At 61.3% G+C, this 68407-nt stretch overlaps 2 protein-coding genes across 4 annotated transcripts; one reads left to right on the top strand and one right to left on the bottom strand.

Annotated features, from left to right (window-relative positions):
• The first annotated feature begins 16067 nt into the window (after positions 1-16067).
• On the top strand, positions 16068-51614 carry MARK4 (microtubule affinity regulating kinase 4). Of its 3 annotated transcripts, XM_067556499.1 has the most exons (18): positions 16068-16539; positions 34118-34315; positions 34749-34802; positions 35769-35817; positions 36542-36607; positions 37567-37637; positions 38464-38520; positions 38853-39089; positions 39469-39588; positions 40883-40982; positions 41445-41554; positions 44987-45143; positions 45504-45718; positions 46051-46154; positions 46734-46994; positions 47329-47408; positions 48427-48471; positions 48803-49007. In XM_067556499.1, exons 1-18 carry the CDS (start codon positions 16489-16491, stop codon positions 48865-48867), a joined length of 2040 nt encoding a protein of 679 aa, XP_067412600.1. In that variant the 5' UTR covers positions 16068-16488; the 3' UTR covers positions 48868-49007. The 3 variants fall into 3 exon arrangements, with proteins under 3 accessions (XP_067412600.1, XP_067412599.1, XP_067412598.1); XM_067556498.1 differs by lacking the exon at positions 47329-47408 and having other exon boundaries at positions 38853-39050; positions 48803-51614; XM_067556497.1 differs by lacking the exon at positions 47329-47408 and having other exon boundaries at positions 48803-51614.
• Positions 51615-52679: 1065 nt separating this feature from the next.
• Positions 52680-57973, bottom strand: CKM (creatine kinase, M-type). The gene is made up of 8 exons (XM_067556529.1): positions 57845-57973; positions 56306-56518; positions 55501-55655; positions 55115-55247; positions 54544-54715; positions 53862-53985; positions 53160-53349; positions 52680-52929 (listed from the first exon to the last, which is right to left on the bottom strand). Exons 2-8 carry the CDS (start codon positions 56496-56498, stop codon positions 52751-52753), a joined length of 1146 nt encoding a protein of 381 aa, XP_067412630.1. The 5' UTR covers positions 56499-56518; positions 57845-57973; the 3' UTR covers positions 52680-52750.
• Positions 57974-68407: the final 10434 nt, after the last annotated feature.

Genomic DNA, 68407 nt, shown 5'->3' with positions numbered 1-68407 from the left:
CTGACAGACGCGACCCAGGTAGGGTGACCATATGTCCCAATTTTATAGGGACCGTCCTGATATCTAGGGCTTTGTCTGATATAGGCGCCTATAACGCCCCCTCCCCTCCGACCCGATTTTTCCCACTTGCTATCTGGTCACCCCACGGGGGCAGAGACAGGCAGGGAAGGCAGAGCCCCCGGCTGAGCCCAGGGACGGAGACTTGGGGCACCTGGGCGGGACAGACAATGCATGCAGACAGAATTAGACCCATGCAGTAATTACCAGCAGCCAAAGCTCTGCTCCCATCGCAGGGGGAGGGAAGGGGGGGCAGCCCCTCTACACCACAAACGTCCAGGGACCAAACTTCCCCAGAGTCTAGCCAAGATGCACAGTGAGGAGAATGGAGGAAGCACTGGGGTCTAGTGGTTAGAGCAGGAGGCTGGGCGCCAGGACTCCTGGGTTCTGTCCCCAGCTTTGGGAAGGGAGTGGGGTCTAGTGGTTAGAGCAGGGGGCTGGCACCAGAACTCCTGGGTTCTATCCTCAGCTCAGTGGCACAGAAAGGGTCTGTGATCTTTTCTCCCTCTGTGACGAGGGCACGGGCACGCTGCCTGGGGCCATGAGGGTGAACTGGTGGTTGGTAGGTGCCAGGTTTCCCGGCTCGGACGCTGCCCTGCGGTGGGGGCCTGGGTGAATCCCTGACTCTCAGGCTGCCCCGGGTTCAAACTGCGTTTTGGTGCTGGCAGGGGATGGGCAAAGTTGGGGGAAGGGAGCAGGGGTCAGAAAGGCAATGGAGAAGGGTAGCTAGTGGGGGGCAGGAGAGATGGGGAAAAACCATAGGGACAGGGGCAAGAGTAACAGAGGCTTGGGGGGATGGGTGGCCAATGGGAGGAGGAGGGCGCAGAGGGATATGAGGGTGGCTGTGGGCCATGGGGGGCTGGATAGACACAGAGGGATATGTGGGCATCTCCAGTCCAGCAGACACATGGATGGAGGGGAGGGCCCGTTATTCCCCTCCTAGGGCCCCAGTCCCACTGGGACCCTCCCCCAGGGGTGCAGAGCCCCATGGAGCTGTGGCAAGGCAAGACCAGTAGGTCCAGCCTGGCGGGGGAGCTGGCCCCACCTCATAGAGATTAGCCGAGATCAGGGACCTCACACCAGAGCCGCCTGCTCCCGGGGCTTGTGCCCGTCTGCCCCACCCGGGGAGCCCAGCGTGGACCACACCGGGACCAGGCAGCATTAGGCTCGCCAGGAAGGTGAAGGCGGCAGCTGGGAAGAGACTTGGCCCAATCCCATTCACCTGGCACCGACATCCCCTGTCGGCAGGGCATGTACCCAGCTCCCCCTCTGGCTCTCCCTGCTGGCGGGGCCCCAGCAGCAGCTCAGTGACCTTGACATCCTAGGCACCCTGCCCTGTGGCTCCCTTCTCTGGGCGTCCCCGCCACACACAATCCTGGGGTAGAGGTTGGTCTAGTGATTAGAGCAGGGAGCTAAGAGGCAGGACTCTGGGGTTCTGATTCCTGGCTTAGTCCCTGACTTGCGGTGTGACACTGGGTAGTTCCCGTCCCCTCCCTGTCCCTCAGTTTCCCCCCCCCCGCCCGCCCAATGGGGCTGGCCCTGCCTTGTGTCCAGGGATATTGGTGAAGTGCTTTGGGCCCTTCGGCTGGCCAGGGTGAGAGCCAGACAGGGGCGGAGGGTGGGGAGGAGGAGATGGGGACGGAGGCTCGAGGGGAGCAGGAGCCCCGCGCACTCCCCTTACCGTGCTCCGTGGGCGATTCTGGGGCTCACTCCATCGCCTGCCTGCCTGCCGGGACGCAGCCGCTCTGGCCAGTGGCTCCACAGCGAGCTGGACTCCGGGAGGAGATGGAGGGCGTCAGGGGGGTTTCCTGAGAGGAAGCCCCTCCCTGTGGCCCTGGCTGGCAGCTTCCCACACAGCAGCAGGGCAGTCGCCGGTTTTCTGGGCAGCCAGCGCCAGTATCTGCCTGGAAAGCAGCTCTCTCCACACACCTCCAGAGAGCTCCGGAGAGCGTCAGTCCAGACTGGGTGCCAGGGCAGCTCTAGGGGGGCGCTGCCGGGGGGCTGGCATCAATGGGGGGCTGCAGATCTGGAGAGAGAGGCGGGTCGGGCTCCCAGGGGTTGATTCCCCCTGGCCGGGTCCTGAGTGCAGCCACCTGTGCTGGCTCAGGCTGGGCACCAACAGCTGCCCTCGGGCCTGGGGTGTGTCGCCCCCGGGCGCCAGAGGACAGGCCCCAAAGGAGCCGCCCTGGGCACCAGGGCTGGGCTGGAGGGAGCCAAGGGCATTCTCTGCAGTGGCTGCCAGATACAGACAGGCTCTGCGGCTCCCCCATGGTCTCCAGCAACCCCAGCTTGGAGGGGACTCTGCAGTGGCTGGGCAGCTTGGCCTTGGGGTGTGTCCCCATTCAGGATTCCTCCACATGCCAGGCTGGCGAGGAGGGAGGGGGGTTCCTGGCACAAAATCCCAGCCAGAAAGGTCCCCAGCTCCATCCTCAGACCAGTTCAGGTCTCTCCGGCCCACCTCCGTGGGGCGACAGCTGCCATCGACCCCTGGCCAGCGGATCCCCATCCATGCTGGTGGAAAATCACTGAAAAGGCCAAACTCACACCTGGCATCGACATGAGCCTCGTATGTTTGTCCAGGCAGCTGTGCTGATGTGGAGGAGGTCGCGGTCAGCCAGTGGCCAGTTTGCCTGATGTGTACACGCGGAGGCGTGTGATGGTGAATCTGGGAGTAGCTAACCTGGGTCAACCAACCCCATAAAATGACAGGAGGGAGTAGTTAATGGAAGGTAAATATCAGCCGGTCCCTGTGGGCCCCTCCCAAATGATGTGACATGCCAGATAATACGCTGGCACAGCAGATTTTGCATACTTTGGGGACATGTGACTTCTTTGGGAAGAGGGTGTAAGTGTTAGGAAGATCACATGGTAGCTAGCTTTTTCTATCTATATACACGCATCTATCCAAGAAGGCTGGTAATAGTGTTTGACAGAAGAGGAACATGAGACCGGATGGCCTCGGGGTAACCTATACCCTGCTACGAGGGATCATAGACCAGAGTAACCAAGACCCCACTACGAGGGACTCAGAAAATAGACCAAAGACCCGTGGGAACTTGAAGAAGAAAGAGACAGTCGTCATCTAGGAGCGGTAGCGATCCATTTTGTTTCCCAATCAGGATGCTGTGGGAAACTGAGGCTTACTAAGGAGAGGCGTTGTTTAGTCCTTTCTAGTTCTTGGTGGTTTCTGCTTTTCAATAGACAGCTCTGCACTGAAGAGACTGAATCCTGGTCTTCACTGGCTCGGTTACTGGGTGCCCAGTTGTGGGCACATGAATTGATCTGAATTGATCCCCAGCCCAACAGCTGTCTTGTGCTTCTTTAGCTCTGCGCCCGCCCCAGGGAGCGAGGTGCCCCGGCCAGGGGTCCCACCCGCTCCCCCACACACCGTGCAAACCCCCAGGAACCTGTTGCCCCGTCTGGCTGTCCAGCACTGGAGCCACCCATGGGGGTTGCGGTATATGAGGTACCTCCCTGAGCAGAGCCTCTACGACCCCCAGTGCCCTGCCCCAGGCTGGCACTGCCCTGGCTCCCCTTCCTGCACCGGGAGAGCTACCTGTCAGGCCATGTGGGGCTGGCTTCCCCGGCCTCTTAGCTGCATTGTCAGGCTCACACCCTGCAGATAGCAGCTCTGAGCTAGCCTAGCCTAGCCTCCCACGCTAGCATGATGGTGCTAGAGCATTGGACCAGCAGAGAGACCAAGGACCTGGGCGCACCACGGTTTGGCTCAGGACACAGACGCCTGCCTCAGCCACGGACTTATCCCAGCTTCGCCGACGTGGGGGATCCGGATCGTGGCGCTCAGAGCCCTCTGCTCCAAAACCCCAGGGCCCCCCGCACCGCGGCTGATGGCAAATCGCCATCACACGCCAGGCCTATGACACACAGAGATGCAGTTCCAGGCCCAGCCAGCAGAGCTGCACATTGTGGTCCCAGCCCAGCGGGTCAGCCTGAGCTGTGTTTTGCATTTAAAGCCGAGACTCCAGCTCTTTGTTCAAGCGTGAAGCTGAAAGTGCCTCGCTCCCAACAGGCCGCGCTTCCTGGCGGGACGGAGAGCGACGTTGCCTGCGAATTCACAAGGAATCCTGCGTCTCCCCGGCTGTAGGTTCGGGCTGCGAGGTCATTAACTGACGGGCCCCCGCTTTGATGCCGAGGGGGGGTCCCGACCTGGCCGACCACTCTGTGCAGAGTTTGTCCAGCGCTCCGGGTCTCCGGTAGGTTCGTGTGAAAAGCCTGTGCTAGGCACCACACTGAGAAGGGGACTTTGGACGCTGTGCGATTGTCTTTGTTTGGGGCTGTTGTACTGTGTTAGACAGCGCTTTGGTGAAGGGGGCTGCATGGGGCACTGGCTCGGAGGGTGTGTTTGGTGGGGGCTGAGGTTCGGGGGACACTGCGTGTGCCGCTCCAGCCAGGTCTGGGCTGTCCAGCCCTTTTCTCTTGCGGACCACGCTAGCGACATGGAGCTACAGAGCCAGCCCAGCACGAGCCCAGCCAGCGTGGCAGGGACTGCAGGTCGGCCCCGTCGGTAGTGGGCACGGGACAGGCACTGGCTGGAGCCCCTTGAACTAGTCGGTGAGCCCTCTGGTGGCGCTCACCGTGTTTGGAGCCCCGCCGGAGCAGCATGGGCAGGCGGCCAGGCCTGCTTTGTGGTGTAGTTGATGAACGTGGTTGCTGGGGTCCCACGCGGCGCCTCCCGGCTACGGCTGTGGGCGAAGGGCGAGAGGCACCACAGCCACCAGAAGCCATTTGGGGGCTTTGCGTGGAGGTGAGTTTGGAGGGTGCCAGCCCACGCGATGCAGGCCCTGGGGACTGGCCGGCCCTGGAACCCCCTAGATCAGGCTGGGGCGAGTAGGTGGGGCCAGGGCCCCGGGGAGTTCCAGGGCTGGGCTGTGTGGGTGGGGCTGGGGGCACGGGGAGTTCCAGGGCTGGGCCATGTGGGGGTCGCGGAGGGCAGGGAATGGGGAACTTCATGGTCCTGGGCCCCAGGGCTCCTGCTCCCAGACCTTTGGCTGAGCCCTGGAGGGAAGCCCTGGTCATATGCAAATTATTTACTGTCTTGCAAATTAGCTCATTGCAATAATTTTCCTAACAAGGGGCGGGTGTCTGCGGCGGCACCTCGTTCCTGACCCTCTGCTGCCCCCCTGCGGCCAGCCCCAGCGCAGACAGCGCAGCAGGGTGCTGCAGGTCTGACACTCCCTTTGGGGTGGGTGGGGGATCAGCAACACGAGGCTGCGGCGGGTAGGGAGGGGCAGATTGGGGCGAGTGGGAGTGGCAGGCTGGGGTGGGGGGCTGGCAGAGAGGGTGAGTGGGTGGACTGGCAGAATGGGGCAAGCAGAGGGACAGGCTGGGGGGCTGGCAGGGGAGCTGGACAGGGACTGGCAGAGTGAGGGGGCTAGCAGAGTGGGGCAAGTGGGGAGATCTGGGGGCCTGGCGGGGGGGGGGGGGGCTGTGGTGGCTGGCAGACTGGGGCGGGTAAGCAGACTGGGGTGGGCCAGGCAGGGATGCCATCAGGAGAGGGATCCTTTCTGCATCAGCCAGACCCACGTGGGGAGCCAGGGTTAGAAGACCCCAGAGTGGAGGTGTGGGAGCCTTCTGCTGGGCCGCATGCAATGGCAGGGTCCCCTCTGGGGGCTGCCCGCTGGGCACGAGGCTGCAAACACGACACAAAGACGTGTGACTTCCGGCTGACCAGCCACCCGGAGCCACTGATCACACCCGGGCCAGGCTAGAGGGGACCAAGAGTCTGGGATGGGCCCCTCAGTCTGATCCCGGGTGATGGGGAAGGGCTAGGCCAAAGAGCCCGCTTCAGGCAGAGGCAGGTGTGGGGGACCAGGCTGAGTGGGCTCAGGGGTCTATGATGTGGGTTGTGGGGGTTGGCAAGTGGGGGGACCCAACTAGAACCCTGTTGCGTGCACATCTCTTCTCAAACTCCACTCAGCGACATTTCCTAAAGCTTATGGAAATCATACATTTGCAGATGGTTCATTGGTCGTCTGCACTCACGCTAGAGTCCCGGGCACTATTCACCCCACCTGAGCCCCCTGCACCAGCACCATCTGCCCCAAGCCAGCACTATGGGCCCTGCCAGAGCTCTCCCTGGCACCATCTTCCCGACCACCTCCCCCCACCTCAGCACCATCAGCCCCATCAGAACCCCGCCTACAGCTGTGATTATTCCTGTTCCATCTGGGGAATGGGGCTACGATGCATGGTGCAGGCTGCGACCCAGACCCCAGACAGCACCCAGAAGCAGGGTGTTCTCGTGTGTGTGTGCTGGGGGGACCGTTTGTGGGGCAGGAGGGAGTGTCCCAGACTGTCCCCTCATAGAAACTGGGGTTTCTTGAGATTCCCCGTCAGGCTTTGGAACAAACTGATCAGTCAAACAGTAATAAGGCACCAGCACCAGATGGTATCACACAAGAGTTCTGAAGGAACTCAGATCTGAAATGTCAGCACTATATGAAATGTGGCATGTAACCTGTCACTTAAATCAGCTTCTGTACTAGATGACTGGAGGATTTTTTAAAAAGGCTCCAGAAAGGTGATCCTGACAATTCCAGGCCAGAAAGCATAACTTCAGTACCAGGCAAATGGCTGTAACTATTGGAAAGAACAGAATTATCATACATATAGATAAATGTGATTTGCTGGGGAAGAGTCAACATGGCTTTTGTAAAGGGAAATCATGCCTCACCAATCTATTAGAATTCTTTGATGGAGTCAACAAGCATGTGGACAAAGATGATCCAGTGGATAGAGTCTACTTGGATTTTCAGAAAGCCTTTGACAAGGTCCCTCACCAAAGGTTCTTAAGCTGCCATGGGATACGAGGGAAGGTCCTCTCCTGAATCATTAACTGGTTAAAAGACTGGAAACAAAGGGTAAGGTCCCCAACTATGAGTGGTACAACGCTCTGTGATATACCCTGCTGGCGAGGAGATTATAAACAGTCAGACCTCTCCCGGGGTGCCGTGAGCCAATGTCGGAGGTGTGTGTCAAAAGAGACGTTGTGGTGGCCTGTTTTAATAACGCGACAGCTACCAAGGAGGGGATTGTTGTGGGCCTGGCTTGGCCTGAGTTGCTTGACCAAACTGCTTGACCACTGGTGAGATTGCTTGACCACCGTTTGAGGCCTAAGCCTCAGCAGTCTGACAGCTCTTTACAAATTGGCAGAGACCAATAGAGTGCTGAGTAACCTTGTGGTATCTCCGTTTTTGCCCACCACAGCACATAACAGCTAGTGTGGGTTTGCACAACACAGCAAATAGTTTGTGAGTTTACAGCTGTACATAGATCAAGGTGAACAAGGACAAGAGTTTATATATTTGATGTTAAGGGATGATATTTCCCACCACGTCTTCCACTACCAGATGTTGTTTTGCTCCAATTTATCAGGGTGAGAACATGAATATTAGTTATTACTAACAATGAAGGATAGAACAAGTGAAGGACATGAGAACGTCATCTAAGATAAGTGAATGAATGGATGTTGTGTAAAAAAAGGGTATAAAAAGCCACCACCCAGGCAAGGGAGGGCACTTCATCACCACCTGATTACACCGGAGATGCTGCTGGCCTGATCCCCTGGTGGGGCTCCTGAAGACAGTCATTCCTGAATACAGCCTCTGGAGTGAATACATGACTCCTTGGGTCTAGTGAGTATGGATATGTTGTCATTAATTTTTGGCTTTGTATTAAACTAACTATCTAAGAAATCCTTGCCCATTAAACCTTCTTGACCTGCAAATCGGGCGTACCATGTCTCACTGGTAACTTACACTAGTCATAGCGAATGTCCTGCAACACCCTACACCGCACAGGCCACATCGAGTCCAGCATCCCTCCCCGCACCTTCAGCAGTGCCACAGTGGGGCTAAAACAAAGAAACACACCGCCTCAGTGTAAAGCCTCGAAGGGATGGCAAATCACCCAGGATCCTGGGTGAGCTGTTCCAGGAGTTACACAGCTGCCCTTTATATCAAACCCATATTTGTTTTGCTTCAGCTCCCACCATCAGATCTGGGTCTGCCATTGTCTGCTGGATTACAAAGCTCTCTGCTCTCCGAACCCTGCTCCCCAGAGCAGTGCTGGCAGGCCGAGAGCCGGTCACCTCTGAACCTTCTCTGGGATAAACTAACCAGATCCAGCCCCTTCAGTCTGGTCCAGCCCTCAGATCGTTCCTGTAGCTTTTCTCCAGCGTGTCAGTTCCGTGTTTGACATGTGACCACCAGAGCTGGATACAGGATCCAGGGATGGTCTTCCCAGTGCTGTATCCAGAGGGGATATCACCTGACTGCTCCCTACCCCCGAGTCCTTTGCAGAATCCCTGCTTCCCAGGACACAGCCTCCACCCTGGACATGTGACCAACACCTTTGTCCTTAGATTGATGACCTTGCAGTTGGCTGTTAAACCTGTGCAGTCCCAGGCACCAGCTGACCCAGCAATCCCGCTCTCTCTGTGAGAGGGATCTATCTTCCCCCCTGCTCACCACTCTGCCCAGTTGCATGTCCTCTGCAACCCTCACCAGCAGTGACTGGATATTTTCTTCCAGATCATTGATAAAGATACTGACTTGTGTAGGGCCGAGAGCAAGGCCCCCACCAGACACACCCTGGAGTGATGGCTTTCCATTCTCAGTCACCCTTTGATCTCGCCCTTAGCCAGGGTTCGATCCCATGTGTGTGGGCAACGGTGGCTTTGCAGAGTGTGAATTCTTTTCCAGCCAGGCTTGTGGGACCCATCTGGCTCTGTTCTGACAACAGTTACCTTCCCTGGCTAGCCAGGGATCTCCTGCCATTATTCAGCCAGTGCAAGGTGTCGGCCCAGGTCTGGGCTGGGCTGAGCAGGTGCTGCTGGGGAAGCACCAGGGGCATATAACAGACCTGTGTGTTGTGGGGAAGCCCAGTGCCATCATTATCTACCCGATGCTGCTCAGCAAGAGGAAACCAGTCAGAGGGACTTTATTTACCACTCAGCCACTTGGCAGACAATAACCCCAGCTGTTGGCTCGCCAGCCCCAAACAAGGGCACCAGTCAGCAGGGCGCAGCCGACCCGAGGCCAGAACAGCTCCTGTGTCCTCTGCACCAGCTCGCAGATGGATGGAGTCACATCAGGCTGAGACAGGGGAGATGTGGCCCTGGGGAACGGAGCCATCCCTTGACAGTGCCAGGGGCATCCTGCAAAGTCAGGCACTCTGGGGGGATCCTGCAGGAATGGTGCTGCCGGGGAGATCCCACAGGGGAGATCCTGCAGGAACAGTGATTCCTGGAGATCCTGAAAGAGGATCCTATAGGGATGGCACTGCCAGGGGATCCTGCAGGGGATCAGTTCAGGGAAGCAATCAATTTGCAAACACCTAGAGGATAATAAGATGAGGAGTAACAGTCAGCATGGATTTGTCAAGAACAAATCATGTCAAACCAACCTAATAGTTTTCTTTGACAGGGTAACAAGCCTTCTGGATGGGGGGGATGCGGTAGATGTGGTAGACCTTGACTTTTGTAAGGTTTTTGATACTGTCTCGCATGACCTTTTCATAAACAAATTAGGGAAATACAACCTAGATCAGTGGTCCCCAAACTTTTTACTCCGTGCCCCCCTTGCCCCGTCTGTGTCCCCCGATCCCAACCGCAGCCCCCCAACATGGCCCTGCTCCCAGCCATGGCCCCCGACTGTGGCCCTGCTCCCAGCCCCAGCTGGGAGCGGGGTCGCGGTGGCCAAGGGCCCTGAGGGCTGTGGTGGGCCCCGGTGGCCAAGGCTGCAGCCGAGCACGGCAACCAGGGCTGAGCCAGGGACCAAGCACCAAGGCCGTGACTGAGTGAGGAATTGGGGCTGAGGCCACAGCCAGATCAGGAGCCGTGGCTGGGGGGCAGGGCCAGAGCAGAGCCCGTGTCAGAGCGGGGGTGGGTAGCGCTCCCTCCCTGTCCCCATGGGGGCTGGCCTGGGCTCTGCTGTGCCCCCTGCCCCCCCAAACGTTCCTCCATGTCCCCCTGAGGGGGCCTGCTCCACAGTTTGGAGACTTCTGATCTAGATGGACCTACTATAAGATGGGTGCATAACTGGTTGGAAAACCATCCCCAGAGAGCAGTTACCAGCAGTTCATAGTCAAGCTGGAAGGAGATATCAAGTGTTGTCCCGCAGGGATCCGTTCTGGGCCCAGTTCTGGTCAATATCTTCATCCATGATTAGATAATGGCATAGAGAGAACACTTATAGTTTGTGAATGATAGATACCCAGCTGGGAGGGGTTGCAAGTGCTTTGGAGGATAGGATTAAAATTCAAAATGATCTGGACAAACTGGAGAAATGGTCTGAAGTAAATAGGATGAAATTCAATAAGGACAAATGCAAAGTATTCCACTTAGGAAGGACCAATTAATTGCACACATACACAGTGGGAAATGACTGCCTAGGAAGGAGTGCTGTGGAAAGGGATCTGGGGGTCATAGTGGATCACAACCTAAATATGAGTTAACAGTGTCACACTGCTGCAAAAAAAGCAAACATCATTCGAGGGTGCACCCCATCCCTGCTCCATGACCCTTGCTAACCCACAGGAAGGAGCCTGCCAAGAGATGGCAAACTCCAAGTCATGGCGAACCCAGTCCCCTCTGAACCCTCTCTTGGATGATCCCAGCTCCTGCAGCACAGCTGCCCCTCTGGCCCAGCAGGTCCTTCAGAGGCCTGGGCGGGGGATCCTCGACCACCAGGATGGAGATGACAGCCTGGTGAGGGAGGCCATGTGCTCTGTCTGATGCAGTCAAACCGGCTGAGACTCATTGCGGCTCAACCACAAGCCCTTGGGCCGGAGGCAGGATCGCTGGGGGATGCTCTGGCCTGGAGAGTCCCAAGGGTCCCTCCTGAGAGACCCCTGTGGTGCAGCAGAGCGGCCCGGGAGGGGCTGTTGGGCAGGGAGAGAGCTGGCCCGTCTGGTCTCTGCGGAGGCCCTCCTGCACTGTGTGCTACATGCGCCGTCTCCCGCTACAGGTATCATGCACCACTCAGGGAGCAGATCTGAGCCCAGCAAATAAACACCACCCCTGCAGCTGCTTCCACTGCTCAGCCCGCTCAGCACCAGGAGAGGGCAGCAACACCCACAAACTCACATACACACCCAGAGGCACACACACGCTTGCACACACACACACACGCAGATCTACGCACACGAACACTAATGCGTGCACACGCACACACGTGTATCTATGCACACACAGACGTGCATGCAGCTGTATGCACATGTGTGCACACACATACACACACACACATGCACAGGTTTACACATATGCCCGAGGCCGCCCAGGCTCTGGGCCCTCGCTGCCCCACGACGGCTGGGGTGCGCTGGGGGCGCAGCTCCCTGGCCGCCGGGCAGCGAAGGGTTAACACCCTGCAGGTCTACGGGCTCGGCGCTGGGGATTGGCCGCTGCGCCAGCCAATGAGGAGCGAGGAGTCCCGCCCCCCGGGCTGATGGACAGGCCTTGTCTCTATGCCGCGCCGCAGCCAATCGCCGCCGCCAGCCCCGCCCCGCCCCGCGGCAGGGAACCCCGCCCCGAACGCCGGTCTGTGCCCTCAGCCCCGCCTCCTGCAGGGAGCCCCGCCCCTAGATCCCGTCTGTGGCCCCAGCCCCGCCTCCTGCCCCCATCCCTGAAGGGAGCCCTGACCCCGGCACCCCTCTGTGCCCTTCCACCCCTGGAGGGACCTGCGCCCCCCAGCACCCCCTGCCCTCCATCCCTGCTTCTTCCCCCCCCAGCATCCCTGTGTGCCCCGCCCGCCAGCCCAGCTGCCTGCCCCCCACCCCTGGAAGTAGCCCCACCTCCAGCTTCCCTCTGTGTCTCCCCAGCCCTGCCCTCAGGTCACCCCACCGCTGGAGGGACCCCAGCACACCTCTGAGTCTGTGCCCCCTAGCCCCGCCCCCCAGCTCCCCATCTGTGTCCTCCAGGCCAGACCCTCTGCTCCCCACCCCTGGAGGGAGCTCCAGCCCCAGCTTCCGCCCTGCCCCCTCTCTGAGCAGCATTGCACTTGGGTGCAGCCTGAGGAATGCAAGCCCCATTGCCTGCCCCAGGGGGTATGACATTGCCCTGTCCCCTGCTGGGGGGAGAGGGAAGCACAGCCCAGGGGGTGGTCGCTCAGGCCTGGGTCCCTCATCTCTTGAGAGGGAGGTGACTCTCCAGCCTGATCTCCCATCACAGCCAAGCAATCCCCACCCACCACACCTGAAACACTGTCCTACCCCCCACCCCCAGCTAGCACCACCCCCCCCCACACGGAGCCCTGAGTGGACACCCCACTGCACAGGCATGGCCCTGCTCCCCCCCGCCCCCCCCCCCCCACACACACACACACTGAGGCACAGGCCCCTGCTCCATTTTGCTCAGCCCAGAGCAAAGAGCAATATAAATCGCTCTCCCTGAAACAACTCCAGGGGTCCCTGCCTGAGCTAAGCACACCCCAAAAGGCCCCCTCGTTCCCTCTCTCAGCTGGTCTCTCTGCAAAACCAGCCACCCATCAATGCTCCACTTCCCTGCCTCTCGCTAAGTGCCACAGCCCTCTCCCCCCTGCATTTATACCACACCCTTCACCTCCTCGGGATCCTCAGGGGAGCAGGGGCACAGCATGGGACACGGACATATAGGGCAGCACCACGGCAGAGATTAGCCAGCAACCAGGCCTGGTGGAGCAGAGCCCTCCTCATTCACGTTGCACCCATGGCACAAAGGGAGCTGGCCACAGGCTCGGCTAGCCAAGCCGGCCATGGCCAGATGAGCAGGGAGACATCACCGCCCCTGAAGTAGCGCGGGGAAGGATGGGCCAATGGTCCTGGCCCTGTCCAGCAAACTGCTCTCCCTTGCTGTGCAGTGAGTCGGCCTCTATCCTGCCAGGAAGGCAGATGGGAAGTTCTCCCTTCTCCAGTTTGTTTCCCAGCTGGACTGGAACCCAGGCCCTGGCCCCCCAAATATACCATAGGAGAAAGGGCATCCAGACCAGCTCCAGTTACACACAGGGCACAGCAAATGCCTGCCTGGCACATGGCAGCAGCCTCCTGAAATCACTTCCCCTTCCCCACAATCCCCAGGGCATGCCCCAGAATGCAGCCCAGCTGCCAGGCACCTGGCACAGCCCCAGCTCCAGCATCTTCTTCCTCTGTGGTGAGCTACAGCCCCTTGCAGGCAAACAAGTTCAGATCCAGCGTCACAGATTCTAAGGCCCGAAGGGACCACAGTGATCATCTGCCCTCCTGCATGACACAGGCCACAGGCCTGCCCGGAAGGAATTCCCCTTTGAACTAGAGCAGATCTTTTTAAAGAACATCCCCCGTTCGATTTAAAAATCGGCAGTCACGGAGGATCCACCACGACCCTCGGTGAATTGTTCCACTGGTTACTTCTCCTCACTGTTAAAAATGTCTGTCTTATTTCCAGCCTGACTTTGATTTCCAGCCATTGATTGTGTTAAGCTGTTGTCTGCTAGACTGAAGAGCCCATTATTAAATATTTGTTCCCTGGGCAGGTGCTTAAGTCACCCCTTAACCTTCGCTTTGTGAAACTGATAGATCGAGCTCCTTGAGTCTTTCACTATAAGGCAGGTTTTCTGGTTCTTCCCTGACTCCTCTCCAATTTATCAACATCCTTCTTGAATGGTGGGCCCCAGAGATGGACCCAGTATTCCAGTAGTGGTCACACCAGTGCCAAATACAGAGGTCAAATGATCTCTCTGTTCCTACTTGACATTCACCTTTATGAAGCCCAGGATCGCACAAGCACCTTTGGCCACCGCTTCCCACTGGGAGCTCACGTTTAGAGTCCTGCTAATCCGCAGACATCCATGGACCATGTTGGCGGATCACGGAGCAGATGCGGATACAAATTTTGTATCCATGCAGGACTCTACTCATGTTCAGCTGATTATCCACCATGGTCCGTCTTTTTCAGGGTCACTGCTTCCCAGGGTAGAGTCCCCCCTCCTGTAAGTATGGCCTGCATTGTTTGTTCCTATGTATATTTTTAAAAGGGTTTTAAAAAAAGAAAAAAGGTGAGACACACGGAAGTGCAGACCTTGTAAAACAGAAAATTCTCACACAGTCGTGACAATGGGCTCACTAGCCAATAATGACTTCACGTTTAGCCATATTAAAACACATGTTGTTTGCTAGCACCCAGTTTTCCAAGCGATCCAGGTTGCTCTGTGTCAATGACCTGTCCTCTTCATTATTCACCACTCCCCCAAGTTCTGAGCCATCTGCAAACGTTAGCGATGATGATTTTATCTTTTCTTCCAGGTCATTGATAAAAACAGCAAAACACGTAGGGCCAAGAACTGACCCTTGCGGGACCTTGCTGGAAACAGACCTGCTCGGTGACAAGTCCCTGGTTCCAGGTACACACTGAGACCTCTCAGTTCGCCTGTTTTCAATCCATTTAACTTGTTCCAGGCTAATGACATGGTCCCGTCCTACACCAGCCACCAGCAAAGGCTGTTCCCATCTACACCCCCCATTAACTCAGCAGGGCTTCTCCCTCCAGAGGAACCTTCACCCGGACTGTGCCCCTTCTTCCTCCAGGAGGGGCAAGCAGTCTCACCAGCTCCCCCTCTGCACATCACCCCATGTTGGCGACCCAGCTTCTATCAAGTGCCCCTCCATCTCCTGTGCCTCCACCGGGGGGATAAGAGGCTCCAGCCTGGTGTGGAGGCTGTGACGCTCTGACCCAGCCACCCAGGGGGCTCAGGGGCAACGGACCCCGGCACACCCTGGTTTCCATGCCAGTGGGGGCACAGTGCACAGCTGCCCATGGCAGTATCAGAGGAGGCAGGGAGGGAGCGGCTGGAGACTCAGGGTCTGAGGAGGATGCTCTGGAAAGGTGCTGAGCTCCCCCTTTTCATGCAGCAGACTGGCATGTGTGTGGCGCTGCCCTCTGCTGCCAGGTGCCTACTGTCGGAGCTGCTCCCTGGGGAGGGCGGCGTGTGTGGGGCGGAGAGGTTTGCTTTTGATGCCTGGTGTTTGCGGCTGGCTGCACTTGGGGTGTGTGCTATTATGATGAGCATCTGTCTGTCAGCATCTGTCTGTCAATCACCAGACACACCACTGCATCCAGCTACTGCTATCTGTGTATCGCCATGTATCCTGTCTGTAACCATCCCCGTCAGAGCCCAGGATATACTCCGTCACATTCATTTATACACCTCCATCAGCCCCCTATACACCATCTATCCACCTCCATCCACCCCACCCCTATACTCCCCCATCCATCCATCCATCCACCCTCCCACCCCATCCCTATACATCCCCATCCATCCATCCATCCACCCACCTACCCTCCCCATATACCTATATACCTATATACCATCCATATACCTATATACCCTCCCCATCCCCATCCACCCCCTATACACGCCTATACACCCCCATCCACCCACCCCATCCCTATACATCCCCATCCATCCATCCATATATATCCTCCTCCACCACATCCATCCACACCCCTCCACCCCATACCCCTATACACCTCCATCCACCCCTATCCACCATCCGTCCACCCCCATCCACACCTCTCAACCCCCCACCCTTATACACCCCCATCCACCCATCAACCCACGCCATCAACCCCCACCCCTCCCTCTATATCCACACTGTCTAAGTACCCACATCCCAGTGCTATGGGGCTTGCCCGGCGGGGGGGGGGCCGGGGAGACTGGTTTGTACTGCACCCCATTTCCTGGGGCTCAGCCCCGGGCTGCCCTACACCCCTGGGTCTCTCCCTGGTCCGGGAGGCCGCCGGGTTCCGAGCCCCGGTGGGCTGGGCTGGGCCGGGCCGGGGACGCGGAGCCCTGGCAGCCCCGCGGGCACTGGGGGGTGGAGGATGGTGGAGGGGGGGCTCCAGCCCCGCGAGCAGCGCCCCCCCCCCCCCCCCCCCCCCGCGCCGCCTGCGCCTTTAAGAGGCGGGGGGAGGGGTGGCCGCAGCCCAGCCCCGCTCGCTCCCTGACGTCGGTTCCTTCCCTTTCTCTCGCTGTTTTTGCAGCCGCCCGGCCAGGCGGGGACCCCGCTCGCTCGCCCGCCCCGATGGCTCCCCCCCGCTGCCCGGCCAGGGCCAGCCCCGGCAGCCGCAGCCTGGCGTGAGCCGGCGGCGGGTGAGCGCGATGGCCGGAGCCCGTGGCTGGCTCTAGGGGCTCGGGTCCTATTGCACCAGCGCCCCCCACGCGTGTCTCCCCGGTGCCCAGCATCCTCCCGTCCCGGCGGGCGGCGGCCGCCCCCGCCCTTTGTGCCAGGGGCGCACGGCGCTGGGCAGCGCCCGGCTCCGCCGAGGTGGGGACCCACCGGCGCCCGCCGCCGCCGCTGCAGCAGCAGCCGCCCATCCCCCCCGCCCGGGCCATGAGCGCCCCCTTCTAGCCGCGGAGCCGCCCGGGTCCCCCCCGCCCCCCGCGGCCAGCCCGGAGGAAGATGTCTTCGCGCACCGCCCTGGCGTCTGGCAACGAGCGGAACCCGGACACGGTGAGTCCCCCCCTGGCTTTTGTTCCCCGCGCTCGGCGCTGCCCCCCACCGGGGCTGGGTGTGTGGGGGGGGGGTCCCTGCCCCCCCCCACCACGCCGCCCCCCCGGGAGCCAGGCACCGCGGCTGGGGCGTGGGGGGAGGCTGCGCCCGGCAGCCCCGGCGCGCACAATGGATGGATCCGCCCGGGCAGCGCGATGGATCGATTTGGCTGCCAGCCCCCCCTCTCTCCCCCCGACCGGGCCGGGCTGGCTGGAGAGCCGGGTGGGGGCTGGGGCTGCCCCTCGCCCTCTTCTCATGGGTGCGAAGCAATGCGCCGTGCACGGGGAGCGGGGCTGGCCGGGGAGGTCTCCCCAGCCGCTGTGCAGATCGCAGGGGTGGAGGGGGCCCAGCCCCTGCCAACTGCACCCAGCTGCAGTGTGGTAAAGGCTGGTCAGCTGGGCCCTTGCCGGCAGGGCGAGACCAGCCGTGGGGCCATCCCCCCAGCCTCCGTTGGCTCCCCCCAGTCCATGGCCCAGGCTCCGCTGGGAGCGAAAAGGGGGTGTCGGGTCCTTTAACCTGCCCTGGGTGGAGGGGAGCTATGCTGGGCTGGGGTGTGCAGTGGAGGGACCTGGCAGCATCTGCATCCTGGGTGGGCTGCTAAGGTCAGACATGACATTTGCCTTGGGGATGGGGCCCAGGGAGGGGACTACCCCATGTGGTGCCTCCGGACCGGGCCTGAGCCCACTGCAGCAGGGACCCGCCGGGGAGCCTTTGTCGGGTGGGGAGGCGTGAATGGAAGCGGCAAAGGAGGCTGCGGTTTGAACCCAGAGCCGCCCGCCCCCCACCCCACCCCGAATGTGACTAGAGGAGGTGGGGAACAACCTCCCAGGGCCCGGTGTGACCTGCAGACTGTCACCCACACGCGTGCGCACCCATGCATGCACGCACTCACCCACACACGCAGAGATGCAGACCCACACACCTTGCAGACCCACACACCTCGCACCCAGAGAGACAGAGCACACACACATGGTGAGCTGCCGATCCCTGACCACACACATCTCCCATATGTACACACACATACACAGAGACATACACACAGTGACCTGCACCCCCAGCCCCCCCCCACACACGCAGACACACGCTGAACTGGAATCACCCTGGGACCCAGGTGGGCCTTGAACATGGAGTTGTCATCTCCTCCCCCCCCCCCCCTCGGTCACCCACGTTGCACCCTGCCTGGGGTGAGGAGAGTCCACACGCGCTCCTGTTAACGCTGTCACAATGACATTGCTTCCCAAGTGCTACGTGTGTCATCATTGCCATGGAATCTCCAGAGCAGCTCTGCCCCTAACTGGATCTACTTTACAGGGAAAAGTAGTTCCTTAGCAACTAAGGTGGTATTTCCCGGCGCCGCGGGGTGGGGCCTGGCTCCCCCGCGTGGCCTGGCACACCCGTCTCACAGACACGGGGTGGCAAACAGCCCCCACGAGGTTTCCCTTGGAATTGCCCGTCTGCTTGGCCTGTCCGCGGGGCTTGCGTGGCCCCCAGATCCTTGGGCAGGGCTGCTTCGTGGCCAGGGAGCCGGCAGCGCTGTGGCATGGGGAAGGCGCCCCGGGGTGGCCTCCTCCCAGCTGAGATGAGCCATGTCCCTCCCCCTGCCAGTCTGGGCCAAGCCATGGGTCTGTGGAAGCTGGCACGCTCTTCCCACCATGGCCTCTGCTGGATGCTCCCAGCATGCACCTGGCCCGATGGGGGATGCAGATACCCTGGAGCGTGAGTCAATTAGCCTCTCTCCTCGCCTGCGTGGTTCTGATGCTGCTGCCTGCTGTGTGTGACATTGGGCAGCCCTCTCCGGGAGCCTGATCTTCCGCCCCTGGCAGGCGGGACAGTTCAGTCCTGGTACCAGCCCTGTGCATATTGCGACCCAGACGTGCCGGGGACCCCCATCTCCCTGCCCCCGTGGCCGCCAGATATAGGGGTGGGCCGCAAAGCCAGTTCAGTACTGTCAGCCCTCAGGAGGGAGCCTGCTCTGGGGAGATGTCCCTGGGACCCTGCTAGTCAAAGAGCTGGGTAACTAGCTTGCCTCCTTCGCACCCAGCAAAACAGCAGTGAAGTGGCTGTCTTGCATGGGGGAAACAGAGGCACCGAGGGGCAGTGGCTCACTTAGGGTCACACAGAGAGTCAGACAGAGCTGAGTATAGGAGTCCTGACACTCGTTTTTCCCCTGCTGTGTAACCCTCTATTCCCTGCTCTCCTCTTAGAGCCAGGGATCAAATCCAGAAGTCTTGACTCCTCCTAGCTCCCCCTGCTCTAGCCACCAGACCTCAACTCCCCTCAGGACTCCTGGGTTCTGTTCCCAACTCTGTGACTCCCTGCTCCGACCCGCTAGACCCCATTCCCTTCCCAGAGCTGGAGATAGAACCCAGGCGTCCTGACTCCCAGCCCCTCCGCTCAAGCTTTGACTACATCCTTCAGTCCTGCTGGTTCCCTTTTGACTCCGGATCGCTGACGCAGTAACCCTGGGCTGGGCCATCTTGCATCACCAGCAAACTCTGGTGTTCGAGGGAGCAGGCGTCCCGAAGGGCCTCTGCCCCGGCCATCTCCTGTCCCTGGGAGATGGAGCAGCTCCTCGCACTTTGGGGAAGTGGCTTTCTGAAAAGGCAACAGCCTCGGGCATTTCCCGTCCCGCCCAGCCAGGGGTGTGGGTGTCAGGGCAGTGAGCTGGCTCCCTCCAGGGAATGCCCTGTGCAGCTGGGACCTGGCGCTGGGCTCTCCCTTGCCTTCCCCCTCTGAGCTCACCGCCCTGCTGGGCCTGAGGACGCCAGGCCCCCCACCGCAGTGACCCAAGCCCTGGGAGGCTGACACTGCAGGGGCCTCCCCAGGGAACCTGACTGCTGCTGTGGCCAAGCATCAGCCCAGAGTACTGGGCTCCCTCCGCCCCACTGAAGGCTTGGGGGTCAGCACCAGGCAGTATCCAGCCCCCAACCCAGACCCGGGGAATGCCCTGTCCTGACGAGCTCTCAGAAGAGGGACTGCCCAGCCCAGTGCAGGCCATGCCCCCGTTGGCACCTGTGTCTTCCCCCTTCCCCTTCTCCTTTGGATCCTCATGCTCCCAGTCCTAGAAATGTCAGGCTGGAAGGGAGCTCGAGAGGGCATCAGATCCAGGCCCCTGCGCTGAGGCCGGGCCAGGTAAACGGAGCCCAGCCCTGCCGGGGCTTTGTCCAATCTGTTCTTAAAAACCTCCCACGATGGGGATTCCTCCCTGGTAACTTACCCCGGAGCTTAGCTCCCCTTCTACAGTGAGCAAGTGTGGCCCGATCTCCAGCCTAGAACTCTCTTTCTGCAGCGTAAGCCCATTGCTACGTTCCTACCTTCAGTGGACATGGAGAGCAATTGATCCCCGTCCCCTTTATAACAGCGTCTTTGAAGACTTTTCTCAGGTCCCGTCTCCCCAGTCTCTTCTCAGGACTAAACGTGCCTGGTTTTTTTACCTGTTCTCCCTGCTCAGGTTTTCTAAACTTTTGATCATTTTTGTCCCCGTCTTTCCTAAAGTGCAGCGCCCAGAACTGGACACGGGGCCCTCCGGCTGAGCCCTCCGCAGTGCTGAGCAGAGCGGGACAGTCACCTCCTGTGTCTTGCCGACCGCACTCCTGTTAATACACCCCCGAAGGATACTGGCTTTTTTGCAACTGCATCACATTGTTGACTCATTCAGTTTGTGATCTGGAATCCCCAGATCCTTCCCAGCAGCAGTATGACCCTAGCTGGTTATTCCCCAGTTTGTAGCTGTGCACTTGATTTTTTTCCTTCCTAAGTGAAGTATTTTGCATTTATCTTCATTAAACTTCACCTTGTAGAATTCGGACCAATTCTCCAACTGGTCAAGGCGGTTTTGAATTCTAATCCTGCCTTCCAAAGTGCCTCAAACCCTCCCAGCGGGGTGTCCTCTGCAGAGTTCATAATCCGACTTCCCACTCCATTATCCAAGTCATTCCTGTGAATATTGAATAGCACCAGTCCCAGGACTGACCCCTGTGCGACCCCTTCAATGCACCCTCCCGGTTTGGCAGCAAATCATTGACACCTACTCTTTGGGTTTGGTTTTTCAACCACTTGTGCACCCACCTTATAGTCATTTTAGCTGGACCACATTGCCCTAGTTCGCTTATGACAGTGGTTTTCAACCTGTGGTCCATGGACCCAGGGGGTCCGCAGGCTGGGCCTAAGATTTCCAAAGGGGTCTGCGGCCCCATTTGAAATTTTTTTAGGGGCGTGCAAATGAAAAAAGGTCAAAAACTGGCTTCTGAGAATGTCTTGGGGGAAGAAAGATCATGTCTACGACTCCCCCGCATCCACCAGGCCAGTGAGTCTGTCGAAGAAGGAAACTTGATTGGTCTAGAGGTCCCCCTTTCAAGCTGTGAGCCTGTCCCAGCCTCCCAGACAGAGGTGCCAGGCTCATGCTACTGCTGCAGCTGTGGGCATGGCATTGGTGCCCGTCCCCAAGCAGCAGTGACCTGCAGTGATGCAGGAGGTGCCTAGCTGGTGAGCGACCCAGCAAAGCCAAGGCATCCCCAGCACCCTTGGACAGACCCTTGGGGCCTGCCTCTGTCCGGGTTAGAGGGAGAGGAAGCTGCTGTGGGCTTGGTGCCAAGGGCAGGGAGTACCTTGCTCCCCTTGCTGCTATCTTGCCACCATGGGGGCAGTGGGGTGGGCGAGGTGCCAACCTCATTCTTCCCTGCCTAGGGGGCCGTACCCGCTCCGGGACGTGGCTGTGTGATGCAGGCTGCCCCTCTGTGTTCTGCCTCTGCACCATTGGCATGATGCCTGGTACAGCCCCAGCCCCCATGGCCTTGGCTGCCCCCGGGATGCTGCGCAGCTCACCGCTCTGCCCCCCGCCAGCAGCCGCAAATTCCAGGGCATTATTTATGGACTCAGGGCACTGGGCTCCCCCTGCCTGAGAGGGTGTGTTTGGCATCCCAGAAATGCACTGCTTGCCTGCCTCCCGTGAGAAGGGAGAACACGTCAGGGAGGCTTCTACAGAGGCCGGTCCCTGCATTGGTGCGTCCCTGCCCCACCGCGCCCCCTGCCAAGAGACGGGGACTGGGCTCGGAGCCCTCGCTCCCGTCTCCTTCCTGCTGGGCTGTAGGTCACACACCTCGGTGTGTCCAGTGCTGTTTCTGCCGTTCGCGCCACCCGTGAAATGGAACCGGGCACCTGTCTAGTTCCCAGTGTTCCCAGTGTGTATCACCCACTCAGCTTGGTACCGTCGGGCATCTAACTGGTCTAGCAGACTGCAGGGCCAGAGAGAAAGGCCTCAGGAGAGCTCTGTGGCTGGGGGGCCCCAGGATTGGGATAGCAGGAGGCTTCGGGTTGGGATTGAGGGGCACTGGCAGAGCCGGGGGGGGCTGGGGTAGCAGGGGGCTGCCGGTCGGGATTGAGGGACATCAGTGGCGCTGTGTGGCTGAGGGGTCCAGGGCTTGGGGGAGCAGGGGTTAGAGGCGATTGTTCAGGCCAGCCAGGAGGTTCCCGAGGGGCTGCTGTGAGTTGGGGGGCTGGGATGCTGTCAGGTCAGGTCAGAGCAGGCCCCGAGGCCAAGCTCTTCAGGAAGTAGCCAGTGAGTGAGGGGCTGTTTGCGGGCAGGCGCGAGGGGCCCGGGGCCCTGCCTTCAGCGGGGTTGGGGGGCTCACACTGGGCCCTTGGAAATGGAGGCACCGAAGTCAGTTAACCCTTCTGCAGCCGTGGGTCTGAGGCTGTGCAGCTGGGCCGCCCCCCGCCCGGGCTGGGGGGACCAGCCCCTGTGGGCGAGGGGCAGGGTGCTGCAGCGGAGGTGGGCAGAGTGCGTGTGGGGGGGAACACATCACTATGACTGAGGGGAGGCATGGCCTGTGGGGCACAGCATAGCATGTCCTCTGAGCCCTGCCCTCCTGAGCCCTGCCCGGTCCCTGGACTGCTTCAGCCATTGGCATGGCACCAGTCTGTCCTGTTTAAAGAGCCGGCACCCCGTTGCAATGTCTGGGACCGATGCCCTCTTCCCTCCTCCCCCAGTTGCTTTTGGACCACATCAGCCAGCGCACCCTAACCAGCACGGCCTGGCGCTCCAGGGCAGGGGAGGCCGCGGCGTTTACACGTGTTTGCTGCCGCGTGTTTCAATGCCGTCTGGGCCGGGCTAGTCGGGGCGCGCTGGCTGACGCCACCTGAAAGGGCACCGCTGCCCCAGATCTGGCAGCTGGGAAGGCCACAGGTGTGGGGCTGGGAAGCACATGCTGCCATTTAAAGCCCAGTGACCCCCACCCCAACCCTCCACCCCCCCAGTCCCAGGGCAGTGGCGATTCAGAAAGGGTTCCCTTCCAGGGAAGGGAGAAGCTATTCTGCAGTGAGTAGGGCTGGTCCAGCCAGACACACCTACCTCTGGCACAGTGGACGGGGGTCGGGCGATCTCTTGCCGGCGTGTGCCTGCCGGTGCTTGCAGCCCCTGCCTCTTCGGTGTCATCTGGGACGGGTGCCCCCTGTCCTAGAGCGTTGGTGGAGGTGACGGGTTAGATCGACAGCAGCCCCACTGGCCCCTGCCCACGGCTTCGCTCTCAGCTTGGCTCACGCTCGCTGGTGCCCAGCCAGACGCTCCACATGTGCGCGGAGTAGGCGTCCGAGCAGCTGGATCCAAGGCCAACAATTGGCCCCTGCAGCCACCCGTCCTGTAACTCCGTCCCAGGCAGGCCAGAGTGGGAATGACCTCCCGAAAGCTCAGCCTGCTGGCCAGGGCTCCGTTCCCTGAACCCATCTTGCCGGCCCTGATTGCTTGGATGCCCCCTTGCCTGGGCCAAAAGTCAGCACCCGCCGCCTTTTTTCTTGTGCAGCCTCTCCCGCTGCGTGGCGTCTGCGGCGGGGTGGGGCACGTTGCGGCCGCGCTGCGCGTGGGCCGTCGGTCATTTGGGGCGAGCTGAGTTCTGCGCTCAGAGCCGGCGCTCGCCCTGCTGGTTCCATGCGGCCCGGGCACAAGGTGAACTCGGGGAAGTGCCGTGAATCCCTTAATGAGCTTGTGAGTTTAAATTCATCTTAAAAGGGACCTTTTAGGAGGCCGAGCCCCTGGGATCCCTCAGACGCCCCTTGTCGGGAGAGCTTGTGGGGGGCCTGGGTGGCAGATCTTGGGGGTTTTATGGTCATTTCCCCTATTGCTCTTCACTCCGGGGGGTTTCTCCTTCCTCAGGGCCTGGCGGGGAGGGTGTCCCTTGGAGAACTGCCCCTCTTTCCAAATGGCTGCCCTCCCCCATGGTTTTCAGTGGGGCCGAGTCTCCGCTTGCCCCCAGCTGTGGGGCTGGTTTGGGGAGGGCAGCTCTTGCCTGCTGTTCTGAGGGGAGCGAGAAAAGGGGGAGCTCGGCTGGCCCTAGCAATCGGTGGAGTTGATGTGAGATCCCAGGCACTGGCATCCTTGGCTGGCTTCTGCCAGGCATCCAAGGGGGGGGTTCTTCAAGCCTGACCCTAACCCCGAATGCCCTTGGTGCCCGGACAGCTGCAGCGTCTGGTGGGTGCATGCGACCCCCAGGACTGGTGTGGCTCTAGGCCCAAACGCCCGCTGAGCAGGGCCTGTGTCTGGGGCTGACGGGGAGGGGAGGCCTTCCTCAGTGGCAACAGGCATTGGAGACCGACTCCAGGCTAACTGGCCCCAGCTCAGACTAGCAGGATGGCAGAATGCTTTCCGAGCTGGCCTGGAGGCTGGCATAGTGCGAGGCAGCTGGGTGTGTGCAGAGGGGTTTGGGTTACCCACCCTGGCCGGAGCGCTGCCTCCCCTGGGGAGCTGGGTGGTGACGAGGGGGTTGGAGCCAACCACGGGAGAGCAGGGCTGGGCCGGGATCTGCCTTTGCAAAGTCCTGCAAATGGGTTTAGGGATCAGGCAGCGGCAGCCCCTGGGGATCGGGCACACGGGGGTTCAGAGACTCTTCTGGGGGTCCCGGGGAATGAGCCAAGGGTGTCCCCTGGGGCTGCACGAGTCCCTGACCTGGACAGCCGCAGCGTGAGCTGTGCAACTGATCTCCGAGCTGCGGCAGAGTCATTTGGGGAGGGTTGGCCCCCTGGCTTGTAATGGGAGGCTTCCATGGCACCGGTGCCGGGATGGAGACCCGGCAATATCACCCCTGGTTTGGGGCTGTGGTTTCTACGGTGCTGGCTCCAGGATGAGGGAGGGAGGGGTGCGGCGCTGGCTCCAGCTCCGGGATGCGGGGGGCCCGCAGCGCCGGCGCCAGGATCGGAGGGGTTCCTGCAGTGCTGTCGCCGGCTCTGGGATGGGGGGGCCTCCGGCACCAGGATGGGGCAGACCAGCTCTCGCGATATCGCCACCCCCACACGTGGAGGCCATGCCAGGCAGCCGTGTTTTTTCCTCGCTGCACCCGGCTCAAAGCAGCTGGGGCTGGAAGCCTCCGTTTACCCATAGGAGTGGGGGCAGTGCAGGGCAAACTCCCCCTCCCTCCCACACACCCGCCGGCTGTCTCTTGGCTCTGGGGGCCAGCTCAAGCCGGGAAGTGCCCCAGCCCATCTCAGCTGCAGGGGAGGAGGCAGTGCTGATGGTAAAGCCAGAGTTCCTGGGGACGGGGGGGCAGGCCTGGCCCCCGTCTGGTGGCATGGAGCCATCTGCATGCAGTGCGGCAGCCCTGAGCTTTGCCGAGCCGTCGCTCGCTCTTGTTTTGGCGTGCCCCAGCCCAGCCGGCTGCTGAGTTCAAAGCACCTGGGGAGGGCACGGCTCTCTGTCGGGGGAGGGAGGGAATGCTGGCTGTGGGCACAGGAGGCTGCAGGCTTCACCTGGGTCCCTGGCAAACACGTGCCCCGATGAGCCCCGCACACCCGCTCCCGCATGGGTGTGGGGAACCCCAGCTGCCCCAGCCGGGTGTGGGACCGAACCTGATTCAGCCCTTCCTCTTTCCCAGCATGAGTCCCTGAGCCCAGGGCAGGACGCGCCCGCACCGGCAGCGTTGGCAGTGGGTGAGACCGCAGGGAAGGCCCTGCTTGGAGGCTGCTGCTGGGCCAGTCTAGACGGAGGCCAAGCTCCCAGGGCTGGTTGGGGCGTCAGCGCAGAGACCAGCCGGTTCAGTGGCACGGAGGTAACTGGTTCGGCAGCCCTGACGCTGGCCACCAGAATGAATCACCAATCAGCCCCCCCAACCTGGCCCTGGCGCTGGCTGGGTTCAGCCCTGTCTGACCAGGCAGCAGGCACAGGCTGCACCAGGGCGGGCTAAGCCACGTGCAAGGAGCAGGCAGGACAGACTGGCGGGGCCGGTCTCTCCTGCAGACAGACGGACGGACAAGAGCGTGATCTCTCTGCTCAGTCTCTGAACTGCTCCATAGACCGCAAGGCCAGAAGGGACCATCGTGACGTTCTTCGAGTGATGGTCCCGGTTGTGTTCCTTGGAGGGCTGTACGCACACACCATGCGTCCGGCGGTGGAGAAGTGGAAAGCGGCAGTGTCCGGTGGGCCGCCCGTGCACCCTTGCTCCACCTCATGATTTCGTCTGACGTTGTGAAGGGCAGAGCGGGCCGACTGCGCCTTCTCACCACCACACGGTCCAGGTCGCAACTTCTGCTTTCCTCTTGTCTCTCTGTGATGCACTTACTAAAAAACATCTTTTTTGTTTTGTTTTTGTTTTTTTAAATCACACCTCGTTCGTTTTTTGTTATTTTAGTATTAGTGATAGTTTTCGGGTTTTAAGGACTTCAGGATGCTGTTTTTAGCGATCCCCACCCCAGGCTGAAGATGATGGGTTCGAGAGCTGCGTTTCCAACCCACGCTCGTTCTTGGTCAGCGACAAACGCCAAACGCTGCCTTTACTGCTTGAGAGAAGCCCACGTTGCTTCCAGGGACCGCATCTGCCTCTCCTGTTCCAGCTGTACCGAGGAAGGCCAGGCTCATGGAGGCTGCCATGAGGCTTCAGTGGGACCCAAGCCAGGGAACCCCCCTCTTCATTGGCCTGAGAAAACCCAGGACCACGCCTCCTACCGCAGAGACCCCCTCCGGTCCCAGTACTATGGGCCCCGTGCCAGGACCTAGTCATGAGGCAGAGAAGCAGGCATGGAAGCATGGCAGGCTGTCTTCCTCTAGGCCCCAAGAAAGATGATGCGCCTTCCACGAGCTCCAGCCAAGGAAAAAGCAGCATGATCCATGGCTCACAAGCACAATAAATCGCACAGATGTGTCGGGTCCGCTGCTTCCATCCACCGAGCCACCTGCCCCTTCCAAGTTGGCGGCTCTTAAGTCAAGGGAACCTTCAGTTCCGAGATGCTGTGCTGACCCTGCTTCCGACTGTGGAGCGCGTAGCGTTGACCCCAGGGAAGCTACAGTTGGTGCCTGGGCCTCATGAACTCTTTGCTTTGGAGGAGGCAAGGTCCCCACTTCTTCCACTTCAGTCGGGGCCTGGTTTTACCTCCTGGATTTACCTCCTTCGGGTTGTGTTTCTGCCCATTCCCCTACAGTTCATGTGGTTTCACCGGTACCACCATTCGAACCGGCATCCGACTTCCCGGCATCGGAGGATTTGGATAGAGGGGAGAAATCTGCCCTTCCTTTACCATAGATACAAATATCCAAAGGCTCTGCCGACTCAGTGGCAAAACCATCCATTTCTCTAACAAAGTAGCCACTGGTACTCCATTCCTTGGGGCCCTCTGCACCACACTGGTGATCCGTCTCTGGGCTGTACTGGGGGTCCTGGCCTCAGTACCCACCTTCAGAACCTTCCCATTCACGTGGGTGAACACACGACACGGGGACTTGGGCCGCTTGGGAGTCCAGCATGCACCTCAGCGTTCTGGAGCTTCGGGCGGTACGGAGGATGTGCCATGTCTTTCTCTCATCCGTTCACTCCCGTCACATTCTCGTCCTGTCCGATAACACCACCACCGTTTATTACGTAAACGAACAAGGAGACACACGGTCGGCAGGGCTTTGGGTGGAAACAGTTCGCCTGTGGGGTTGGTGGATCACCCAGAAGATCCTGTTGAAAGCAGTCTATGTTCCAGGGACGCAGGGTGTGAATGCGGACTCTGAGCAGGAAATTCGTGGAGCTCCACAACACCGTAGTCAGCGACGTTTTCGCCCAGTGGGGGACTCCAACCAGGGACCTCTTTGTCTCCCATGCCAACAGCAAATGCATCAAATACTGCTCCAGAGTGGGCCTCAGTTCCCATTCCCTCGTCATCCACTGGTTAGACCAGACCAATTACACAGCAGGAGTCCCCCGCTACCACTCCTGCTGCGTATCTCCACAAGATCAGGCGGAGAGGGCCCCAGTTATTCTAATCACCCCCTTTTGGCCTCGCCAGTTCTGGTTTCCCCTCCTTCTCCACATCTCAGCAGGTCCCCCACTTCCACTGCCAACATCTCACATGACACAGGCAAGATCAGGAGATGCTTTGTTACCCAAATAACAAATATTACAGGATCTTATTAGGGGATAAGGCAACAAGCCGCATTTATTGTGAACACAGAAACTTCTGTAGATAGTATCAAAGAAAAGAAAAGTATCACCACTGCAATAATATCAATATTGTACTTTTAAAGAAACAGTATCAATAATGCAACCACTATGGAAACAGTATTAACATTGTATTAATATGATTACAGAGATTTTGTTTGATAAAATATTCTTTGTTGACACGTTTCAATGGATATTTTCATTCATATTCACATACACACTGACAGACGCACACAGACAGGGAGACAGACAAACATACATAAAGGTCCCACAGATGTTATAGTTACCGGCCTCTTGGTGCTCGTGGTAGTCACTGGCCAGGTGACTAGAGCACGAGGGTGAGGAGCAAGGTCCTGCCGATGCGCACCGGTACTCCTGGCTGGTGTGATGTTGTAGACCTGAACCTTCAGCCTTCATTTTTCTGTCCCATTTTATAGGGAAAGGACCCCATGTCAGTCTATGGGTTTTGCACTGTCATGGTGCAACTGCCCTTGGTGTGATTTTCAATCACCCACATTGTTGCAAGCCTGATTAGATTTTGTCCTTTGAAGTGTGCTGGCTCCAAAGTCATCAAGGTGGACTCCTCTTCGGCCATTTGATCATCTTCACTCCTTTCTTCTTTCCTCAAGCGTGTTGGGTGAGGCTGGTGTTTTCTTCATGCCTGTTTCAATATCCCTCACTCAGACCAATTGTTTAATCACTCTCCCTGGCTACACCCATCTCAATTGCTCAGCCATTCACACTTCAATCACTCAGTGCCAACTCCTAGCTGACATATTATTTTTAAGGCACACATTATTTTATATTTGACAGTGTTTTTCACAATTAGATGATAGATTCACTACATTGCACAGTGTAGACTTAACATTAATAGGTAAAATGGCCAGTGGATGTCGTACAGACCTTTACAAACACTCTTAACATTATACAAATAGAACAGTAAGAGTCAGTTTGAGGTTTTAGCTTTTGATTTAGGCTGAAGTGCCCTTTAGTAGAAAAAGGGGGGTGGTGGTGTTATGGCTCTGTTCTGACATACATTTTAAAAGCAAGATTTTGGCCAACAGCTTCACCTTTGAGCTTGGGGCATCTTCGCTAGAGCGGGACTGTCCGTCAGCAATACGAGACATCCTCTCTACTAGCAGGAAAGAGTCCGCAAGGCATTCCTGTCTGGCCCAGTGGAAATATTTCACTTCTGGGGCCTGACAGAGGGGTCTTGCCCAGAGGACGTGACATTCCCCTTCTTCCGGACTACCTTCTGTCCCTGAAGGCGTCAGGACTCACCCTCAATTCCATGCAGGGAGGCGCATAGCGGCTCTTTGTGCTTTCCACCGCCTTGTGGAAGGACACTCCACGTTTACACGTCCATTGAACTAGCAGGTTTCGGAAAGGCCTCCTTCGAACCTATCCCACCCGTTCAACCTGTCGCCCTCCAATGAGATCTCAAACTCGTCCTCCCAACTTCAGTGAATTCGCCCTTCAAACCTTTTGGCCTCGTGCTCACTGTCTCTCCTTTCCATGAAGATCACCTTCCCGGTAGCTATTACTTCTGCGAGACGGGTAGGCAAACTGGGGGCCAGGATGGCGGACTCCCCTTTTACCACATTCTGCATGGACGAGGTTTCTCTGTGTCCGCATCTTTGCTCCCTGGACATCCGCAGAGCATTGGCCTTCTACCTGCCGGAGACAAGATCCTTCAGCAAGTCCCCTGGGCTGTTTATCGCAATAGCTGAACAGATTAAGGGGCAGGCCATCTCCACGCAGAGGATCTCCAAGTGGATTTTGGGGTGCTCAATGCTCTGCTATCGGTCGTCGGTGCTGTCCGCGCTCCTTGGGGTACAAGCCCGTTCCATGGGAGCGCAAGCATCACCTGCCACTGTGCTTCACGCCGTACCGCTTTCAGACATGTGTAGGGCGGCCACGTGGAGCTCGGTGCACGCCCTTGCTGCTCATTACGCCTCGGGGCAAGACTGTGCAACAGACGCCTCGTTAGGCGCGGCTGTCCTTTATTCGACAGCTCCGGCATCTTCCTCACTCCTGCCTCCAAACTAGATACTGCTTGTTAGTCCCTATTGTATTCCACTGAGAGTGATTATCACTCGAAGAAGAAGAAGAGGCTATTTACCTGGAACAGGAGGATCTTCGAGATGTGTGGTCCCTATCTGGATTCCAGTCCCACCCTCCTTCTCTTCTGCTGCAGATCTGTTCGATTTGCAGCTGAGAAGGAACGGAAGGCGCGGTTGGTCCATCCCGTCCCACTCTTTATGGCCTTGGACAAAACCATGAGGCAGAGGAAGGCATGAGTGCAGACCAACGGACACTACCACTTTCAAATTCTCTGGCTACGGACGCATGGCGCCTGCGTCTAACCCTCAGTGGGATACAGATAGCGACCACCACCTCGGAGAGTCTCCGGTTAAAGTATTCGTCCCCAGACGTCGGGGGTCCAGTGTGAGACGCTGCGGCCCGGTGTGCAGAAGTGCTCACGGCTGGACAGTGACATCACTAGGAGCTGGGCTGTGAACACACAACATGATATCGCATGCCTACTCTGGGAAACCGGACCCAGGCGTGTCCCATCAGGCACCCAACCTTCGTGGACGCTGGTGAGAATTCTGGCTTGAATCTCTCTGTGCCTCCATCCTGCACTGTATCATGGGGATAGTGTCGCCCCCCCCACCTCACGGGGGCTGAAGCTAAATGGCTTCCCCATGGCTGTGGGGCCCTCTGAATCTAGAGTGTTGAGCACCGGAGAAAAACCCCGAGGAAACGAATAATTCTGTCTTCAACGCAGCGTTTACCTTGTGCTTCAGGGCTTCGGCCGGCTGGGGTCAGGAAGGGGTTTTTGTCCCTGGTGTATTCTGGGGTGTTTTTTATCGCCTTCCTCTGAAGCATCAGAGGTGACCAGGCCTGGAGATGGGACGTTGGGGGGGATGTGCCGGTGGAGAGGTGGTATGGAGCATTCTCTCCGGCAGATGGGTGGCTGGCTGCTTCTGGCTCCCATTCTCAGGGTCTCACTGATCGCGCTATATGGGGGGCGGGGAAGGAATTTTCCCCAGGTCAAAGTGGCAGGGATCTCTGGGGGGGGGCGTTGCCTTCCTTTGCAGATGTGGGTGCTGGTCACTCGTGGGTATATCTCACGCAAACATTTCCCTGCCGTTGCAGGGGCCTCGGGCACCGGTGCCCCTCAGTCCTTCCCTGCTCTGCCTGTGGCACATAATAGTCCAGTCTCCTGTGGGTTTCCTTTACTTTGGTTTCAGTCCAATTGTTGGGTTGGTGTGTGGGGACCGGGGGGCTGCGATGCACCGGGGGTCAGACTGGCTGAGCTGGGGGCCCTTCTGGCTCCACGCTCCATGACTGATTTGGGGACAGAGCCGCAAACAAGACCGAGGCCTGGCATCGGAAGAAGATTGTGTTGTTCCCTGGGCCTCCGCCACCCTGAGGCAGGGTCCTGTGGAAAGCCCACATGTGCTCCCTGCGTTAGAGACCGGGTCCGGAGGCAGACACACGAAGGGGGCCGAATGGGGGTTCCCGGGTGACCTCCACGCCGGCCTTTCCCACCTCTGGAGCGTTTGATTTTGCAGCAGTATGGCTCCTGTGCTGTTGTTCCTAGTAACTGACTATAGGCCGGGCCTGGAATGAGACAAAGGCCTCCAAACCTTCCGGTCTCTGTCCCCATGGAGAGCCGAGTCAGCACAGCGCCCCGGGCGGTGCATTCCCATTGTTTCCCATGATCCCCACCCTCTCCGGGAGTGCAAGGGGAGCAAACTTCCCGGAGGCGCTGGCTGGGACGTTTGGCATGTGGGATGGGTGAGACCCAGGGGAGGGTGGGGATACCTCCAGACTGGGAAGTTACGTTGAGTTCCTCACCCCGGCTGCGCACCAGCCCACTACAGCCAGCAGCCGGGGAGAAGCACCTCATCAGCTGGGCGTGACATGACAGCAGCAGCATTTAAGTCGTTGTCATTAGGCTTCAGAGTTAACCCCCTGCTGGGCTGGCTGGGGGAGCTCACCCCTCCCCGTGTTCAGGCTGCCAGCGGGCTCAGGCAGAAGTCGCAGCCCTTGATGCACATCCTGGGAGCAGGAGACCTGGAGCTGCGCGTCCCCAGCCCGCGGAAGCCTGGGGCTCAGCCCCTGGGAATCCAGGCCCCCCACGGTTGGTGAAGACTCAGCCACGTGGCTCCCTGGCCCGGGGCATGTGGTTTGGTTAGACTAGGGGGGCGTCTCCACCACCACGGGCTGGGGGGCGAGGGCATTCCCTCCCGGCAGGGGCCAATGCTTGATGCCTCAGGGCAGGGCAAATGCCGTGCTATAGGTTGTTACCCCAAGTCCAGGGCCGTGTTAGGGCCATGGGGTGCTGTGGGCTGGGCCTCCCCCAGGGTCGGGGGGAGGGGAGGGTGCCCACCCTGTGGGGCTGTGAGGTGTAATGGGCTGCGCCCCCTGCAGTGTCAAGGTGAGGGGTGCCTGGCCTATGGGGCTGTGATGTGCTGGGTGCTGAAGGGGGGGGGGACCGGCCTGCTGGGCCCTCCGTGGTGCTGGGAGGGGGGGCTCCCAGCCTGCAGGGCTGTGGGGTCCTGTTGATTGGGCCCCCCGCAGTGCCAGGGTGGGGGGTGTCCAGCCTGCAGGCCGTGCTGCCGGGACCAAACCCCTCTGAGCGGAGTTCATTAATGCCATCGTCTCCCTGGGGGAGCACGGGCCCCTGGCTGGGCCCAGTCCCCCTCGCTGCCAGACTGGGGGGACGGCAGCTTTGTGAGCATGGGGCTTTCAGGGAACCTTTGTGGGGGGGGGGGGAGCTGGGAGGGGCTCAGGCTGGGATTTGGGGGGGCCTTTACTGCACCGATACAGGGAGGTTGTAACACTGAGGGGCGAGGGGTGCGTGGGGGGATGGCAGTCCCTGTGCGGGGGCAGTGGCAGGTGGAGGGGCTGTGGGGGGCCAGTGGGGGCCAGTGATATGACCCAGGAGACACTCTCGCTGTCTGGACCCTCCCGGCACTGCTCACTGCCTCCTGCTCCTCCCCTTGCCCCTGCCCGGCCCGGCCGGGTGCAGCTGCGGCAGGAGGGAGAATCGATCGAGTCTCCTTGAAGCTGCAGCTCCCGGGGGCCGGCGTGGGCTGCGGGACACGGCAAGGGCAGCGACTCCGAAGAAGCTGGGCTCGGTGCCACCCCTGCGGGTGGCCTCTCCTGCGGGGCCTGCTGCGCTCCCCTCCTTCCCCCCGCCCAGCTGCCCACCCCTGCCCCTCCAGCTGGGCCTGGAAGGGGCGGCTGGGCCCGACCCCAGAGCTCAGCGCGGGGCTCCAGCTGTTGGGCCAGGCTAGACACGCGGCACATTTAGCTCCATCCGGGCATGCCTGGTCCGGGAGATCCTGCCAATCCCATTCCCACCCGGCCGGTGCCCTGGAAGGGGCCTTGGGGGGTGGGGCGTGTGGAGGGTGTCTCCCCACCCCCACCCTCCCTGTTGGCACGGGTGGTGCACCTTCATCCTGATGCAGGAGCCGGTTGGTTCTGGTAGCAGAGTGACCCCCACCACCCAACCCCGGTGGGTCTTCCTGCTCAGCCGGGCGCAGGGCACTCGGGGCTGGGGAAAGTATCTGGCTGGGGTGCCTGGCCCCGCACACTCCTCTGCTGACTTATCCCAAGTGTTGTGTGTCAGCAGCCCAGCCCAACCTGCACCAGCTCCAGGAGGGCAGTGGGGGCTAGTGGTTGGAGCAGGAGGGGCTAGGAGCCAGGACTCCTGGGGTCTATCCCCGGGTCTGGGAGGGGAATGGGGTCTGGTGGCTGGAGCAGCAGGGGCTAGGAACCAGGAATCCTGGGTTCCCTCCCTAGGTGTGTGTGTGGGGAAGGGGGCGCGTGGGATGCAGGACTCCTGGTTCTATTCATGGCTTTGGTCCAGAGCCCCCTGTGACCTTGGGCAAGCCCCTTCCCTTGTCCGGGTCTAGGTTCCCACCTGTGCAATGGGGAGAGTCCCCAGCTGGGGGCTCTGCTGGGCTGTCCCCAACCCTGGGAAACTTTCCAAGGGCCTGGTGCCCCTCTTCCCGCAGTGCCCAGTGCCCCCCTGCCCCCCCCCTCCCCCGGTGATGCTGCCTCTCTCCCCGCAGCCCCTGGCGACCCCTTGTCCCCTGGTGACGCTGCCCGTCTCCCCACAGCACTCCAGCCTGGCCAGCAGCCGCTCGGAGAAGGGCTCGTCCTGGTCCAGCCGGTCGCTGGGCGCGCGCTGCCGGAACTCCATCGCCTCCTGCACCGACGAGCAGCCCCACATCGGCAACTATCGGCTCCTCAAAACCATTGGCAAGGGGAACTTCGCCAAGGTCAAGCTGGCCCGGCACATCCTGACGGGCAGAGAGGTGAGGGGGTGGCCGGGGGGCAGCGCTATGGGGGGTGGAGAGCTATGGGGCCCCCATGGGACACGGTGGCAGGTGATGTGGGGGGGCCATGAGCAGCACTATGGGGAAGGTGGGGGCTGTGGGGGGGCCATGGGGCAGCACTATGGAGAGGGCGGGGGATGTGGGGGGTCTCTCTGGAGTAGTGTAAAATGAGGGGGTGCACAGTAGCTCTGTTATGCCCAGAGGTGGAGGGGGGCACAGGTGGGTTCTCCAAGGGGGGCACTGGGAAGAGGGGGGGAGGCTGAGGCGTAAGATGCTGCTGGGGTATAGGGCAAGTGCAGATGGGGCAGAGGAGTGGAGGGGCATATGGGGCACAAGGAGGGAAGTGGGGTGGCGGGGGCACTGAGCGCCGTGCCCCCTCCCCCCCCCCAGCCAGAATCTGAATTGTTTGTAGGTTGCAATAAAAATCATCGACAAGACACAGCTGAACCCCACCAGCCTCCAGAAGGTGAGCAAGGATGGGGGGCCAGGGCCGACTACCCCCCCGCTTCCGGCAGGTGCTGGCAGCCCCATGCCCTGGGGAGGGGGCACTGCCCAGGCTGGGGCTGCCCTGCCCCGGGGGCTGGGTTGGAGGTAGCCAGGCCTGGGGTTGGCGAGAGGGGCAGCAGCTCCAGGCCCTTCTTGATGGGCATTGCCCCCCGCTGGCTGCCCGCAGCACAGCTCCCGTGCCAGCGGCTGGGTTCCCAGGCTCCACAAAGAGTGTATTGTGCTGCGGGCCAGGAGAAGGGGGGGGGGCTCCGGCCCCAGCGCTTGGGTTCCCGGTGCCACACGGCTTCCTCACCGTGCTCCTGCCGTGAGCTCGGGTCCCATACCCAGCGCCCCCGGGGCACCTGCCCTGCTTGACACCTCTCCACCCAGCTACCACGGGGCACCACCCTGCCTGGCACCCGCCCTGCTTTCCCCATCTACCCCAGGGCACCCGCCCTGCTGTGACCAGCCCCTGCTCCTGTCCCCCCACCCCAGGACACTAACCTCCCAGCCCCGCCTGCCTGCCCCAGCCCCTGGCACTGACATATCCCCCCCCCCCCTTAAATCACTGCTCTAATTAGTGCCCAGAGGCCAGGCTGGTTGCTGTGGTAACAGGCATCTCCCCCACACCAGGGGCTGCTAATTAGCCTTGGATTCCCAGGCCATAGTTGCTGCCTGTGGGGAGCAGATTAGAACAGACCCCGAGCCAGCCAGTCCCCTGCCATGGGGCTGGATGGGAGCTGGCCCCCCAGAGGGGAAAGGCCCCGTGTCTCATTCCCTGCCTCTGTCCCACCCCAACCAGCCACTCCCCTGCCCTGGGGCCGGATCGGAGCTGGCCCCCCAGAGGGAAAGGCCTGGGCTGGAGGTGGTGGGGCAGGCGAGGAGGAACCGTGAGGCTGTTTGTTTAAAAAAAAACCCCAAACCCCCGTCTCTGTGCCCCCTGCAGCTCTTCCGGGAAGTGCGGATCATGAAGGGCCTGAACCATCCCAACATCGGTGAGCCGGGGGGCCAGGGGGAGGCTCTAGCGCGCCGCACATGTGGGCGCAGAGAGGTTCTGGTCGGTGGCAGCCCGGCCGCGGGCGCGTCTGCCATCTCCCAGCCGGCTCCAGGGCACCCGGGAGCACAGCGGGTGCTGGACAGGGCAGAGCTGTGGGGGGAGCGAGGGGCAGAGCGAAGGCAGGTGACTGTGCAAACCTTCCCCGAGTATTTCCAGATGTTGGGAGTGGGTCACCTCAGCCACCTCCCCCCCTCCCTTGCCCCGGCTGCCCGGGGTAGGAGCTCCAGGGCTCGGGGAATCACTGCAGGACCTGGGCACCGCCTGGCACCAAAGCGGAGGGGTTTGCTTGGGAATGTCCTTCTTTTTGCCATACGAGATCAGAACCGTCTCTGCAGTGTCGTAGCCCCCCCCTCCCAGCCCCTCCCCACAACACCTCCCCACAGCTCTCTGGAAGGGGTCCGTGCTGTGCTGCGATGGGCGTTTTTGGAGCTACCCCTCCCCATCCCACGCAGGGGGGGCGAGCGGTGCTGCTCCATCCACACTACCCGGAGCTGAGGGCGCTGGGACTTGCACAGGGAGCAAAGAAGCTTCCAGCCCCACCATAGGGGAGACCCCCGACCAGATCCCCAGCGGCGGGGTACCCCGTGGGCTGTGCGGGCGGGAGCGGGGCTCGCTGGGCGATGCCGGGGGGCTGGACTCTGACCCGTGCCTCTGTGTTACAGTGAAGCTGTTTGAGGTGATCGAGACGGAGAAAACGCTCTACCTGGTGATGGAGTACGCCAGCGCTGGTGAGAACGTCCCCCCTGCTCCCTCATGTGTCCGCACCTGCTCCCCCAGGCCTGTGCCCCTGGCCTGCCCGCAACCCCTTTGTGTGTCTCTGCCCCACCTGGAGCTCCGGACCCCTCTGCATCACCGGCTTGTACACCCCCTCTCTGTATAGTGCTGGCATCCCCAGATCCCGCTGTGCCAGCCCCCCTCTGCCCGGCTCGCCTCCAGCATTCTGTGGGCTGCAGCCCCACCCAGCCTGCCCTCGGACCCTCTGAGCTGCCCGTAGCTGTGGGAGCCAGCCCGGCCCAGCACCCTGAAAGCTGCTCCAGCATTCACAGCCTGGGGGGATTGGCAGGTGTGGGGAGGAGGCAGGGGCCTGCCTGGCCTGTCCCCGCCCCCTCCTGATCGGGGGCTCTGCTCGTTTCCCCCCACCCCCGGCTGCTAAAATTATCCTCTGCCAGCTTAAAATAATCCCAGCCACCGGCCCCCCTGCAGGTGCCACCCACCCAGCAGCTGCCTTCCTGGTGCAGGCTGGCACTGGGAGCTGGGGGGGGTGTACACACATTCCCCCCCCATTCCAGCGGCTCCATGGGCAGTTCCCATCTGTGCCTGCAGACTGGTGCCACCCGGGCTCAGGCTTATCCCAGACGCACTTGGGTGGGGCAGTGCCAGGGAGAGGGGTGGGGGGCACGAACCCCCGGTGCTACCAGCCTGGCTCTGTCTAGGGCTTTGCCCAGCTTATCCGGCCCCTGGGCACTTTCCCCAAAAGTGGCCGCGTGGGTCTGTGTGGGGTCTCCATGCCCCCGTCTCCTGCTGTAATGGACCCCCGGTGGGAAAGCTGCATTCATGGGGCTGGGGCGGGGAGGCACACCTGCCCAAAGCCCCGTCACCCCAGCCTCCCTCCTGGCTTCGAGTTCCCTGGCACTGCCCCCCACCATTTCAGACTACTCCTGACAGGCCCCCCACCTTTCCCCCCCAGGCGAAGTCTTCGACTACCTTGTGTCTCATGGACGGATGAAGGAGAAGGAAGCCCGGGCAAAATTCAGACAGGTCAGGACAGAACCTGGAGAGGGGAACGGCTGGGAGCCCTGCCCACCCCAGCTGGGGGTGCTGTGGGGCGTGGGGCAAAAGCACCAGCTCTGGGGGGGAGCTCCCGGCTATTCCTGCCCAGGCCTCTCCCAGCTGGGGGCGCTGTGGGGCACGGGGCAGGAGCGCCGGCTTTGGAGAGAGATCCTGGCTACTCCAGCCCCAGCCTCTCCCAGCTGGGGGCGCTGTGGGGCACGGGGTGGGAGTTCTCTGGTTTAGCCCCAGTTCCCGGGGCTGACGGCTGGGCAGTGCGGTGGGAAGCTGGGAGCAGCACAGAGAAGCCTCTTCTGCCACGCCTGGTCCCCCCTCAGCCCCAGAGGGACAGAGGGTCTGTGTGCACAGTGGTGGGGGCTGTGGGCTGTGTGTGTGCGTGGGGGGGGGCTGTGTGTGTGCGTGGGGGGGGCTGTGTGTGTGCGTGGGGGGGGGGCTGTGCAGCTCTGGGGGGAGCTGGCTGGCAGTGGTGTGTTGCTGGTCCTAGTCTGTGTGGGGGAGGCCGAGTGGTGTGTGTGGAGGGCAGGGGAGCGATGTGGGGTGTCAGTCTGTGCTGCTGTCCCCGTTGTGTGGGGGGCAGAGCAGGGGGCTAAGGGCTCCATGCTCCCTGCTGGGAGCCAGCCCAGGAGACCCACGGTCCCACCTGGGGTGGGCGCTGCCTTCCCGGCCCTGGATCCCTGGCAGCAAAGCACTTGCCGTAAAGGGGCCATTCCCCTCCCGGGGTGCAGTGGGGGGAGCGGTGGGGGGCAGAGGGGGGCATCGGTCGCTTCGCTGCCCTCACCGCCGGCTCTGCCCTCAGATCGTCTCGGCCGTGCACTATTGTCACCAGAAGAACATCGTGCACCGAGACCTGAAGGTGAGTCTCCCCCCGCCCCTGCCCTGGGCACTGCCCGAGCATCCCACCCCCCCCACCAGGTAATCCCCCCCCCCCCACCAGACAAACACCAAACCGGAAGGTGAGAGCCCCTTTCTGCCTCCGCTCAGGCCCGCTCCCAGCACCCCACAGCCCCCACTCCTTCCTAGGCACTTCCCTTCATCCTTCCCCGCCCCACCCCCCTCGCTGATGTATCCCTGCTCCCCCACAACTGTGGGGCATGGCCGAACCCTGCCGTGCCCCCTCCCCACCCCCATCCCCGGCCGTGGGAACATGGCTGTACCCTACCGTGCCCCTCTCCCCATCCCCCCCAGGCGGAGAACCTGCTGCTGGACGCCGACGCCAACATCAAGATCGCCGACTTCGGGTTCAGCAACGAGTTCACGCTGGGCTCCAAGCTGGACACGTTCTGCGGGAGCCCCCCCTACGCGGCCCCCGAGCTCTTCCAGGGCAAGAAATACGACGGGCCCGAGGTCGACATCTGGAGCCTGGGCGTCATCCTCTACACCCTGGTCAGCGGCTCGCTGCCCTTCGACGGGCAGAACCTCAAGGTGGGGGGGGGGCCACCGGGGGGAGGGCGTGGGGGTGGGGAGTCCTGGGGGGATGTGGGGATGGCGGGGTGCCTGGGGAGACATGGGGGTAAGAAGACAGGGCTCTGGGCCACTTTAGCCAGGGGCAGGCTGGCTTCATCCCTGCCCTTTCCCCATGGGGAGCTGTCGCCTGGACACAGAGCCAGGGCCCGGGGGACCCTAAAGCCCCGCTGGGCAGAGCCCAGTCCCTGCCTCATGTTGGAGCTGACCCCCTCCCCTTGGTGTGGGGCGGGGGGCGCGGAGAACCCTTTGCTGCCAGCTGCTAGCCAAGTCCCTAGGGATGGCTCAGCAGGTCCCGGGCAGGCAGGGAGGCCTGACACCACCCCACTGCACCCCACAGGAGCTGCGGGAGCGCGTGCTGCGAGGCAAGTACCGCGTCCCTTTCTACATGTCCACGGACTGCGAGACCATCCTGCGCCGCTTCCTGGTGCTCAACCCGGCCAAGCGCTGCACCCTGGAGGTGAGTGCCCGCGGGGAGGGTGGCAGGGTGCCCCGGCGTGGGCGGCAGGGTGCCGCAGGGCAATCTGCCCAGGCAGCTGACGGGAGTTGGGACTTCATGGCGTCTCCCTGTCATGGATCCACAGGGGCTGGTCTATGTCCCAGCCTGTGCCCAGTCCGTGACCCTTTTTAGTGGGCCGGGCCGGTGGCCTCCAGGTCTGAGAGTCCTGCACCATCCCTTTCCGGGCGGGATGCTCCCGGGGAGTTGCCACAGCCACGCTGGTCACCTCTGCAGAACGAGGTAGCCGAGGGCTGGGGAATCTGCCCCCTGCTGGTGCTAGTGTGAACGTCCCGGCCACTGGGGCTCCCCTTGGCTCTCCAGACCCTCCATTGATCTGGGTCGGTTTTGGCCCGTCTCGAACAACCCATTGGCCCCCCCTAGACAGTGACGGGACATGAGCCTCCTGGCCCCACCTCTGCCGTAGCTGTTTAACCCTTGACACCCTGTGCGGAGCAGTGCAAAGCCGGAGGGAAACTGAGGCACGGAGGGGCATCATAACAATATTACCAACGTTCCCATTTCCTCACCTCCCCCTCCCCCCGCTCCTGTGCTCTGTGGGGCTCCATTTACCCAACCCCCAACTCTGTCCATGGAGCTGGGACCCCATCTTTGCTCTTGGCTCCACTCTGTGCCCCCCCCTTGCCCCAGTGGCAGCAATCCCCGGGGGGCTGAGCTCTCATTAATGCCTGCGTGGGGCCCTGCCTGGCACCATCTCCCCAATGACTGTAATTAGTGTAATTGACTCAGGGGATAATTACAAGGTGTCTGGGACCCAGGCAGGCTCCGTGCAGCCCCCACAGAGCTCAGCTCCCTGGACGGGCGGGGCCTGCAGAGCCAGTGGGGAGTCCCCGGGGCTGTGCGGCTCCCGCAGGCCCATGGGGGGGCGGCCAGACTCCCTTCCCCACAGCATCTCTAGACAGGCAGCACGGACAGGGCCCAAGCGCACTGGAAGGGGTACACTGAGACCTTTGTCTCTGCTCCTGGTCTGCGGCCCTCTCGGGGGGTGGGGTCTGGCTAGTGAGGGGCGTCTGTACCCCAGCGGGGAGATACAGGCTGTGTCCTGTGGGGGTGCCGAGTGGGGAGACCTGGCCCCTGTCCCAGTGGAGGGGGTGAGGAGTGCCTGGCGGGGGGAGACACGGCCAATGTCCCGGTTTTGTGGGGAGGTGAGGGGTGCCCGGTCTCGATACGCAGCCCCCATCCCGGCAGGGAGGCCTGAGCCCCCCCCCTCCCCCCCAACTCATCCCTTCTCTCTCAGCAAATCATGAAAGACAAATGGATCAACATGGGCTACGAGGGCGACGAGCTGAAGCCCTACAAGGAACCCGAGGAGGATTTCGGGGACGCCAAGCGCATCGGTGAGGGGGCCCAGGGCTTTGCTGTGCTGAGGGGTCATCACCTGGGCCCCGATGGCAGTGGGGGGGACAGTGCTGGGTCTGTTAGTGGGGGGCATTTGTTCACAGACCCTGTGGGTTTGGGGGGGGGCGTCTGCTTGGCACCACCTTGGGGGAGGGCTACTTGAATGGACCCAAGCTGGCTGGGCGTCAGGGGCAGAACAAACCCATGGCCCCACGGCCTGGACCCATGGCTGCCCCATCCCCATCTCCCCAGAGCAGCTGTGCACTGGCTCCCCAGGGCCAGGACATGGCACCTTCATCCCAGCCCCCACAGGGCTTAGCAGTAGGTGGGCAAACGGGCCAGGCGTCTAGCCTAGGGGACGCAAGGCTTGCGCCGTCGGGCGGGAGCTGGGCACTGGGTGGGGCCTGCCCGCGGGTGGGGTGGCGTCTGTGCCAGGTGTGAATCCAGCCCTTCTCTCCCAGAGGTGATGGTGGGGATGGGATACACCCGTGAGGAGATCAAAGAAGCCCTGAACAGCCAAAAATACAACGAGGTCACGGCCACCTACCTCCTGCTGGGCAGGAAGAATGAGGTGAGTGCGGGCCGGAGGGGTGCCTGGGGTCTGATGGAGGTGGGGGGAGCTGTGGGGAGCAGGGGGGGGTAGTCATGTGATATTGAGGGGAACTGTGAACATAAGAATGGCTACACTGGGTAAGACCAATGGTCCATCTAGCCCAGTATCCTGTCTGCTTCAGAGGGAACAAACAGAACAGGGCAATCATCGAGTGATTCATCATGTCATCCAGTCCCAGCTTCTGGTTGTCAGGGATTTATGGACACCCAGACCATGGGGTTGCGTCCCTGACCATCTTGGCTAATAGCCATTGATGGCCCTATCCTCCATGCACTTATCTCAGTCTGTTTTGAGCCCCATTATAGTTTTGGCCTTTACAACATCCACTGTCAGTGAGTCCCACAGGTTGACTGTGCGTTGTGTGATGCACTTCCTTATCTTTGTTTTAAACCTGCTGCTTATTAATTTCATTGGGTGACCCCTGGTTCTCGTGTTATGTGACGGGGTAAATAACACTTCCCTATTCACTTTCTCCGCCCCAGAAATGATTTTATAGACCTCTGTCATATCCACCCTTAGTCATCTCTTTTCAATTCCAATCTTTCTAATCTCTTCTCACGTAGAAGCTGTTCCATCTCCCTCATCATTTTTGTTGCCCTTCTCTGTACCTTTTCCAATTCTAATGTCTCTTTTTTGAGATGGGGTGACCACATCTACACACAGTATTAAAGGTGTGGGCGTACCATGGATTTATTTAGTGGCATTATGATATTTTCTGTCTTGTTATCTATCCCTTTCCTAATGGTTCCTAGCACTGTTAGCTTTTTTGATGATTGCTGCATGCTGAGCAGATGTTTTCAGAGAACTGTCCACGATGACTCCAAGATCGCTTTCTTGAGTGGTAACAGCCAGTTTAGACCCCATCATTTTGTTTATATAATCGGAATTATGTTTTCCAATGTGCATTATTTTGCATTTATCAACACTGAATTTCATCTGCCATTTTGTTGCCCAGTCACCCAGTTTAATGAGATCCCTTTGTAACTCTTCGCAGTCCGCTTTGGACTTAACTGTCTGGAGTCATTCTGTGTCATCTGCAGATTTTGCCACCTTACTGTTTACCCCTTTTTCCAGATCATTTATGAATGTGTTGAACAGTGCTGGTCCCAGTACAGACCCTGGAGGGACCCTGCTATTTACCCCTCTCCATTCTGAAAACTGACCATTTATTCCTACCATTTATTTCCTGTCTTTTAACCAGTTACTGATCCAGGAGAGGACCTTCCCTCTTATCTCATGACTGCTTACTTTGCCTCAGAGCCTTTGATGAGGGACCTAGTCACAGGCTTTCTGAAAGTCCAAGTACACTATATCTACTGGATCACCCTTGTCCACATGCTTATTGACACCCACAGAGAATTCTAATAGATTGGTGAGGCATGATTTCCCTTTAGAAAAACCATGTTGACTCTTCCCCCATCATATCACATCTATGTCTGATCATTCTGTTCTTTATTATCGTTTCAACCAATTTTCCTGGTGCAGAAGTTAGGCTCACTGGCCCGGAATTGCCGAGATCGACTCTGGAGCCTTTTTAAAAAATTGGTGTCAGATTAGCTATCCTTCAGTCACCTGGTACAGAGGCTGATTTAAGCGGTAGTTCATATACCACAGTTAGTAGTTCTGCCATTTCACATATGAGTTCCTTCAGAACTCTTGGGCGATACCATCTGATCCCGGTGACTTATTTCTATTTAATATCAATTTGTTCTAAAACCTCCTCTCTCCACACCTCAATCTGGGACAGTTCCTCAGATCTGTCACCTGAAAGGAATGGCTCAGGTGTGGGAATCTCCCTCATCTCCTCTGTAGTGAAGACGGATGCAAAGAATTCATTTAGCTTCTCCGCGACAGCCTTGTCTTACCTGAATGCTTCTTTAACACCTTGATCGTCCCATGGCCCCACTGATTGTTTGGCTGCTTCTTGCCCCTAATGTACTTACACATGTTTTGCTGTTAGTTCGTGTGATTTTTGCTACTTGCTCTTCAAATTCTTTTTTGCCCAGCCTAATTATCCTTGCACACTTGCCTTGCCATTTCATGCTCCTTTCTATTCTCCTCAGTAGGATTTGACTTCCAATTTTTAAAGGATGCCTTTTTGTCTCCAGCCACCTCTTTTACTCTGTGGTTTAACCATGGTGGCATTTTTTTTATGGTCCTCCTACTGTTTTCCTTTGTTTGTTTGTTTTTTGGTGGTGGTGGGGGAGTACATATAGTTTGAGCCTCTATGATGGTGTTTTCAGCCAGGGTGAAATGTGCCAGTGACGCCGAACTCGGAGGGTCAGCAACCACACTGAGCAACAGCCAGTTCCATGCCCCGTGGCCAGATCTTGGCTGCAGGAGTCAGGGGCTGGGGCTGGCACAGGAGAGCCAGGGCTGTCATGTCTGTTCCCCAGCCTGTGATCAGTCTCCTGGGAGTGACCTCTTTAGCAGGCCAGGCCCCGAGGATGCCCCCAGTTCCTCAGGGCCAGGCCCGGAGCCTCCAGGACTGCGAGACTGGGCCTTGGGCGCCAGCGACCCCGTCTCCTTGCGTGGGCTCTCCGCAGAGAGTCCAGCCCAGCCAGCGCCCTGCGGAGCCCTGCACCATCCCCTCCGGGCGCGATGCTCCCAGGGAGCGTCACAGCCATTGCCAGCAGCCTCTGCAGAGCCAGGCAGCCGCCCTGTGTTAGCCCCTGGCTCCCACCTCTGACCTGCCTGGGTCAAAGCAGACAGGCCGAGGCTAAGCCAGCGCCCTGAGGAGCCAGCTGAGCTGGGATGGCTCCCTCCTCCACCCCTGCCTTTGCTCCCCCAGGTCCTGAGCTCCTCCAGAAGGTAGACGGTCTCCCAACCCCTGAGCCCTGGTTCCCCTGGCTCGCCTGCCGGGTGACCTGCTGTTACCTGCTATGCTTCAGTCCCTGGGTGTCTGTTGGTCTTGCTGGAGCCTCTGTTGATCTGGGTCAGTTTGAGCCAGTTCTTCCATGGCTGTGTTTGGTGCCCCAGGCAGCCAGGTGCCGGCCCCCACCCCAAATTGTTAACCCTTTTGCAGCCACTGGGTAGCCGGGCACATAAACACTACAGAACATTTCCCCTTCGTCACCAAGGTCGACTCGGGGGGGGGGCCCATGGCAGGATCTGGCCTTGCTCTCCTCTCTAAACTGGACCAGCCCCAGCCCTGGATGGGTGGGAGCAGCCCAGGCCTAGCAGGGCGTGGACCACTGGCTGGCATGATCATCGCGCACCAGGCTGGGCTCTGGATTTTCCCAGGCTTGGCAGGGCCGGGAGCCAGCTGTAGGAGGCACCCCGGGATCGCTTTCCACCTCTGGCCTGCGTCACCCAGCCTGGACTCCAGCCAGCGCCCAGGGGCAGAGCGGGGCTGGCCAGGCAGGGGTAACGGGTGCCATCTCTTGGCAGGTGGAGGGGAGCGAATCACGCACAGGCAGCAGCCTCTCCCTGGCCCGGGTGCGGGCACCCAGCGAGGTCTCCAATGGCACCAGCAAGTCCTCCTCCCATAGCAAGAGCCAGCGCAGCTCCTCCACCTACCACCGGCAGCGGCGACACAGCGACTTCTGTGAGTGGCAGGGTGCCCCACTCAGCCCCTTAACCCCCGGCTCTGAGACCCCCGGATCCCCAGTGGGGCGCCAGGGTGAAAGGGCAGCTGAGTGCCAGGTGCTGCCTGGGGGTTCTGGGGCGTTTGGGACAGGGGTTGGGGTGGGTAGTGGGGAGTTCGGGGAGAGGGGGTGAGGAGTGGGGGGCTGTGGGGAGTTCAGGGGGAGAGGGCAGTGGGGGGCTGTGGGCACGGTGACTGGGTAAAGCCCCGTGGGAGAGCAAGGCGCCAGCCCCACCCGCTGCCCCCTTTGCCCAGGCCGGGGCTGGCACCCAAGGCCGCCGTGCTCCGGGGCAGGATGTCAGGCCTTTCCCCTGCTGGCAGGTGGCCCCTCGCCTGTCCCCATGCACCCCAAGAGGAGCCCCACGAGCACCGGGGAGGCGGAGCTGAAGGAGGAGCGGATGCCCTCGCGTAAGGCCAGCTGCAGCGTGGTGAGCAGCGGGCGCGGGATCCCCCCCTCCAGCCCCATGGTGAGCAGCGCCAACAACCCCAACAAATCCGAGATCCCCGACCGGCGCAAGGACAGCGCCATCAACACGGTGAGGGGGGGGGTGCTCCAGGATGGCTGCGGGGGAGGGGACCGCGGGGGGAGGGGACAGGCAGAGGGGTTGGTGGGAGGGGTAAGGGCAGCTGGGCAGGAGGGCAGGGTGGTGCGCACTCTGGGTAGTGGAGTGCGGTGCTGGGGGGTGGCGTGTGCCCCAGGGAATGGGCAGGGTGCCGGGGGCCTGGTGCGTGTCCCAGGGATGGGGCAGGGTGCCAGGGAAGAGGCCTGTCTCCCAGCCAGCTGGTGCTCCCGTGTCCCTGCGGGTGGTGGGTAGGGCCAGGCCGGGCGCGGCGGCTCTCGGGCTCAGCCCCGCTCGGTCCCTTGCAGAACAACATCCCGTCGAGCGTGATGACGCGGAGGAACACGTACGTGTGCACGGAGCGGCCCGGCACCGACCGCCACTTGCTGCTGCACAACGGCAAAGAGAACAGGTAGCCAGGCCGGGCCCGGGGCTCGCGGGGCAGGGGGGGCAGGGGCCTGGGGGGCTGATCTGTGGGGAGGGGAGCGGATAGAGAGGGGATGGGCCCAGGAATCTGACTGGGAGGAGCAAGGGGGGTACCAGGGTGGATGGGCCCAGGGGGCGGGCGGCAATAGCAGGCTCTGAGATGGGGCAGGTCTCCCCACTGAGCTGCAGTTAAGCTGGGGCTGCCCCAGCTCCAGGCCATCCAGCTGGTGTCTAGAGAGGGAGCTCCCTGCCCCGCCTCAGGCAGCGGGATGGGGCAGGCAGGGGCTGCCCCCAAGTACAGGAGTTTGAGGCCAGAGGCTGTTGCCCCGAGTCTGGGAGGGGTAAGACGGGGAGGAGTCCATGTGGGGAGAGGAGTGTAAGGGGGAGATGGGGGGGATACAGCTGGGAGTGCTATGGGGTGGAGGTGCATGGGGGGCTATAGGGAGAGGATACGGGCGGCGCGGGGAGGAGAGGGGCGTGGGGGGGTTGTGAGGCAAGGGGTGCATGGGGGGGTGGGGAGAAGAGTGCATGGGGCTCACCGTGGGGCTCTCTCCTCTCCCCCCAGCTCCATCACCAACCGCGTGCCCCCCGCGTCGCCCTCCACCCACAGCATCGCCACCTCGTCCTCGGACCGCACCCGCCTCTCGCGCGGCTCCACCATCCGCAGCACCTTCCACGGGGGCCAGGTGCGGGACCGGCGCGGGGCCGTGCAGAACGGGCCGCCCGCCTCGCCCACGCTCTCCCACGAGGCCACGCCGCTGCCCCAGAGCCGCAGCCGGGCCACCTCCAACCTCTTCAGCAAACTCACCTCCAAGCTGACGCGGAGGTGAGCGCCCTCAGCCCACCGCCCGCCCGGTGCTGGCTGGAGGGGGGGCGCTCCCGGCTCCTCCAATCTCAGCCTCTCCCAGCAGGGGGTGCTGTGGGGCACGGGGCAGGAGCGCTGGCTAGGGGGGGAGTTCCTGGCTACTCCAGCCTCTGCCAGCAGGGGGCGCTGTGGGGTGCGGGGCAGGGGCGGTAGCTGGGGGGGAAGCCCTGGTTGGGCCCTGGGGTCTAGGGGGGGTGCCAAGATTCCCTGCGTGAGCCATGTGCCCAGGGCGGGCGCCTGCTGCCTCTGGTCTCTTGCTTTCTGCTCCCCTTTCACTCCGGCTTCTCTGTTTCAGGGTCACTCTTGACCCGTCTAAGCGGCAGAACTCTAACAGGTGCGTCTCTGGCGCCTCCGGGCCTCAAGGAGCCAAAATCAGTAAGTGCCGCTGCTTCTGCGCCTGCTTTCCCCGTCAGCCCCGCTCTCCCGCCTCGCTCTCTCCTCTGTCCGTGCCTTTTCTCGCTGATTCCAGGTCCTGTGGTTACACCTGCCCGGCTCCCAGGTCGGCCAGCGCCCAGGAGCTCTGGGGCGGCGGGGTGGGGGGAGCGCATCTGGCTGGACAACGGGGAGCTGTGCACCACAATCGGGGAGCTGTGCACCACAATCCTCAGCGGGGCCCTTCCCCAGCAGCCCGCCCTTTCCATCTCAGCCCCCTGCCACCCATCTAGACAGCTAGGGCTCATATTGTAGAAGTCTGCGCATACTTGGGGTCCCCTCCAGTAGCCCCTCATCCCCACCTGCTCCTGCAGCCTGCGGGGTGACCCGTACACCCGGGCAGAGAGATTCCCCCAGGGCAGCCCCTTTCTGCCCCGCAGCCCCAGAACTGAGCCCCCTGGTTGTGCCCCACCAGGGTGGGTGGGTTGGCGTGCGCCCACTGGGTGCCTTTGGGCCCTAGTGCTGAGATCAGAAGGGGGGGGACGGGGTTTGTCCTTCAGCAGCTCTCAGAGGGGGTAAGTGACACGGCATCCAGCTGTGGTGTGTGCCCCCGACCCCCCACCCCCAAACTGCTTGGCTGCTTCCATCTCGCCCCACCAGCTCCTCTGGGGTCTGGCCAAGCCCATGGATTCTCCAGCCCACAGATTCATCAGCAGGCTTGTGGGGCAGCCCGCCCCACTCCAAAGCAGCCTTGGGGGACCCTCCATCATCCTCCCTCTGCCGCCCCATGGAGGAATCTCCTGGCCAACAGCCGGCCAGGCCAGGCACATCCTGGGTCTTAAATGAAACCTTCCTGAGGGCCCCTCATGGTCTGGATCACTGGCGCCTCGGGGGGCTGGGCACATGCCTGGGGGGGAAGGACGGGAGCACCCCTGTCTCCTCGTGCCCAGCATCCGCTGCTGCCCCTTCTGCGCGCAGCCCCTCGGCTCTGCCACTAACAGCAGCTCTGTCCCCGCCACAGGGTCGCAGACGAACCTGAGAGAATCGGGGGATCTGCGCTCACAAGGTACGTGCTGCCCTGTCCCGTCCCGTCTCGTCCTGCTAGGGCTGCCCCGCCGAGCTGACCCGCTATGCCCCGCCCTGCCCTGCCCCATCCCGCAGGGGCTGCCCAGGGCCTGTCCTGTCCCCCTGGGGCTGCCCAGAACCCGCCCTGCCGGGGCTGCCCAGAACCCGGTCTCCACACACACTCGCCCCCTTCCTCCGATGTTCTGGCAGCGCCGCCCCCACCCCGAACAGCATCTCCGCAGGGATCCAGCCCTCCCCATCCCCCCAACGTGGAATCCCTGCAGCCCCCCTGGCCGCCCGGCTGACGCCCCCTCTGCTCCCTCCGCCCGCAGTTGCAATTTACCTTGGAATCAAAAGGAAGCAGAACCCCGGCTGCTCCGATGTACCTGGAATGTGAAGGTGACCAGCGCCCGCCCCCCCGAGGCCATGATGGCTGCCCTGCGCCAGGCCACGGACTCGGCCAGCTGCTGCTGCCACCAGCTGGAGCCCTTCCTGCTGTCCTGCACCCACGCCAAGAGCGCCAGCGAGCACTTCTGCCACTTCGAGGCGGAGGTGTGCCGGCTGCAGCGCCTCGGCCTGACGGGCGTGCTCTTCCGGCGCCTGGCCGGCACCTCGCTGGCCTTCCGCACCGTGGTGACCCGCATTTCCAGCCAGCTGCAGATCTAGGGGCCCAGGGGCCTCCCCGTACCCGACCTCCTGCTCTTCCGCACTGGGAGCGTGAGCCTGGCGTGGATCCGGCCAGCGGCTCAGCCCATGGGGGGGACATGCCCCCCCCACCCCCAACCAGGCCGGCTGTGAGCTTGGCCTGTCCTGCCACTCGGAGGGGATCGTGGGGGGAGCTGGGGCCCCCGGCACCGTCCCCCACTGGGACAAAGGGCTGGCCTGGCTCTTCTCGGCTCCTGGCCGCACGCCCAGCCTAACGCCGGGGGGGGGGGTCCCCAGCCCATTGGGGGTGTAACTGAGCCACTGTCCCCAGCACGGGGAGCATTCCCCCCTCCAGCAGGCATTGGGGGGGCACCTTGCTGCCTTCAGGGGGGTTGGAGGCCGGGGCTAGGATGGCAGAGCCTGGCCGGGCAGGCTGCTGGGCTGCTAACGTTGTAGGGAGTGAGCGGGCAGAGACAGGGCAGGGCCCTCCGGGAGAGGCAGGGTGGGGCGCTCTAATGTGGGGGATACTCTGGGCACAGGGGGGCACGCTCCGGCCAGGTATGGCAGGAGGTTCTGGGCTGGGTGGGGGCTTAGGGCAGAAGGCTGTGGGGTGGAGGCGAAGCAGTGGGGCTAGAGCGAGGAGCTAGAAGCTGGGGACAGCAGGGCAGCCAGGCGGGAGCCCCCGTCTGCCTTTGGCCGAGTCAGGCCGCAGGGCTCCCCCTTAACAGGGAGGTTCCCCCCAGCACAGGGCTGAGAGGGCAGCTCCCAGATAAGGGAGATCCCCTGCTTCCCCTCCCCTGCTGGCCACAGCAATGCTAAGCAGGCACCAGGGCAAGCGCTGGCCTGTGGGTGGGGGGGTCCCAAGCCCTGTAGTCCCAGCCAGGGCATGGCAATGGCCCTGGCCCCGCCCCCACATGCCCCTAGGGCGGGGATGGGATGGGTTCGATTGGGTTCTGGGGGTCACCCCCATTGCCCAGCGGCCCCAGCCCAGGCAGTTCCAGGCACCATGCCCCTTCCCTCGGGCAGCTCTGACCCCAGCCCTCCTCCCAGCTCCGAGCCCCACGCCCCCAGGGAGGCTGGACCTCCAGGGGGACTCAGCGCTGCTTGGGACGCAGCCCCCTTGGTGGGCAGGGTCCCAAGTGGGCCACGGCCTGGCCGGAGCTGGTACCTGCCGGGGTCCTGGCATGGCTGCACCTGGCATGGATGGGCATGCCCTGGCTGGGGGGGGGGTCAGCTTGGCCTCCTGCCCCGCGCATCTGGGGACCGCTGCTGGTGGGGAGGGTAGATTTGATCCCGGGGGGGCTGTAGGCTGGGCTGAGGGAGAGGTGGGAATAAAAGAGGCTGTAAGCAAGTGGCAGGCATCCTGGCGGGGGGGGGTGTCCCTAGGTGTCCTGACAGTGGGGGAGGGGTCCCCAGGTGGAAGACATCCTGGCCATGGGTGGGGTGGCCCCAGGTTGCAGGTGTCCTAGCTGTGGGGGACAGGTCCCAGCTGAGGTCTGTTGGCACAAGTCCCCCCCACCCTCATTTTTTAAAGAGCGGATCAAAGCAAACAGGCAGCTCCCAGGCAATCCCTGGTGGGTCCCCTCCCATCATCTGCCTCCCCCCGCCCCGGGCCAGGCCCTCCCCTCTTGTACAGCCCCTGTAAATACGCCCCGAGTCCTGTAGGGTTGTGTAGAGTAACGAGCCAGCTCGTAGCCTTGGGACATTTTTAAGTTATTCCAGCCCCGCGTGCCAGTCTGTATCGACCCCAATAAACATAGGAAGCCTCCCCCCCTGCTCTGGCTCCCGCTTCACCGCCCTGTGGGCGCAGGTCTTGCCTGGCTCTCCTGGCACTGGGCCTTCCTCCGGCTCCAGCCTCGTGCCGCCACCCTAGGAGCACACGGCGCTTTGCAAACACCCCTCAGTGACGCCCTCTCCCTGAGCCGGGAGACGCTGCCCTGGCCTAGAACCCAGGAGTCCTGAGCCCTGCTCCACCCCTCCACGACAGCTGGGTACCTGCCGCCCCAGGGGCCGGGCGCCCCTCGCCCATGTGCACGGAGCAGAGTGCCGTGGATTTTGCTACAGGGATGTGTGGGCGGAGTTAAGGCTGCAGTTCTGCCTACGGCAGACCCTGTCTGTACTGGGATACCCCAGTGATGCCCTTGCCCCAGCAGACTCAATAAGTTCTGGGGGGTGGGATTTCCTGCCCTGTCCCCATTCCCCATACTGTGTGGTGTGTGCACACGTGTGCTGGTCAGGGGCTGCTGGGAAACCGAGGCATCTCTCTCCCCGGGGAGCCACGGTGTGCAGAACAAGTTAGCACCACCCGTGATGCATTTGGAGGCGGGCACTCTGTGCTGTGGGAGGGAGTTCCGCTGGCCCCGTGAGGCTGGCAGGGGCCTGGCCCGGGCTGCACACCATGACACTGCTTTGCTCAAGGTTAATGGGCAGCTGGTGCCCGGCATGGGGGTGCCAGCCCCTGCTGCCCTGCAATACCAGCTGTGGCCAGGCTGGGCAGCTGCTCCCGTGCAGAGAGATTTGCTTCACATGGTGTGCCCCCCCCCCCCCCCTTGGTCCTTATCTTCCCCTTGTGCCCAGTGCTTCCGTGAAGATGCCAGCTGCTGGGCTGGCAGGAGAGCTGGCTGCAGGACCATGACAAGAAGAGCCCCTTCAAGCAACCAGGGAGCAGGACTGAATCTCTGCCTGGGCATGGCTGGGGGGGGCAGCCTCGAGGGTGCCGCTGGGGTCTCATGAGGCGGGAGGGCTGGGGGTCCCAAAGGCAGGGCTGATGTGATGAGAAGGTTGGTGGGTCCCGGGAGCTGGTGGGCATGGCTGGGGGCTTGTGGGGGGGGGTGGGCTGGCAGGCGGGCACAGCTGGGACTCGCAGGGCATGGGCGCTGCTGCCGTCCACCACCAGACTTGCCCCGTTTCTCGCGGGTGGCTCGGGCCCACGCGCACCACAGGCGCAGCAGGCGCAATGAGGGGGGCAGGGCGGGGGCCTTTCACTCAAAGGCCCAGTTCCCGGTGGCAGAGGACGACGGGCGGCGGGCAGAGAAGAGCTGGCACCCTGCTCCCAGGGCCTCTGTACCGCACGGGAGTGTGCGGCTGAACTCACCAATGCTTGGGAGGGAGGGGGGGTGCTTGCTGGGTGAAGGTGCAGGCTGTGAGCCCCCCACCGGCCCCCAGGGGCTCAGAAAACAGCTGGTGGCAGCCCCCCAGATGAGCACTTTGGGGAGAGGGGCTCAGCCACGGCAGGGCCAGCCCTGGGTGCTCAGTGCCCCCCGACCAGCCGAGCCGGTGCCCGCCCTGCTTGCCTGCCCTAGCCAGGCGTGGGTCCCCCTCCAATTTCAGGCACAGGCCTGCTGGGCCCTCCCAGCTCTCTGTGTAGCACTGGCCTGGGGGGGGGGGGGAGGAAGACGCAGTTCCTGCCCCACATTCCCCAGAGCACTGGAACTGGGGGAGCGACCCGTGCACTAGAGCCCCGTGTCGGGCACTGGGCCATGCCGCCCACTAGCCCGCCAGGACTTACAGGCTGTAGCCCCTGCCCGCCCTCTCGCCAGAATCCCCATGGACACAGCGCAGGCGGCCGGGCGGCCCTCGTTACTTTATTAGGTCACACGCGCCCGCTGGCAGGGGTGGTGGGTGGGGACGGGCGCCTACTTCTGAGCTGGGATCATGTCGTCGATGGCCTGGCCCTTCTCCAGCTTCTTCTCCATCTCCACCATGAGCTTCACCCCGTCCACCACCATCTGCACCTGCTCCACCTCGGAGAAGCCCAGCCGGTCGGCGTTGGAGATGTCGAACACGGCGCCCACGGCCTCGGTGTCCACGCCGCCTGTGGGGCACGGGGCCACGCAGCTCAGCCACAGCCCAGACCCCACTGCCGCCTGCCCCCCCCTCCAGCATGGGAACTGGCCTCGCCAGCCTCCAAGTCCTGCCAACCCACTCCACCCTCCACCCCAGCCTGGACTCTGAGCCCAGCCGCCAGGCCCTGGGAGGCCCCCTATGCAGCTGCCCCCCTCCCCACCCCTCACCCGTGCCCCCAGCGCTGCCCCCACCCCTCACCTGTGCCACGCTTCTGCAGCCGCAGCCTCTTGAGGGTCTCCTCGAACTTGGGGTGCTTGCTGAGGTGGGGGAGCTTGACGTGGACCCCGCCCCGCAGGCCAGTGCCCAGGTTGGACGGGCAGGTCAGCACGTAGCCCAGGTGTTCGTTCCACATGAAGGGGTGGCCGGCCTTCTTGAAGATCTCCTCAATCTGCCAGGCAGGGAGCGGAGCCCATCAGCCCAGCTCCCCCAGGGTTCCCCCAGCCAGGACCAGCCCCTCCAAGACTGGGCCAGCTTAGCCGCCTTCTAACAATCCCAGCCAGGGCCAGGGCTGCCCCCGCCAGCTGGCACCAGAGCTGGGCAGGGAAGAAGAGGAAGCAGCTGCTCCAAACTCAGGGTCCCAGGGCAACGGGCATCTCCCCCAGGAAACGCTCCACCAGTGGGGCCATGCCTGCATTAGCCTGGCGTGTGCCCGTACACCAGCTGGCTGGCCCTCCCCCATCCAACCCCTCCCAGCGCTAGGCGTGGGGGGGACTGGGAGCCCGGACTCCTGGGTTCTGTCCCAGTTCTGGGAGGGGAGTCCAGCGGTCAGAGCGTGGGAAGCCAGAACTCCTGGGTTCTATCCCCGGCCCTGGGAGGAGAGTGGGGTCTAGTGGTTAGAGGGGGGCTGGTAGCCAGGACTCCTGGGCCCTTCCCCAGCTCTGCGGCGCGCCAGGCGCTCACCTTCTGCAGCCCGACGCAGAAGCGCCGGAAGACCTCCTTCATGTTGCCGCCCTTCTCCATGGAGATGACGCGCAGATGGTCCTCCTCGTTCACCCACACCAGGAAGGTCTTGTTGTCGTTGTGCCTGCGACACAGAGGGGGGGCGGCGGGGGTTGGCACCGGCACAGCCTGAGCCCTGGCATGGCCCCTCTGCCCAGCCTGGCACAGCCAGCATGCCCCAGGGCCAGGATGCCTTCCAGCCCCCAAGCCCTGCCCCATTCGCCCCCAGTTAACTCTCACCCACCCCAGCAGGCCAGGCAGTGCCCCGCACCCGCTTGGCACAGCTGCTGCAGACCTGGGCAAAGGGCCCTGTCCGTTGGGCCAGTGTCTGCCAGTCCGTCTCGTACCCACTGGGCTGCAGGGCCACTCTGAGCAGGGCAGGTATGGATGCACTGCAGGGCGTCCTTCCCCGAGAGACACCCCAGTGTGTTTGCTGTCAGACCCCCCCCCAGTAGGGAAGGGGGTACACATTACAGAGCTGTGTGTAGAACCCAGGAGTCCTGGCTCCCGACCCCACATGGCTCTAACCATTAGACCCCGCTACCCACCCAGAGTCAGGGAGAGGACCCAGGAGTCCTAGCTCCGGTCCCCCAGGCCCAGGCTCTCCCTCCAGGGGCGCAGGGGGGGGGGCCGTGGTGCTCACCATATGCCCCTGGCGTCGGGCCAGTCACGGCCCATGCCCGAGGCCAGCAGCAGAGGCGAGACAGGCTTGTCGAAGAGGAAGTGATCGTCGATGAGCTGCTGCTGCTCCTGGTCGCTCATGTCCTTCAGCGGGTAGTACTTGCCCTTGAACTCCCCGCTCAGGCTGTTCAGAGCTAGGGCACGAGATGGGGGGTCAGCCCCGGTCCTGGCCCCACTCCCCAGCCCCATGGCGCCTCGGCCCTGCAGCACCCAACCCCTCCGCTCCCCTGCACCCAGTCCCCCCCCCCCCGTGCCCAACCCCCCTCAGCGCCCCACTGCCCTGCTCCCTGGCACCCAGTGCCCCACTCCTTTGCACCCAGCGGCCAACCCTCCCCCCCCCCCCCAGCACCCCACTCCCCAGCATCCAGCCCGTGGGGAACCCTCCCCCAAACGTCAGCCCTGAGGCCTGGCCTGCAGGTGCCCCACCCCCCAGCCTGTCCCTTCCCCCCCCCCATCCATGTTAGGTAATGGGCGAGTGCTAGGATGGGTCCCTGGCGCAGTGTCCCCCGGGCCATGCCCCCCAGCCCCCTTACCGGTAACAGAGTGCTTCTCGATGGCACGGCGCTCCCCGCGGCTGCAGTGGGGGGGCAGCGTGTACCCCTTGATGCTGCGTCCCGTGCGCACCCGGCTACTCAGCACGTAGTTGGGGTCCAAGTCGTCACCACCCTGCACAAGGCAGAAGGGAACCGGACCCTTCAACACCCCGGGACGGGCCCCACGGCTCGGCCCCCACCTGGGTCCCCAGAGCACCTGGGCCCCGCCGGAGCCGCCAGCCCCCGGCTGAGTTGGGTCCCTCCCTCACTCCATCCCCCCCGTCACAGCTCCCCTCCCCCGCCACAGCCCCCCCCAACCCCTCTCCCGCTCCATCCCCCACCACAGCCCCCCCTCCCCCCAGCTCCTCTTCCTCCCCCGCTCGCACCTTCAAGTTCTCGTGGTTCAGGTCGGTCTTGTGCTTGTCCGTGGGTTTGTAGCCGCCGTGCCGGTCCTGGATGACGGGGTCAAACAGGTCCTTGAAGACCACGTAGGACTCCTCGTCCCCGGCCACGCAGCCCACCGTCATGATGAAGGGATGCCCTGCGGGCAGCACGGGGGGTTAGGCTGGGCAGATGGGGCAGGGCGCAGGGGAGCATGGAGCGCAGGGGGCCGGGCCCTATGGCATCCACGCTGCTCCTGGGTAGATGAGCTGGGCCCAGTCCCTAGCCAGGGGGTGGCCCCCTGGGCAGTGGCAGGTGTCGGGGATGGGGCAGGAACGGCTCAGCCCATCTGCACCAGGTTCAGGGGTCACCCTGCAACCCCCGCCCGCCCTGTCCCTCTGTCCTTGCTCAGACCAGCACCCGGCCGGCCGTGTCGGGAGGCCGTGGGACGCAGGGTGGCTGGGGGGGCGGGGGAGGACGATCTCTGGCAAACTTCTCCGTGTGGCCCCCAGCTCCCCCCAGGGGCCAAGAGCTAAACGCCAGGTGTCTGCAGGGTCCTCGCCCCGCTCAGTGACAGGCACCTCCCAGCCTAGGGGACCCATCCCGGCTTATTGTGCTGGGTTGCTCAGTGCCACTGGTGCGGGGGGGAGGTTCCTGGGGGGGGGGGTCAATGCGCAGGCTGCTGAAGACAGCGGCCGCGATGCCCGGCTGGGATTGGGCCCGAAGCAGCGAGAGACCCACAGGGGGTGGCACTGCCAAGGGGCAGGGAACCCTGGCCCACCCCTGGGCTGGGGCTCAGCCAGCACCCACCTGGGTTGTCCACCCCGGTCTGGATGATGTCATCAAGGGTGAAGCCGCTGGGGGTCTCCTTGTCCCGCAGCTTCTTGTAGATGTCCAGGGTGAGGGCCTTGGCCATGTGGTTGTTGTGCTTGCTGAGGTCGGGGAACTCCTCCTCCGCCGAGAAGTTCAGCTTGTACTTGTTGTGGGTGTTCCCGAACGGCATGGTGGCGGCGGGGGCGAGTCCTGCAGGGACAGGGGCCTGCTGAGTCCCCCAGACAGGGCAGCCCCCCTAGAGCCAAGGGCCACTGGATAAAGCCCCCCCCCCCCTGCCATGCCCAGGAGGCTGATTCCACAAGCCTCCCAAACCCATCTCCCCACCCACCTGGGGGGCCATAGCTGTGCCCCAGACAGACGGGTACATTCCTGCTGACCCCTCCAGGGCCCGAGTTAGTGGCACTAGCCATCACGGCAGCCTGGAGTCTCCTGGGGGGCAGAGGCCCCCAAGTCAGGGTGCCCCCAAGCCTGAAGGTCGATGTGGGGGCTCTGGGCCCTCCCTGGGCCATGGAAACCTACCAGGCCCTCGTGCCAGCAGGGGGTGCTCTCCCCAGGCAAGAACTCGGGTTTCTGGGGTGCCCACAGCCGACCCCCCGGCAGGAGGGCAGGAAGTCCCTGGGCAGAGCCCGATGGCAGCCAGCGTGCCCAGGGGAACTGCCCAGCTGCAGGCAGAGGTCAGAGGGGATGCCCGGGAAGGGAGGTACCCAGGAGTGTGGGGAGGGCGTGGGGGGGGGATGGGACGTATCTAGTTGCTGCCAATGGAAAGTTGGGTTGGTTTTCAGCTGCTGCTCCGGGGCGGTTATATTTAGCCCCTGCCCTCGTCCCGGGAGGGCCCAGGCACTTGCCGGGAGGAGCCGCAGCTGCCAGCTGAGTCCACATTCCAGGGGCGGCATTTGCCAGGAGTCAGGCCTCCTGGAGTCAGGACCTGCCAGGGTCGGATATCAGGGCGCAGGGGCACCAGCCGACAGGGCTGTGGGAGCGGAGGGACCCTGCACACAGCTCCCTCCCCACCCCCACGAGCCCCACGGGACCCAGAGACGCTGCCAGGGTCACACAGGACACCAGTAACCCAGTGCCATCCCCAGGCATGCCCCAAGCACCAACCACTGGCCCTGCAGCCCCTCTGCCTCAATGGGGGCACCACGGCCGCCAACCACCCTGCCGTGTCCTCGCTTTCCCCATTGAGGAGCTTCCCCTTCCCTCCATGAAAGGACTGGGGCACTGCCATTTGATGCCCCCTGCATGCTGCACCCCACACGGCCCCTTTTCCCCTGTTCCCCCCTAGCCTGGGCGTGCCCAGCACCCATCCACCCAGCCCAGGCACCCCCAGCTCCTGCCCGGCAGCTCCCAGGGGCTCTCTGCTTGCCCTGCCTGAGGACGCAGCAGGAGACGGGGGAGGCACAGACACCTGCTCCTGTCCATCCCCCTCTTGGGCTCTCTCAGCTGCTGCCTCGCGGCTGCAGGCGCCCACCCACACGCCCACCCATGCGCCCGCCCGCCCGCAGCAGGGGTTACCTGATCAGCAGAACGAGGGAACGGCACGGCGTGGCCTCCTCTACTCCAGCGCAACAGGTGACCCAGGACGACTGCCGGGGGAGCTGCCCATATATACCCTGTGCCCGGCTCCCATTGGTCGGCACCGAGCAGCCAGCTGGCCCGGATTGGACACCACGGCTCCCAACCCAGCGCAAAATTTGGGGATGTCTCCAGCTGGCCTGGCTCGGGGCCCGGGGCTGCAGAATCTCGGCCCAGTGGTATCCCAGAGACCAGCAAAACAGACAAACAGCACGGGGAGAAATCCCAGCTGCTGCAGTGTGGACGGCTGGGTCCGTCCCAACCACCACCCCTTGGGCCGCAACCCTGAGCTGAGGGCCCCTCTGAGCTGGCGTCTGAGGTCCTGTTCCCCAGCACCGCAGCATCCACTGGTTTCCCATTGCCGGGGGGCTCTGGCCAATCAGCTCGATCCGAATAGCCCATGCCGGAGGGAATGAACAGAAGAGGCAATTATCGAGTGATCCACCACTTGTCATCCAGTCCCAGCAATCAGAGGCTAGGGACATCCAGAGCATGGGGTTGTGTCCCTGACCATCTCGGCGAATAGCCACTGATGGATCAACCCTCCAGGAACTGACCTCATTCTGTTTTGAACCCAGTTATGCTTTTGGCCTTCACAATATCCCCTGGCAATGAGTTCCACAGATCATCTTCTCTGATCTCCCCAGCTAGGCTGGGTCAGGATCTGGGTGGGAGACCCTCAAGGAAAGCTCACTGGACCCCACTCTGCCTGTTGAACACTGAAATGAACGTGCCCCAGGGATAAGCCCACCTGTGCTAGGTGCCTGGCAGGGCAGGTTCCAGGCCCCACAGCCCTGCTTGGTCTCACCGACCGGTGCAGCACCCTTCCCTCAGGGGGCATCTGGCCATTCAAGATCATTAAAACTTCTCACGACATTTCCCCGGTTGGCTGGGCATCAGCCCCGCCGTCCTAGCCAATTCCACCCGCACCTCCAGTCGGACACAGACCCATCAATTCCACGGCCAGGAGGGACCAGTGTGATCCTCCAGTCTGACCCCCTGGATAACTCAGGCCAGAGAACTGCCCCCAAACAAATCCTAGAGCAGAAGCTTTTTAAAAAAAAACCCAGCCCATCTGGATTTAAAAACTGTCAGTGCTGGAGAATCCACCACAACCCTTGGTAAGTTGCTCCAACGGTTAATGGTTCTCACTCTTCTAAATTTACACCTTATTTCCTGTCTGAATAGGTCTAACTTCAACTTCCAGCCATTGGATCCTGTTTGACCTTCCTCGGCTACCCTGACGAGCCCATTTTTAAATATTTGTTCCCCACGTAGATGCTGACAGAGCAGGCTGTGATCAAATCACCCCTTAACCTTCGCTTTGTGAAACTGACAGATCGCGCTCCTTGGGTCTTTCACTATAAGGCAGGTTTTCTGATTGTTCGGTCGTTCTCGTGGCTGTTCTCTGACCCCTCTCCAATTTATCCACATCCTTCTTGACTGGTGGGCACCAGAATTGGACATGGGATCCCAGCAGTGGTTGCACCAGAGCCAAATACAGAGGGAAACTAAGCTCTCTGCTTCTACTCGAGATTCCCAGGATCGCATTAGATCAGTGGCTCTCAAACTTTTTGTACTGGCGACCCCTTTCAGACAGCAAGCCTCTGAGTGCTACCCCCCGTATAAATTAAAAACACATTTTTTATATTTAACACTACTTTAAATGCTAAATTAATAACCCTATTGTTTAAAATGACTTTGCCTTCTCTCACCACTTTTAAATTAAGACTAAAACGCATATTTATTGCCTTATTGTTATAAGCAGAAATTAAATAGTTACTGTTTAATCCTGGGGATGGGGGGCGGGGTGAGATGCAAAAAAACTTTGTCAATATCACTTTTCAGAGCAGAGGTCGTGTCCCATCGCCACCCTCACTTCTGCGCTGCGGCTGGCGGGAGGCCCTGCTTTCAGATCTGGGTGGCCGGACAGTGGCAGCTGCTGGCCGGATGCCCGAGCCGCCCCACTGCCAAACTGCAGAAGTAAAGGGGGCAATGCTATACCATTCCACGCTTCCTTCTGCGTAGTGTTTGACCTTTGTGCTGGGAGGGGTGGCTACAGGGGAGCTAAGGCACATTGGGGGGGGGGCTATAGGCACATTTGGGGGGGGGGCTATAGCCCCCGCCCCAGCACTGCCCCTGCTTGCGTGTGTGTCTGGTAAATTATAAATTACTCTTTTTTTTTGGCTGATCTCTGCGTTCTGATTGGCCTGCAGTTTCATGCAGCTCTTCTGCTGCTGAACAATCCAATCCTCTAATGTTGTCTCAGTCCCATCTTTTGAGTTTCAGGACAACAAAGCTGCAGGCACAATACTGCAATCCCCAGGGTCCAATTTCCTTAAAGTGGGGATGATACAAATCTGTCTCTTGTTTGGGAACAGCGATCGCTGCGTCGTACGTTTGCAATGCTCTCTGAAGTAAATACCCTGCCCTGCAACAGAAAGGTGGGTGTCATTTTCTAAAACGCTTGATTTAAATGATATATTTTATAGCACTTGCTCTCTGTTTCGGGCGTGTGCTTGTGACCCCCATGTCATAACCTCGCGCCTCCTAGTATGAGAACCCCCTGCATCAGCTCTTTTTGCACAGCTCACTGAGAGCTCATATTCTGCTGATTCTCCGCCACCATCCCCAAATCTTTTTCCGAGTCACGGCTTCCCAGGATAGAGTTCCCCATCCTGTAAGTCTGCATTCTTTCTTCCTAGATGTGCACATTTACATCTAGCCATATTAAAACACATTGTTTGCTTGTGCCCACTTTCCCAAGCAGCTCAGATCACTCTGTGTCAGTGACCTGTCCTCTTCATTATTTACCACCCCCCCACCCCAATTTTTGAGTCAGCTGCAAATTTTATCAGTGATGATTTTATGTTTTCTCTCAGGTGTTTGATAAAAATGCTAAGTAGCGTAGGGCCAAGAACCAAGGGACCCCAGTGGAAACACACATGCTCGATGATGATTCGCTGTTTATAAGTTAAATTTTAGACCTATCCATTAGCAGCTTTTAATGTATGTAATGTTCGTTTTAGATCAGCGGTTCTCAACCAGTGGTACGCGTACCACCGGTGGTACTTACCGGACGGCTGGGTGGTACGCGCGCCGCTGAATCCGCCGCCGCCGGAAGGGCCCTCCCACCCGCCCGTGTGAAATCCTGCCGCCAAAAATGGGGAAACAGTGGAAGGGTTTCGGCAGCGGGTATTGTTTCCGCCTGTCTCCTCCCGCCACCGCCGTGAAACCCCGCCGCAAGTCCCCTCCCTTTTTTTTCCCGGTGGTACTCGGGTCGGGTACAGTCGGGTCAAGTGGTACTTGACCTGACTGTACCTGGCCCGAGTGGTACTCGGGAAAAAAAGGTTGAGAACCGCTGTTTTAGATCATTCTTTTCTTTAATCTGAATGTCGTGAGGTAACTAAGTCAAACGCCTCTATGCATAGCACATTGACACTATGACCTTTATCAACCAAGTTTATAATCACATCAAAAACAGATAGCAGGTTAGTTTGACAGGATCTATCTCCCACAAACCCCTGTTGATTGGCAGTAATTACATTACCCTCCTTTAGTTCCCTGTCAGCCACTGTGACAGTCTGTGCCCCTACGTTCACTCCATTTACAAGACCATGATACATTTCATATAAAGTATGCCTTGTGAGGTATCATTGAAAACTCCTAATTTACTGATCAGCGTCATCCTGGTAAAATACCTGTGGCAACGTTGTATGTGAAGTTATAAGATTCCTCTGTATGGTGTTATTAGACATGGTCCAAGTCCAGGGGGAGCAGTCCCGAACCAGTTCCCCAGAGACAAAAGGTTAGCTGGCGCCTCAGCCAGGTGTCCACAAAATCCAGTGGATCATCACCTGGTTACGTGGCCATTCTCTGGCAGGAAAGAGGGTGTGGGTGGCAAAGAACAGCGGGAGGTCCCGTCCCCACAGATTTTCCATCTCATGAACCTCAGCTGGAAATGATTCTCAATGAAGAGAAAGGATTATAAAAGAAGCGAGGAGGGGTGCTTTTCTCTATACCCACGGCACCCACAACACCTGAAGAACAAAGGAAATATCTTTGGATTGGGCGCAGGCTCCTAACTGAAAGATTCAGCCAGTAAGACTGCTGGACCATGAGATGCGAGAGATTTTTGCTCTGAATTCACATCGCTTGGTACGTTGGGTATTAGTTGCAATTTACTTTTATTTTCTTGTAACCAGTTCTGACTTTTATGCCTCATGACTCGTGATCACTTAAAATCTGTCTTTCTGTAGTTAATACATGGGTTTTATCTAAACCAGTGTGTTTGGAATGAAGTGTTTGGGAAACTCCATCTGGGATAACAGGGTTTGTGCATTTCCTTTCCTGTTAATAAAATGATGGACTGGATAAGAGCTTGTATTGTTCAGGAGGGTGCTGGGCAGTACAAGACGCACATTTCTGGGGAAAGTCTGGGACTGGTGTTGCCCTGCAGTGTAATCCCAGAGTAGCCGGCTGTAGAACTCATACTGTATAGGTGGTCATGATTTACATGGTGGCCGCTGTGTGTGAGCAGACCAGGAGTGGTACCTTTCACAGTGAAGCTGTGTAAAAGGCACCCCAGATGGGAGACATGAGGGCCCCAGCTCTTCCTTGGTCCAGATTGTACCCTGGGTAATGTCATAGCCACTCCATTATGTTGCCCAGGATCAATGTCAGACTGACAGGCCTATAATTACCCAGGGCATCCCATTTCCCCTTTTTTAAAATTAGCACAACATTAGCTTTCTTCCAGTTTTCCAGAACTTCCCCAGTGCTCCAAGACTTGTTGAAAATCAACATTAACAGTCCATGGAATACCCCAGCCAGCTCTTCTAAAACTCTTGGATGCAAGTTATCTGGACCTGCTGATTTAAAAATGTCCGATTTTCATAGCTGCTGTTTAACATCCTCCAGAGATACAGACAGAATGGAAAGAGCATTCTCTCCACCCCTGGCCCTGAACTGCCCTGTGCACTGCTAACCCTCCGCCCCATTCCGCCTCAGAGGTTCTCGGGCGTGGTCTGCAAAGGGCTTTGGGATGGAAGGTGCTGGGAGCACATGGACCGGGATCATTAGCAGGTTCTGCTCCAGCACCAGACCACAACACTGCTAAGAGCACGTGTCAGGGAGGCTTGTTAGGGGAAAGCAGCTGCTCAGGAAAGCCAGAGACTGAACAATGACAACACCTCAGAGCCTGGGCAAGCTGGTCTAATGAGAATTATAGAAGATGAGGGTTGGACGGGACCTCAGGAGGTAACTAGTCCAACCCCCTGCTCAAAGCAGGACTAACCCCAACTAAACCATCCCAGCCAGGGCTTTGTCAAGCTGGGCCTTAAAAGTCTTTCCGGGTGGAGATTCCACCACCTCCCTAGGTAACCCATTCCAGTGCTTCACCAGCCTCCTCGTGAAAAAGTTTTCCCTAATGTCCAACCTAGACCTCCCGCACTGCAACTTGAGACCGTTGCTCCTTGTTCTGTTATTTGCCACCACTGAGAACAGTCTAGATCCATCCTCCCTGGAACCCCCTTTCAGGTAGTTGAAGGCTGCTAACAAATCCCCCCTCATTCTTCTCTTCTGCAGACTAAACAAGCCCAGTTCCCTCAGCCTCTCCTTATAAGTCCTGTGCTCCAGCCCCCTCGTCATTTTTGTTGCCCTCCATTGGACTATCTCCAATTTGTTCACATTTGTCTTGTACTGAGGGGCCCACAACAGGACACAATACTCCAAATGCGGCCTCACCAGTGCCGAATAGAGGGGAACAATCACTTCCCTCCACCTGCTGGCAATGCTCCTACTAATGCAGCCCAATATGCCATTAGCCTTCTTGGCAACATGGGCACACGGTTAATTCATACGCTCCAGCCAGCCTTTCAGCATCCCACTCTTCCAGCCTTGGGCTCCCCCCACCCCCAGCTCTGCCGGTGCCCCTCACTCCTGACCCACAGCCCCCTGCTATCCCAGCCCTGGCCTCCCCCATCTCCCAGCTCTGTTGGGATCCCTCAATCCCGGCCTGCTGAGCTGGAAGGAGGGGCCGTAATAGGGAGATTTGCCATAGCAGGCGAGGCCAGTTGTCCGATATCTCCCCCATGGTGGTGGATAAAAGCAGGGCCCCCTGCCGTGATGCTCCTTGCTGGGGGAAGCGAGAGGCCCCTCCCTGACCCATGGATATGGCCCCCCCCATGCCGCAGATGGCTGAGCAGCCCATGGCAGGGTTATGGGTGATGGGGAGTTCCCGGGTGCCCATGGCCCTGGCACCTGTTCACTGACACAGCATTAAATCACTGGAGCCACCCTGCCCCCTAGCCCCAAACTGGACACTCAGACAAGACCCTGAAACGCTCCCCCCGCAGCCAGAAAAGGGCAGAAAAGGAGCCAGGCTGAGGCTGTGGAGCCACGAGTCAGGATTAAGAGGCATCAACAAAGCTGGGGGGAACCCAGGGCTGCGGAAGTAGGTTCAGGATGGAGGGCAGGGAGGGGGGCAGGGAGGGGGGCGAGGAGGGATGTCCCCCCCCTATATCTGCTAGCATCTGGGGTCCAGGGCCAGGGGCTGCTCTAGCTTGTGCTTTTCTGCTGGGCCCCACACCCGGCCTCGCCGCCTTCCCCCAGCCGCACCCCACACCCAGGGGCTGCAGGGGGACCGGCGAGGGGCCAACACCACTGGAGGGCAGGGAGCTGAGGGGCTGGCGAGCCGGCACTGGGACCCTGCCACAGTGCTGGAAAGAGTTGGGTTAGGGAGTGGGAACCGCCCCTCGCCCTAATCTGAACTCCCCCCACACCTCCCCCTGGGGCAGGGCCCAGTGGGCATGTGCCCTGGATACATGTTATCAAATTCCTCCTGGGGAGAACCACCCCGCCCAGGCTGTGTCCCTGCAAGGGTGGGTTGTGCCCCCCCCCCGAGGACGCTGAGCACCCACCCCACCCAGCCAGGGCGTCGGGCACCCTCAGCGAGCCTCAGTGTATTGCTCTGAGACCTGGGGGGTGTGCATGGGAGAGTTTGGGGGACACGTCTGGGCTAGGCCACCGGCAGGACGGAATCAGGTCAGGGGGGTCATGGCCAGACAGGACCACCCCAAGCGGGGAGAGCGGAGACCACGGTGGAGGTACAACCACCTCTAGCCACATGCAGGCTGGAGGGGCAGGGGGGTGGGGGCGTGTCCCATGGGGCGGGCACCCTGTGCTCGCCATGTCCTCACAAGGGCAGAGAGGCTGGGGTCGGGGAAGCCTGGGGGGCACGGTTTCTGAGCCAGCCAGATCTGGGGGTCCCCGGCACAGGCTCACCAGACAGAGAGCCTTGCCTTGGCTCCTCCACGCTGCCCTGTGCCCAGAGAGGAAGTGACGGGCACCCAAGGACGAGGGACCCCAGCCCGCTCTGTCCTGGGGCTGCCTGGGGGGGCCCCCAGCCTGGAGGGTCAGGGTGGGGATAGAAGGTGCTGTCGCCATGCTCCATCCCCCACCAGCAGATCCCGTGGGGTCCTCGCCCTCTGGCTGTGGCAATGGGGACCAGTGGTCGGGGCTGTAACTCTTCAGACGTGACCCCCCCCCCCAGGATCCCCGCCACAGCCACAGTCCCACCCGCCTGCTGGGATACACGGCCTGGGCCCAGTTCCTGTCTGCCCAGCCCCCCCTCAGCCAGCACAGCCACTGAACTGTCCAGCCCACCTGTCCCCAGATCCCCCAGCCAACCTGTCCCCTCGTCTGGCACTGCCACCGGACTGGCCAGCCCCCTCCTCCCCCCAGCCAGCCCAGCTCCCAGCCAGCTTGGAGCCCAGGGCCGGGGCAGCTGGGCGAAGGCTTGTCAGCACGTGGCCCCCGCCCCCCGCGGGCCCGGCAGCCCAGCGCTTTATATAGGCAGCAATGTCAACCCTGCGCTTGCTCTGCAGCTGGCCGGGAGCCAAAGCAACTTGGCAGCCTCAGGCCAGCCCCCGCGCCCCAGGCCTGAGCCTAAAACAGCCCAGATCAGGTTTCCCAGCCCCCCGGCTTCTTCCTAACGGGGAGACAGGCCGTGAGCGCCTGCAGCAGCTGCCTCTGCAGCAATTTGTGGGAATCGGATCCGTGGCGCTGGGACTGGGGAGCCGGGGCTCACCTGCTCCTTTCCACCTGACTGGCGCAGCGAGGGCCCACCATGGTGCAGGGGGCATGGGGAGGGTCCTCCAGGACAGAAATGGGGCCAGCCCCTCTAGGGAGACCTGGGACCCAGCTAGTGCCCAGGGCACTGCCTGCCCTCCCTGCTGACAAACAATGGAGGCCTGGCCAGGGGGCGGGGGAGCATGGGGGAAAGTTTGCTCCAGCAGCGCGGCGGCAGGAGGGCCCCAGCCATCCCTTCCTGACGCCGCTCCCAGAAGGCGAGGGCCTGCACCCGCACTACTGTCCAAATATCCCGGCTGAGCCAAACCGGGCCCTCAAGCCATGTTCAACTTCTCAAGCCCAGGGTTGCAGTCAAGGGGGCACAGTGGGGGGACATCAGAGGGGGGAGGAGGCTCTACATGCCATTTCTCCTTGGGGAAAACTAGTTAAACTAGAAGGCAATCAACAGAGCCAAGGGATCACCGACCTGTGGAATTCATTGCTGCAGGATGCGGTGACGAAGTGGGAATTTTTGGTATTATTTGTATGGGTGCCTCAGTTTCCCCCTTTACGTTGCATGGCTACTGTGGCGGGGGAGGGATGATGTTTGCTCTCAGGGAAGCCTAAGAAATCCAGATGGGGGGATATCACCTCCCTGTCTGGGGGGATGGAGGGTCTTTAAGGAGCCAGATCAACAAGGGGCCAGAGAGACACCAGCTGTAGTGACTCCTGGATGGACACACCTGGCAGGCAGAGGTGCAGAAAGCAAAGGATGGGGAGGTGGGGGTAAGAGCCGGCTCTAGAAGGAGCTGGGGCTCTCCCCTGGGAACTGGCCAAGGAGGTCAGACCGAGAGACACAGAGCCCGGTCATGGGGGACACTCCAGCTCAGCTGGGCCTGGGCTGACCAGGCTGGACAATGCTTTAATCTCCATGTCTCGGCGCTAACCTGGGACGTCCCATGCTGGGCTCCGAGGACCGATAAACCCGACTGCTGCCAGCGTGGGCAGGTGTCCCTGCAGATGCCGGCTGGGGGGTCAGTCTCTGCAGGGGGGGACAAGGCTCTTCCAGGAGCCTGGCTGGACCCGCTGGGCAGAGCTCGTGGGGTGTGGCAGGGGGGCTGGAGCTGAGAGGAGGCGGGGAGGCCGCATGGTTGGCCCGGGACGGAGAGCGAGACCCCTGGGGGGCCTGGCCCACTGACGGCTTCTTCCGCGAGGCTGCTCCGATCCTGGGGCTCCGTGACAACTCTTACGGAGGCCAGCGGCTCTGGGAACGCCGGCCAAGGGGTAGGAGCGCCTGCCCTGCGGATGGGCGCCACGGCTCTGACGAACCCGGCGGGGCCCAGCTCATGCCTGGCCAGCAGAACACACCCCCCCGCCCGTGGGATCAGCGTGGCCGGCATCAGACACTGGGCCAGCCCCAGCCTGAGACGCGAGCGCCTGGGCTGCGGGACGGAGCTGCACGGGGTGAGGAGCCCCAGCATGGGCACTGCGGGAGGCGCCTGACATGAGGGGGGGGGGGGCGTCCCCCCCCCCCCCGACCCCTCAGCTAGAGGTTGGTGGCAGCCCTGACTGGCGGGAAAGCTCAGAGCCAGCGATTGATGGGGCCTGGGCCCGCCCCATGTTCCACGTCCTACCTGTCCGTCCATCTGTCCCCACACAGGCCCCTGTTACACTCACATGACGGGCACGGTCCCTGCCAGGGGTATAAAAAGAAACAGCTGGGGAGGAGAAGGGGGGGCCCTGGGCCAAAAGCTGCCTTAGGAGGTGCCCTGACAGGCCACCCAACGGAGCCAGCGCAGCACCAGGCGTAGGCACCGGACCAGCCGGCCTCACGCATTGCACCGTCAACATGCTGCCCGGGCAGGATCGGGCCCTCACCCCCAGCACGCTGCATGGGCAGGATCGGGCCCTCACCCCCAGCACACAAGGCAGCGGGTGCACCCCCAAGCAAGGGGTCCATCGATCAGCCTCTGCATGAATTCCTCTCCCAGCTCCCCTGGGGCAGGACCTGGGGCTGCCGTCTGGCTGTGGGGCAGGGAAGCTCCCGTGGGCGCAGGGCGGGCTTTGGGTGAGGACGTGGGGGGACGAGCCCCGCCGCGTCCCTGGCTCCGGCACAGGTTGGGCAAGGGCGCCAAAGCCCCAGGTTGCCAGCTGACATCACAGGATCGTCTGGCCCGTGCCTCCTGGCCCACCTCAACCAGCAGCGGGGCCAGCAGCCCCCGCCCAGCCCCTGGACTGCCTTCCCCCACTGGAGGGCCGTGCTGGGCTCCCAGCCCCGAAGGAGACCCAGCGGCCAGCCCAGCCCTGAGGGGCTGCGTAATGGGAGGGCTGCAGCCTGGGCTCTGGGACCCTGCGAGGTGGGAGGGGAAACGTCTACACTGCAATTAAACAGCCCCCGAGCCGGAGTCAGCCTCAGTAGACACCGGCACCTGC

The sequence above is a fragment of the Emydura macquarii genome, unplaced genomic scaffold (genome assembly GCF_026122565.2).
Source record: "Emydura macquarii macquarii isolate MOO-44397 ecotype Brisbane River unplaced genomic scaffold, CSIRO-AGI_Emac_v2 contig_1790, whole genome shotgun sequence".
Lineage (NCBI taxonomy): Eukaryota > Metazoa > Chordata > Testudines > Chelidae > Emydura > Emydura macquarii.
This window is presented reverse-complemented; position numbering and strand designations above follow the sequence as displayed.

What these genes read in the sequence shown, in the direction of transcription:
- MARK4 (XM_067556497.1), top strand. Translation starts at nt 16,489, where the DNA reads ATGTCTTCGCGCACCGCCCTGGCGTCTGGCAACGAGCGGAACCCGGAC. An exon ending in ACGAGCGGAACCCGGACACG is followed by an intron (nt 16,540 to 34,117) that starts GTGAGTCCCCCC and finishes GTCTCCCCACAG; the next exon opens with CACTCCAGCCTGGCCAGCAG. An exon ending in GATGGAGTACGCCAGCGCTG is followed by an intron (nt 36,608 to 37,566) that starts GTGAGAACGTCC and finishes TTTCCCCCCCAG; the next exon opens with GCGAAGTCTTCGACTACCTT.
- CKM (XM_067556529.1), bottom strand. Translation starts at nt 56,498, where the DNA reads ATGCCGTTCGGGAACACCCACAACAAGTACAAGCTGAACTTCTCGGCG. An exon ending in CCCGACGCCAGGGGCATATG is followed by an intron (nt 53,986 to 54,543) that starts GTGAGCACCACG and finishes TCTGTGTCGCAG; the next exon opens with GCACAACGACAACAAGACCT. An exon ending in TCTGCGTCGGGCTGCAGAAG is followed by an intron (nt 53,350 to 53,861) that starts GTGAGCGCCTGG and finishes CCTGCCTGGCAG; the next exon opens with ATTGAGGAGATCTTCAAGAA.